This window comes from Apodemus sylvaticus, chromosome 2, assembly GCF_947179515.1.
Source record: "Apodemus sylvaticus chromosome 2, mApoSyl1.1, whole genome shotgun sequence".
NCBI lineage: Eukaryota > Metazoa > Chordata > Mammalia > Rodentia > Muridae > Apodemus > Apodemus sylvaticus.
The window spans coordinates 63,674,550-63,744,114 of record NC_067473.1 but is presented as its reverse complement, the minus strand read 5'-3'; the positions used below and the strand labels follow the sequence as shown (position 1 = coordinate 63,744,114).

The 69,565-nt window shown below is 46.9% G+C and overlaps 3 protein-coding genes across 9 annotated transcripts in view; 2 read left to right on the top strand and 1 right to left on the bottom strand.

Moving 5' to 3' along the window:
• Mkrn1 (makorin ring finger protein 1) overlaps positions 1 to 5,213 on the top strand; it is a 20,539-nt gene extending 15,326 nt beyond the window's left edge. For 3 of the 4 annotated variants that reach the window (XM_052173502.1, XM_052173500.1, XM_052173503.1), the window contains 4 exons: positions 2,772 to 2,986; positions 3,712 to 3,822; positions 4,306 to 4,444; positions 4,795 to 5,213. In XM_052173502.1, the coding sequence (XP_052029462.1) occupies positions 2,772 to 2,986; positions 3,712 to 3,822; positions 4,306 to 4,444; positions 4,795 to 5,004 (675 nt within the window). In that variant the 3' untranslated portion in view covers positions 5,005 to 5,213. The remainder of the gene's footprint in view (positions 1 to 2,771; positions 2,987 to 3,711; positions 3,823 to 4,305; positions 4,445 to 4,794) is intronic. The other variant, XM_052173504.1, reaches the window with a different exon arrangement.
• A 4,992-nt stretch (positions 5,214 to 10,205) lies between these two features.
• Rab19 (RAB19, member RAS oncogene family) lies at positions 10,206 to 20,465 on the bottom strand. Of its 4 annotated transcripts, none has more exons than XM_052173506.1 (4): positions 20,179 to 20,465; positions 17,261 to 17,473; positions 12,525 to 12,726; positions 10,206 to 11,217 (listed from the first exon to the last, which is right to left on the bottom strand). In XM_052173506.1, exons 2-4 carry the CDS (start codon positions 17,459 to 17,461, stop codon positions 10,949 to 10,951), a joined length of 672 nt encoding a protein of 223 aa, XP_052029466.1. In that variant the 5' UTR covers positions 17,462 to 17,473; positions 20,179 to 20,465; the 3' UTR covers positions 10,206 to 10,948. The 4 variants fall into 4 exon arrangements, with proteins under 4 accessions (XP_052029466.1, XP_052029465.1, XP_052029468.1 ...); XM_052173505.1 differs by lacking the exon at positions 20,179 to 20,465 and adding an exon at positions 20,002 to 20,170; XM_052173508.1 differs by lacking the exon at positions 20,179 to 20,465 and adding an exon at positions 20,002 to 20,170 and having other exon boundaries at positions 12,525 to 12,708.
• Positions 20,466 to 23,922: 3,457 nt separating this feature from the next.
• Slc37a3 (solute carrier family 37 member 3) lies at positions 23,923 to 64,150 on the top strand. The gene is made up of 15 exons (XM_052173499.1): positions 23,923 to 24,007; positions 34,511 to 34,667; positions 36,098 to 36,206; positions 40,040 to 40,132; positions 42,264 to 42,347; positions 44,670 to 44,815; positions 46,285 to 46,381; positions 48,958 to 49,042; positions 49,590 to 49,768; positions 51,832 to 51,973; positions 53,275 to 53,376; positions 53,916 to 53,963; positions 54,864 to 55,015; positions 61,421 to 61,486; positions 62,862 to 64,150. The coding sequence occupies exons 2-15, from the start codon at positions 34,579 to 34,581 to the stop codon at positions 62,952 to 62,954; spliced, it is 1,485 nt and encodes a 494-aa protein (XP_052029459.1). The 5' UTR covers positions 23,923 to 24,007; positions 34,511 to 34,578; the 3' UTR covers positions 62,955 to 64,150.
• Positions 64,151 to 69,565: the final 5,415 nt, after the last annotated feature.

Sequence of the window (69,565 nt, the reverse complement as noted above, 5' to 3'; positions counted from 1 at the left end):
GCGATGTATGTACTTCTTCCACGTTTTTATGGAGTGTCTTGTCAAAGATCTACCTATGTAATCCAGGCATAGTGGAGGCCAAAGGTGAGAGGGCCTCAGAGCCTGGCTGTGGAGATACAGGTTTCCTAACAAGAGAAGTTCTCCAGAACCTCAGACTATGGAATTTAAAAGGTGGTTCGTGGTTTTTTATTTTTTATTTTTTGTGATTTGTTTTTCTTTCTTTTCTTTTTTTTTTAACTAACAGTTTTTCTGAGATTCATATTTCTTATAATTCTTTTGAAACACATATTTCCTTGCTTTTTAATATATTCATAGCATTGTCTAGCCATTGCCATAATCCTAAATTAGATTCTTTTCATTCCCCAAAGGAACCTTATATCCACTTAGTAGTCGGCCTCTGTTCTGCTTTTCCCTGAGCTCCTAGCAACAGTGGGTCTGCTCTGGTATCTTGCCAGTTCTGGACGGTTTATGTAGCTGGGATCACTCCGTGGATGACCTTCAGGGGCTGGCTTGTCTCATTTAGATTTTTTTTTTTTAAGATTTTCCCTGTTGGAGTCTGTATCCATACTTCATTTTGTGGTTGCATGTTGACTGTATGGTTATTATACAGGGTGTGTGTTTATATGTGGATATGCTTACATAGAGGCCAGAAGTTAACATTAGGTATCTTCCTTCATCTCTACCTCAATTTTGAGGCAAGGTCTCTCACTCCATATGGAGCTCTCCAATTGAACTGCCTGTCGTCTTCATATCCCAACGCTAGGATTATAGATGCACTTGCTGTGCCTGGCTTTCATACACATACTGAGAGCCCAAATCCAGGTGCTCATGCTTGTACAATAAGCAATTTACTGAGAAATCCTCCCAGCCTCAACACTGTGGGGTTTAATTACTTGATGGATATTTGAATTGTTTCATTGTGTTTTTGTTTTTGTGAACATATGTCTTTATATCTTAGCTGTCCTTTAAAAATTGCTGGTTACATGAGTTTACTCATTGTCAGGAGGGTTGTATGTCACAGCATATATATGTAGACGTCAGTGGACAGCGTGGGTGGTGTTCTCTCCTTCCACTATGTGAAACCCAGTACTTCAACTTAGTTTGCTAGGCCTATTGGTAGGTCTTCTGACTTCCTAGGTCAGGCTAGCCCTATGTTTGATAACCTTTGGGGGTATAATGGCTGGGTTAGCTAGTAATTCTGCTTAGCACTTTGAGTGCCTGGCTGGTGTATAGTGCTGCCCTGTTTACACAGAGGCCAGAGGTGTCAGATTTCTGGAATGAGCTGTGGAGCTGCCTTGTGGGTCTTGAGAACTGAAGCAGCAGCCCGGGCTTTTAACTGCCAAGCCATCTCTCCAGCCCTACACTCAGTTTTCTTTTGAAGTTTCATTTGTGCTCACAAATGCCCTTTGTAGAAGATAAAGGGCAATTCTGAGGAGCTGTTTCCCTCTGCTTATGTGTGGGTTGTAGGCTTGTGTGGCCAGTGTCCTTCGATAATAGCATTGTCCATGTAGTCTCAGAGTGGAGGTGGGTAAAGAAAATAGATGCTGAGGACAATTCAGAATATTGCTCAGAAATAAAATATAAGTCAATTAACCTAGTGTCAAAGCCATAGAATTCGTGTACCACAGAACAGTGGTTGTCCATGGATATGGGGATTTTTTTTGAAGGAAAAGGAGCACCTGTTGAGTATGGGGTTGTGAGGGGTAATGAGCACATCCGAATATAGCATGGGGCTGGAGAGGTGGCTTAGCCTTCTTATACAGTACCTGAGGTGATTGCTAACACCCACACTTGTTGACTCACAGCCACCTAGAACCCACGGAGAGCCAACTCCTAGGCTCCACTGGGCTCCAACTTCCACGGCCCCAGCCCATAATTTAAAAGATAAGCCTTTAATATTGAAGAACAGTGGTTGTACCTCTGAAAGTACCACAGGTTGTGTGGTGTGTGTGAATTGTCTCAGTAGTTGTTGTAGTGTTTTGTGTGTGTTTAATTTTAATTTTTGAGGGACCGTGTCTCTTGGCATTGCCCTTGCTGACCAGGAGCTCATTGCATAGATCAGATTGACTGTACCTCAGAATATTGGGTTCTTCCTGCTTCTGCCTCCTGACTCAAGTATGAGCGAGCCACTGAAACCACCCCTTTAAAGGGATATGGAAATAATGTGCCCTACTTCATTGTCACCTGGTACCTGTTCAGATTTACTTTAGTACTTTTTTCTTGTTTGTTTTCACTTTTGAGACAGGGTCTCTACATAGCCCTGGCTGTCCTGGAACTTGAAATGTAGACCAGGCTCACCTTAAACTCATAGAGCTCCGCCTGCCTCTGCCTCCCGTGTGCTGGGATTAAAGGTGTATACCACCACAGCCAACTCTCTTTTCTTTTTCTTTGGAGACCAAGTCTCATGTAGCATGGGGCTGGCCTATAGAACTCTTGCCCCTTCTGCCTCTACCTCCCAAGTGTTCAGCATCTTAACGTTTTGAAATGAAGGCTTTAATCCTTCATTTTCTGCCCAGCAACTAGAGCATCACTGAAGTTAATAGGGACCTGGAGAGGTGGAGCTCTGGGGTGCAGAGAACTGGATAATCTTTCAAACACTGGGAGTTGAGTCAGTCCTCCTGCTAGACTGTAGTGTGAGCACGGCCGGGGCGTGGACCTGTGCACAAGCAAAGCCAGGCCAGACTGGAAACCGCCTCGGCAGGACCTTGCCTGTGGCTCAGGTCAGGACTGCAGTGGCCTCACTGTGCCTCTTGTCTCTCCCCTTCTTCCAGTCTTGCATTGAGGCCCATGAGAAGGACATGGAGCTCTCTTTTGCTGTTCAGCGCAGCAAGGACATGGTGTGTGGGATCTGCATGGAGGTGGTCTATGAGAAAGCCAACCCCAGCGAGCGTCGCTTTGGGATTCTCTCCAACTGCAACCACACCTACTGTCTCAAGTGTATTCGCAAGTGGAGAAGTGCTAAACAATTTGAGAGCAAGATCATAAAGTGAGACTCCTCCCCAATCTTCGTTTGTGCTTTCTATTTTCGGGAAGAATTTAGTATCTTGTGCCAACTTCCAGCCAGAAGGACCACATTTAAATGCATGTATTTTATCATGAACCTGGGTGTTGTAGTTGGGATTTCTTCTTTGTACCTCAGCTAGCTGCTAGGTTAGGTGGTCTGTCTATTTCAGTTGAATGAGGAAACCCTGTGTATCAGTTAGTAGTCTTCGTGCTTTTTAAGGAGATTGTGTTTAATGGATCAGACAGTCTAGGCTTCGGAAACAAACATCTAGCTCTGAATGTATGTCTCCTGGTGTTTTACACTTTCCACTTTTATACCATCCATCAAGCTAGCCAAAAAAAAAATCCACCATCCTTTAAAACTGTTCTCATAACTGAACAAAAGCCACATAATCCAAACAGAGCAAAGTTACAAGAAATAAATTTATTTAAATGAAAGAAGGAGTCTGTGTGAAATGTCTTCTTTTGGGTTTTTTTGTTTTTTGTTTTTTTTTTTTACGTAAATCTTTTTTTAAAAAACTGGCTAGCCATCGAGTTGATTCTGAAGGAGTTTATCTTTACTCCAAAGAAGGGGTCAGTTGTGACTGGAATCCCTTTCTGCTAATGCTCTTGTGCCTGTCAGTTAACCTGTCTCGGCGACACACCTGGGTGTGTCTTGAAGAGAGGGCTTCAGGGGATGTGCACTGCAGCCTGTTCATTGTTCCCCAGGTCCTGCCCCGAATGCCGGATCACATCTAACTTTGTCATTCCAAGTGAGTACTGGGTGGAGGAGAAAGAAGAGAAGCAGAAACTCATTCAGAAATACAAGGAGGCCATGAGGTATGCGCAGCGGGCTCACTTGGCTAGCACAGCGCCACCTTACCCTCCTCTGCTTCCCGCCCCCCCTTACTGCGCAGAATGGCTTCCTCTGTCACCTCCATAACTGCTTGCCCGCTTTGTCTTGTGCTTTTAACTTTAACACAGCCCTTGGTGTATGCTGAGGGACTGTCACCGTGATGTCTCCGCTCTAGCTAAAGCCTGGGCAGGGGCTTCCAGCTCCTTCCACGTCCTAAGAGTCGACTTAAGAATTCTTGTGTTTGGGGATTCTAAGAGATTGTCACTTGCTGTTAGTGCTGGTAAACCATGGACATTTAAGCGGAGATGTTTCTAGTCCGTGTTTGGAGCGCATGTTTCTAAGAACACCTCTTGGGGGGCTGTGCACTGACGTCTTGGTTCTGTCCCTGTTAAAGAGAAGCCCCAGATGAGAGTCGATCCAGGCCTGAAGTCCACTGTGAATAAGGGTTGCGATATTTTCCTTTCCAGCAACAAGGCGTGCAGGTATTTTGATGAAGGACGTGGGAGCTGCCCATTTGGAGGGAACTGTTTTTACAAGCATGCGTACCCTGATGGCCGTAGAGAGGAGCCGCAGAGACAGAAAGTGGGAACGTCAAGCAGATACCGGGTAACTCTCTGGTTTTTTACAGGAGGGGAAAGAGCACACTGTCAGTTGAGTCCTGCACACCTACTGGGGTAGGGGACAATGACACTCGTGTGCGGGGAGACTAGAGTCAAGGTCAGCCCCCAGAAGATGGGGGGAGGGTAGGAAAGGAGCGTGCTCAGAGTCCTAGCCTAAGATGTTGGCTACAAATAGCCAAAGGGGAGGCGCCGGCAAGGCTGACTAAGGGAGACCTCTGGTCCGCCATGCCCTCCCTCCTCCCTTTCCCCTCTATGCCACACGGGTCACCTTATAAGCAACAGGGTAGAAGACACTGCTGGACAGTGCCACCCCTATCATGGCCTTGTTTCTTACAGGCCCAACGAAGGAGCCACTTCTGGGAGCTCATTGAGGAGAGAGAGAACAACCCCTTTGACAACGACGAAGAGGAGGTTGTCACCTTTGAGCTGGGCGAGATGTTGCTTATGCTTTTGGCTGCAGGTGGGGACGACGAGCTGACAGACTCTGAGGACGAGTGGGACTTGTTTCACGATGAGCTGGAGGATTTTTATGACTCGGATCTATAGCGGCTTTGTGTGGCGGGAACTGGTCTGCGGAGCCTCAGGCAGTAGCTGTCCCTGTGCTGTGTGGCAGTGCGTGTGGCTCTCCTAGGCAGGCCTCTCAAACTCCAGGTGCTGTGATCACTACCCAGGGCCTGTTCCTCTACCCTCACCTTTCCCCCAAGAGTGTGTTGTTTTCTCTGTTTCAAAAGTTACAAAAATAAATCTTAAAGTTAGTTTTTTTGTAACATGAATTTAACTGTCAGACAGTTAGTGTAGGTTTGTTGCGTCATCTGTTTTCAGCCAGGTTGTGTTCATGGACTTTGCACACTCATTTTGAGACCCCTTTGAGGTTCAAAGGAAAAAGCACTGACTGTGCTTTGGGGTCCTAGGATAGGGGCAATTGGGAAAAAAGGGACCTAAGTTGACAAGTGGCTCTCTGTGCTAGATGTTGGAGGGCTCCCCGAGGCTTCTGTGAGATCTGCGCCTTCATGGTTTTATAGCTGTTCCCTACCCTCTAATCCCCATCACATGTGCTTGTCCTGTGGTTTTGGGCTCTTGTTTAATTGCACGCAAGAAATACTACTGGGTAACCAGAACCAGGTGCAGATGTGTTGAGGTTAACATGAGAAAATCTAGAAACACATGAAGGATGCGGTGGCGTTCCATCAGTGCAGAGCTGGCGTGACCCCAAGGGGCGGTGGGCTTGGTGGGTGAGCATATGTGCAGCTTCCCGTCTGCATAGGTGCAGTGTCCTTAGCTTTAGTGGGCAGGTGTGGGTTAGTGGTGTCAGGTAGATCTTAAAGGACCAAGCGGTATGTCCATAGTTGTTAACGTAGCAGTAGCTGTCGTCTATATGCTAGAGAAATGGGATCAGCTGTAGAGGCTTAAATGACCTGCTTGTCCCTTTATCAGTACAAGCTGGGTCTTGGACACACTGATGTTTTGAATGTTTTACAGTCTAGCCTTTTCAGTCCAGGCACTTTTTAGAAAGACCTTTGCCGTTGTGAGGTTCTGTGCTTGTTTTTGTGGCTTTCTGCCCCGTTCCATCCCTGAGCTTGGACAGTAAGACAGGTGGGTTCCAAACTGAGGTGTCGATTTGTGTCGGTTTGCAGAAGTAAGGAACCTTTCCCACTGAAGAAAGGGAGGGTGCGCCACCCACAAGGCAAGTGAAAGTTAAATTGCTAAAATCCCTCGGCGGGAATTCCACCTTTGCATTTGCTGCTCTCTTTCCTCAAGTAACTTGGGAGATGCTCGCATCTGTCCCCTGCTCTGCTTCCCCAGGACTCACCCAGGCTTTTCTCTTAAAAAGACGTCATCGTTGCAGAGGTCTCTGTATTTTGCAGCTGCCCTTTTGTAAGAAGCACTTTTCCCAAATAAAATAATTTAAAAAACAGTTGGTCTTGTGTGATGAGCTGCTCGTGTCGTTCTTAGTCGTGTGTGGATTGGCTAGAAGTGGGCCTCTTCAGGATGGCCAGGCTGCCTTCATCCATAAATTCACCGTCTCTCCCAGTAACGTGTGCTTGCAGTGAAGCCTGCTTCAGATCAGGCTCCCGAACAAGACAGGTGATTGGGAATTTGAAAGACTAATCCTTTGGTTTGTTAGAGTCAGGATCTCTCCATGTAGCCCTGGTTGTCCTGGTACTCAGTCAAGACTAGGCAGACCTTGAACTCAGAAGTCCGCCTGCCTCTGCCTCCCAAGTGCTGGGATTAAAGGCCTGTGCCACCACCGCCTGACCATTCATATTCTTTATGTACATGAGTGTTCTTTTGCCCTGCACACCAGAAGAAAGCGTCAGACCCCCCATTACAGATGGTTGTGAGCTACCATGTGGTTGCTGGGAACTGAACTCTGGAAGAGCAGCTGAGCCGTCTCTCCAGCCCCTCCAATTAACACTTTTGAGACAAATCTCACTGTGGAGTTCAGGCTGGCATCAAACTAAACACATGGTCATATCTTTTCGCTCCCAAGTTACATAAGTTTAGCTCCCAGACACATTTCTTTTTTCAGATTATGTATGGGAATGTTTTGTTTGTATGTCTGTCTCCCGTGCTTGATGCCTGCAGAGGTTAGAAGAGGGTAAGGGCATCAGATCCTCTGGAAGTGGAGTTACAGATGATTGTCAGCCACCATGTGGGTGCTGGGACTTGAACCCAGGTTCTCTGGAAAAATAATACTGGTGGGACACTATTTGAGAAAGGGTCTCACTGGTTGGAGCTCAAGTAGGCTGGGTTGGCCTGTTCATGCCTCTGCCTCCTAAGAACTAAGTTAAAGGTGTGTGTGTAATCCTATTGCTAGTTACTGCAATGGCGGTGCTAGGAATCAGACCTGGATACGTTGGAAGAGCAGCACTTCCTCTTAAGCACTGAGCCATCTCCAGCTCCATTGTACCTTACTTAGTACCTCAACTGGTCTGCCAGGTGCCCCTCCCCATTCCCCCCCCCCAGCACTTAGCCTCGCTTGAGACAAAGATGGGAACTCAATGCTAATGTTTCTCTGGCACATCCTAGTCCCGCACATGGCTCAAATCTTTTAAAAAGCTTAAAGCTCTGAGACTGGAGAGATGCTCAGTGGTTAGCACAGTATTGCTCTGGGAGAGGTCCCAGACTTGGCTCCTAACACTCACATCGGGCAGGTCACGGTTGCCTGTCCCTGTAACTGCAGCTTGTAGGGGACCCAGGGATTAGTGGTGTAAGATACAACACTAGCTTTAGGTTCTAATAGTTTGATGGATGTGGGGTCTCTTGTATCCCAGTCTGTCCCTCTGACGTGCTATGTAGCTAGTTAAAGCCCAAAGTTTGTGCAGAGACAAGCACTCTGTCAAATAAGCTATATCCCCAGCCCTTGGAGATACTGTGTGTGTGTGTGTGTGTGTGTGTGTGTGTGTGTGTGTGTGTGTGTGTGTACTTGCCATTGTGTACATGTGGAGGTCAAAGGATAACTTGCAGGAGTTGCTTCTCCCTTTTCACTGAGTCCTAGGGATGAAACTCAGGTTGTCAGCCTGGGCAGTAAACATCTCTAAACATTCTGAGCTATCTTCTGGCCTGTAATTATTTTAAACATACATTCTAGTCTTCCTCAGATTGCTGAGTGGTCTGAAGTTGTTGTGAGGAAAGGGTTTGTGACCTCTCCTGTCTCCCTGTGTGCAAGGAGCCTAAGCCCTTGGTTTCCTCAGCTGGACAGGCCGGTTATCCTCACTAGGTTCAATCTCCAGCCTTGTAAAAAGCAGAGGAAAAAAGTAACAAAAAACCTACAAGGGCAATCTAAAAGCGATTTCTTTTTCTCTTTTCCTTTCTTTTTGCTTTGGAGACAGGGTTTTACTAAGAAGCCCTGGCTAACCTGGAACTCACTCTGTAGACCAAGCTGGCCTAGAACTCAGAGATCTGTCTGCCTCTGTCTCCCAAGTGCTGGGATTAAAAGTGTATGCCATCATCACCTCCCAGATTTTAAATTTTTGTTTTGTTTTTGTTTTTGCTTTTTCAAACAGGGTCTCACTCACTGTGTTGCTCTGGCTGTCCTGGAGCTTACTTTGTAGACCAGGCTGGACTTGAGCTCACAGAGATCAGCCTCCCCAGTGCTGAGATTAAAGGCATGCTATGGCTAGATTAATGTTTCAATGTGTCTTTAGTTTTATGTGTGTGTGTTTGCAGTGAGCACGTCTATGTGTGGTGGGTAGTTATGGAGACCAGGAGATGTCAGATCTGGAGCTACACTGGTTGGGAGCCACCTACCTCGAGAATTAGCTCAGGTCCTCTGGAGGCCAGCAAGCATTCTTAATGTCCAAGTCATCGGTCCAGCCCAGAAAGCAGAGGTTTCTGAGTTAGTGATAGTGTACAACTGTTAATTCCAGTACTTGGTAGATAGAAGCCAGAAGGTCAGGACTAAAAGGTCCTTTTTGGTTACATAGTGACTTCTAGGCCAGCCTGGGCTACATGAGGCTATCTTTAATAATTTTAACCTATTTAACTTTTCTTTCATTTATTTGGAATGTTGGTACTTAAACTCGGAGCCTAATGCATGCTAGGCAAGTGCTCTACCACCAAGCCATCTGCCACCCATCCACTTCCCCTAGTTAGTTTGGTTTGGTTTTGAAAATCTGGTACTTTCAAACATTTATCTTTATAGTAAGGGGGTTTCAGATCTGTATAGTACTGCAGCCAAAGCCACCTGCCATCTAATGAAAAAGTTACTTAACATTACCTTGTTTGTAAACTGGGAGAACAGCACATCTCAAGTAAGAAACACAGCCCATCTCTGCAGTGACAGCTCCAAGAATGAAGCATCTCCTACCCAGGAGATGTGCCACCTAATCTCATGGTGCAGCGAGTGCCTAGCATCCCCAAGTCATGATCGTGTCCGGGATGTTTGGCACTAATCATCCACTGATTACACCTAACCAACCTTTGTCAGACTGCTACAGTAATCCATCCACATTGCTGTAATGAAGTACCCGAGGCTAGGTAAATTACACAAGGGAAGTGGTTTATTTAGCTCATGGGTTAAGTCAAGGTGTTGGCCCTGTGAGAGACATTTACAACATAACATCACGGAGCATGGTATCTCAATGTCAGGCGTTTGTTCAAGAGGGAGAGAGAGCACATGGTGGGCCAGAAGGTGAGGGAGAGGGGCCAAACTGGCTCTTTTTGTTACAGTTCTGAAAGAAGTAACTCAAGGCTCCGTATTAAAGGATCAAGCCTCTGATGTGACACTCTGGGCAGGAAGTGAGTTAGTCTGCCCAGTACAAGCAAGTGGCTTGAAGAACATTAACCCTCTAGTTCTGAAAGTGGGGGCTACTCCACTGCAAGAAGGCATCAGCTGCTCTCTGACCACATCTTGTCGGAGGCGACACAACACTGGTTTGCTGATAATATAAGAACAATTTAATTTCAACACAGGACTGACTTCCATTCAAGAGGTAATTTGATTATTTTTTTCTTTTGGTTTTTTGGATTTGGTTTTTTTTGAGACAGGGTTTCTCTGTATAGCCCTGGCTATCCTGGAACTCACTCTGTAGACCAGGCTGGCCTCGAACTCGGAGATCTGCCTGCCTCTGCCTCCCAGAGTGCTGGGATTATAGGTGTGCGCCACTACTGCCTGGCCAGGTATTTTGATATTTTAAGAATTCATGATGGCCGGGGTGGTGGCGCACGCCTGTAATCCCAACACTCTGGTAGGCAGAGGCAGGTGGATTTCTGAGTTCGAGGTCAGCCTGGTCTACAGAGTGAGTTCCAGGACAGCCAGGGCTATACAGAGAAACCCTGTCTCCAAAAATCCAAATTCAAAAAAACAAAACAAAAAAATTCATGGTAGGTATTTCTTCCATCCTTGTGGTCAAACAGATTGACAGAGGGCAAGCCAGTTCCATCTGCCTCCTAGTTCCTGACCATTTGAAAAGAAAGCATTTCTAGCTTCTAGGTAACAGGCCTTGCTCCTCTTTTTCTTTTTTTTTAGATTTATTTATTATATGAGTACACTGTAGCTGCCTTCAGACACCAGAAGAGGGCGTCAGATCTCTTTATGGATGGTTGTGAGCCACCATGTGGTTGCTGTGATTTGAACAGGACCTTCTGAAGAGAAGTCACCTGACTGTGACTGTTGGAGGCAGGCTGGCTTTTCATTACAAGCCTTCTCCAACAGTGCCTGGGCTGTTTCCAAATCTAGAATGTTCCAAATATCCTCTCTGCATCTTCCCGCTCCCCATTTAACTACTGTCTTTGTACAACAGAGAAGCAAATTCCACTATTAAACTGTTGGAGGTTGGGGAGACAGATCAGTATGGGGAAAATCCGTCCTAACTCTCTTCCTTCAGGGCCTGAGCTCCTCATTTCCATAGGAGTCCTTGAGGACAGTGGTGTCCCCTTTCCTCAGAGTCTGTGCTGCCCATCAGGCTGGGGGTGAGGCTCAGCCGGCAATGCTACCAGACACTGGCGCCTGGATACCCTGGCTGTCGTGCTGGCTTCCTGTACATGTTCAACAAGTACAGCGGCTGCTCTCACCGGGGACCTGGGACACAAGAACTGGGCTGGAATCCTGGGAGAGACCTTGCTGGACACTCTCCCCATACAGGTGCAGGCTGTTGCGGGCAATTAACTCCTTTGCCATGAGCACAAAGACTTCATCTATGTTCCTGGACTCCTTGGCGGATGTCTCCAGGACAGCCAGGAGGCCGTACTTCTCAGCCAGTGCACAGGCGTCCTCAAACAGGACATGCCGCTTCTCCCACAGGTCTGACTTGTTCCCTGCGGGTGAAAGATGTGTAAATGTAACACTAATGAGTAACAGAAGTAAACCATCTTCCCCCTCCACTCCCCTTTTCTGTCTTTGTACTTAAAAAAAGGTTTTTCAGAGTTGCTTTATTTCTTGTGTTGGAGTGTGGCGCACTCACACACTACAGCACATATGGACAGAGGACAACTTTCACGTCTTTTTTTTTTGTTTTTTCTTGTTTTTTTTTTGTTTTTCGAGGCAGGGTTTCTCTGTGTAGCCCTGGCTGTCCTGGAACTCACTCTGTAGACCAGGCTGGCCTCGAACTCAGAAATCCACCTGCTTCTGCCTCCCAGAGCAGAGGACAACTTTCAAGAGTTATTTCTCTTGGGGAATTGAACTCAACGTCTTTTAGGTTTATTTATTTTATTTATTATATGTAAGTACACTGTAGCTGTCTTCAGACACCAGAAGAGGTTGTCAGATCTCTTTAAGGATGGTTGTGAGCCACCATGTAGTTGCCAGGATTTGAATTCACGACCTTCTGAAGAGCAGTCAGTGCTCTTACCCGCTGAGCCATCTCTCCAGCCTGAACTCAGTCTTAAGTCTTAGTGGTGAGTGGCCTAGTCTCTTAGCCATCTTGCCCACCTAGTCTGTTCTTTGAGACAGGTTCTCATGTTGCCCTGGTTAGTCTGAACCTTGTTATATATATTCATCGTCCATAAGGTATTGGCCCAGGCCCTGCTATACTCTACAGAACACCAAATGTACCAGACTTGAATCTGGCAAGTCCTGAACTCTGAAATATCTGTCCCTAGCCACCATACCCAGCCCTTTGATTGACATTTTAAAAAGAGAACTTCCACATGCCAAAGATCTTTATAATGCAGACATCAGTATAATCTACCACAAGAAGTTGCCTCCTAAACTCTTTACTCTTCTTTTTTGAGACAAGGTCTCAATGACTTCGGCCCTCACTGATTTAGATAGAATGGCTGGCCAATGAATTCTGTGGCTCCTCCTCCTCAGCGCTAGCTTACAGCTGTGTGCCATCATAACACCTGCTTTCAACCCTGGTTCTGATGATCTGAACTGATGGCCTCAGGTTTTTACAACCAGCGCTTGGTTGACTGAACTATCTCCACTCCCTTTTTAAAAAGAGAGTTTCACTATCCCTTATTCACACCGCCCTTGAACTCTATTTTCCTGCCTTATCATCCAGAGACCTAGGATCACATGATCACGCTCTCAGACTCAGGATCTCATAGACTACTGCTGAGGGTTGTAAGCTGAGCCCCGGCAGAGCTGGGTCAGGAAGCTAACTGCTTGCACACCGCCCTACCGATCAGCATGATGACGAGGTTGGCCGCTCCGTATTTTTCTATCTCATGGATCCAGTGAGGGACAGATTCGAATGTGGACCGCCGCGTGAGGTCATAGGCGATGATGGCTGCGTGGGCACTCCGGTAGTAGCTTTGGGTGATGGTACGGAAGCGCTCCTGGCCTGCCGTGTCCCACACCTGCATCTGCAGAAAGACAGAGGCCTAGCAACATGGTCATTCCTTTATTTAAGTCGCCATACAAACGGTTTCCTGTGGGCCAGTAGGATGGCTCAGTGGGTAAAGGTGCTAACTGCCAAGTCTGGTGACCCCAGTTCAATCCCTGGGACCCCTGTTGAAGGGAAAGTGCCAACTGTGACAGGTTGTCCTCTTTTTATGAACACACAGTGGCAGGCATGCTGGCACAGCTAGAGGCACAACAAATAAACGATGTAAGTTTTTTTTAAAAGAACAAATGGATTCCCAGGTCTTATTTCAACCCATTCAGATTCAGTAGGGACAGGCAGGGCCAAAATGTGCTCTCCAGTTTAGCAGATGCCTGGAAGGTCTTCTCCACTGATGCAGGATCTACTTATTCCTGAATCTTTTCTTTCAACTGTTGACCTCAAATGTCCTTTGGCTAGATTTTTGGATTCATATTTCAAGTTTACCCATTGGGAAGAACTCTGGCAAGGGGGATGGCATAGGCTGAACTGTACTGATTCTTAAAGGATCACTTGGAATGTTCACACTCAGTGGCATCCTTACACAATACTTCCCAGGTTACTGTCTGAGACATCAATCACATCAGCACCCACTCACATGACTTTCAATAAAGAAAAAATAATTTAGAATCATTTTATGTGCATTTTGCAAGTGTGTATGTGTGTGTGTGTGCACATACACGCACCTAACCACACGTGTGCCTGGTGTCCACAGAGGATAGAAGAGGGTATCAGATATACCCCAGAACTGGAGGTGAGACAGCCTGATGGAGGTTGTGAACTGGAATAGATTGTTGTGAACTGCCATGTGGGTGTTGGGAATGAAACCTGGGTCCTTTACAAGAGAAGCAAGCTCTGTTAACTACCGAGCCATCTCTCCATCGCTGTGTATAAGTTTTTGTTTTATAGTCTCATATTGTCCAGGCTGGCCTTGACCTCAGTATGCAGCTGAGGTTGGCCTGAAACTCATGATCTTCCTGCTTCCACCTCCCAAGTGCTGATGTCATAGGCATGGGTCTCTGTGCCTAGCAGTTCTCACCTGATATGTCATACCATTTATGTAAAAAACTGGCCTTTAGCCTGGGTTGGTATCTCTAATCCTAGCTACTCATAAGGCCAGGGCAAGAGGATAACAAGGTCAAAGCCAGCCTGTGCTACAAAGCAAGTTCAGTATCAGCCTGACTAAGCCAAAAGTAAAATACTAAAAAGAGGCCAGGATGTACCTCAGTGGTAAGGTGTTTGCTTAACATGTACAAATCCCTAGTTACAATCCATAGTAGCAGAAAAAATGGTGTGTCTAGGGTTTGGAGGTCAGAAGATGTAGAATCTCTTGCAAACTATATGGAAGCATAACCTGTCAATAAAAAACCTTTGGCCTATGAGCTGAGGCAGGAAATAGGAGGTGGGACAGAGATAGAGAACAAATCTGGCAGAATCAGTTTCAAGGGAGATCTCCCTCAGACTTTGAGGAAGACTGTATCATGAAACTGTGGACCGGGTAACCAATGATGTGGAAGACATAGAATAATTTAAACTTTAAATGGGTTATATAAGTAATGAGCTAGTCAGGGAGCAAAGCCACGGCTATTGGCCTAGGCATTTATTAATACATAATTAGTTGTTATTTCTGAGGACAACGTAGCTGGGGTAGCTGGGTGGAAAGCCCACAAGTATAAGAAGACAGCTTGTGTCGAGGTCATCAGGATCGGTGTCAGGTGCCTTTATCCGCTGGGCCATCCTGCCAGCTCCTCTCCCCTTTGTTAATGAACAATTCCTAACAGGCGGCCAAACAGGAGGGAATAGAAAGAATGAGTTTTCCTATACTGAGATCCAATACTTATTAAGATTTTCCTTTTTGGGGGATTCCCCTTGTGCTAGTCTTCAGAGCTGGTCCCTTCAGCTGAACTCACAGTAATACACAGTAGCTGGGTTTTGTTTTTTGTTTTTTGGGGTTTTTTGTTTTTGTTTTTGTTTTTTGGTGTTTTGGATTTGTTTTTTTTTTTGAGACAGGGTTTCTCTGTATAGCCCTGGCTGTCCTGGAACTCACTCTGTAGACCAGGCTGGCCTCGAACTCAGAAATCCGCCTGCTTCTGCCTCCCAGAGTGCTGGGATTATGGGCGTGCGCCACCACTGCCTGGCTGCTGTTTGGTTTTTGTTTCTGTTTTTCAGTCTTTGAGAGAGGGTCTCAATAGGTAACACTGGATGGCTTGGGACCACTAAGCAGACCAGCTGTTGTCTGTCACATTTGCTGTCATCCTCGTGCCTCTGCCTTTTGAATTTTGGACTTACTCCTTCTCCAAGATACAAGGAGACATTCATTTACATAATCCCAAGGCCAGCACCACTGCCAACAATTCTCCAGTGTCATCTGATATGATCCCATATTAAAAATCTCTCAATGATCCTAAAAATTATCTTTATAAATGTTATTTATCTGTCCGTCTGTTTATTTATTTAAAGTCAAAGCCTCTCTCTCTCTGAGCTGGAGAGATGGCTCAGTGGTTAAGAGTACTGACTGCTCTTCAGGGGTCCTGAGTTCAAGTCCCAGCAACCACATGGTGGCTCACAACCATCTGTAATGGAATCCGATGATACCCTCTTCTGGTGTGTCTGTAAACATCTACAGTGTACTCATATATAAAATAAATAAATAAATCTTTAAAGTCATTGAAAACATTTAAAGAAAAAAAGTCAAGGTTTCTCTCTATGTAGCCCAGGCTGGACTCACACTTGTGATCCTTCTGCTTCAGCCTCTTCAGTACTAGGATTACAGGCACGTGACAGCTTGCCCACTATCTTTTCGTTTTCCTTGTTCTCTCTCTCTCTCTCTCTCTCTCTCTCTCTCTCTCTCTCTTTCTTTCTTTTTTTTCTTTCTTTTTTTCCCCCCGAGACAGGGTTTCTCTGTGTAGCCCTGGCTGTCCTGGAACTCACTCTGTAGACCAGGCTGGCCTCGAACTCAGAAATCCACCTGCCTCTGCCTCCCAAATGCTGGGACTAAAGGCGTGCGCCACCACCCGGCTCTCCTTGTTATTTATTACATTTTATTTATGGGTTGTGTGCACGTATGCATGGTACACATGTGCTTCTCCGTAAGCAGCACAGTTGGCAAAGAAACGACCCAGGTGAGGTAAGGATGACACCGGTTCAGCTCGGCTCAGTCCGCCGGTGCCGAGCCAAACTTCTGGAGTCTGATTCCAGGCTGCTTATTTTAGACAATATTTAAGGACAGTACAATTTTGGAAAAAAGTTTTCTGATGATAATTAACTCAGTTTTGTATGTGCAAACAAAGTTTAAGACATGTTTACTTCATGACTTTTTATAAAGTACAAACGGGCTTCTTCTGTAAAGGTGGGCTTTGTTGCCGTACAAGCTCTGTTCAAGGTTTAGGTTAGGGTCTAGCGAGAATGACGAAAGCAAACATAAAGCCTGTCTAAGTCAGGCTTGGTCTGGTCTAAGATATCTCAGAAGTTGCCAGACAGGCATCCATCTTTAACCTCAGCACTCGAGAAGCAGAGGCAGGCAGATCTTTGAGTCTGAGGCCAGCCTGGTCTACAGAGTAACCCTGCCTTGAAAATTAAAGTCACGTAGTACAGTAAAAGTGACATCTCTAAGAAGGATGGGTTTAATGGCCTTAGAAGATGAAGATTTAGAGGGAAAGGTTCTGGGAAAAACAAATATAAACACTGGGGGATATTCCAGAGATAGCAAAGGGTCACCAAGTAGTCAACTATATCTCTTCTTAGCATTCCAAGAGGAAGATAGGTAAACATCTCCTTCTTTTGAAGAGAAAAGCTTGCATGTTTAAATTCCCTGGGTTCTCCAGTGCTTATCTGTATGAACAAGGACCTCTTGCCCTCTACACGTGTATAGGTGAGAGCAGAGTTTCTCCTACTGAGTAGGACCCAGGGAAGAAACTCAGGTCACCAGACTAGGTAGCAAGCTGTCATGCTGGGACTGACTTCGTTCTTACAAAATTGGTGAAGCAAGTTGTTTTTTTTTTTTTTTGGTCTGTGGCCACATTTTATATTTAGTTATTGTTTTTTGTTTGTTTTGTTTTTTTGTCTGTTTCTTTTTTCTTTTTAAGACATGGTCTCATACAGCTCTGGCTGGCCTTGAACTCACAGAAACTCCCAGAGATCCAATTACCTCTGCCTAAAGCATGCACTATATCACCTACCTCTGATTATTTTTGAGACAGGATTCTCATTGTGTGGCCCAGCCTGGCCTCAGTCTTTTTGTCTCAGTCTTGTGCTGAGATTATGGATATGTGCTGTGACATAGTTGCTGATCTTTTTCTTAGACACTTAGCCATGTTCTTTTCAATATTAAAGAACCTAGCCCTTTTTCATATTGCAAATATTTCATTTCCAGTCTGTCCATTCTTTTGACCATGTATCCTATTTTTGGACTGTAGAAATTATGACCTTCAGGTAGACTTAGCAATATACTCTTTAAGGCTTCTGTGTTTATACCCTTCTTAATACGGGGACTCCGGCCGACTGAAGCAGGGGAACTGCCCCTGGCGCCCCCTCACCTTCACTTTCTTGCCATCTATCTCGAGGGAGCGCACGGTGAAGTCCACCCCGATGGTGTTCTGCTGTGACTCACTGTAGACTCCAGACTTGAAATGCTGAACCACACACGTCTTCCCCACGTTGGAATCCCCAATGAGGATGACCTTGAACAGATAGTCCACATTCTCATCCACTGTTCTGGCTAAGCTGGAGAACGGCATGGCTCAGGCTTCCTAGAATAGACCCAGGAAGGAAAGACAGCATTTTGTATTTTTCTTTCTAGGGAGTGCACCTACCAGGATCCAGGACTGAGATCATCTTTACTTTCTTGCTGTAGAAGAAGAAAAGCAATGGCAGTCGTGGCTTTCACAGGGCAAATGTTCTCGGGGGTGAAGGATGCCAGCGACTGGTCAGCTGTAGGGAGTTGCCCCATAAATCCACACCTCAGGTATAGGTGGACACAGAAGGCCATTCTTTGATGGGAATAGCATCTAGTCAACTCTACGTGATTACAGAACTGAGGAACTCCCAGTCCTGAGGATGAGGTACCCAAAGACTGGGATAGCGGGGGCCGTGCCTCCAGCAGTAACTCCAGCAGTCAGTCAGGTGGAGGATATGCCCGCAGCCACTAGAAGATGGCTTATGTAGTCAAGCCACGACAACGGACAAGGTCCAGCCGAGAAGCCAGTTAAGGAAGACTCACATGTCTGCGAGTGCACATGAGTGCAATGGCCAAAGAGGCTAGAGGGATGGGAGCCCCCGCACCAGTGACAGGCAGTTGTGAGCTTGAGGTGGATGCTGGGAACTGGACTCAGGTGCTTTTCCCTCAGAACCACCACTCCATCACCCACGTGGTCCTTTTATTCTAGGTAGTACTCCATTTTTCTTTTTATTTATTTATTTATTTATTTTTAATTTTTTTTTTTTTTTGGTTTTTTGAGACAGGGTTTCTCTGTGTAGTCCTGGCTGTCCTGGAATTCACTCTGTAGACGAGGCTGGCCTCAAACTCAGAAATCCACCTGCCTCTGCCTCCCAAGTGCTGGGATTACAGGCGTGAGCCACCACGCCCGGCTAGTACTCCATTTTTCTAAACTAGGAAATTAGAATTTTGAGGATATTCAAAATTGAAACTGTAATTAGAATAATAAGGCAAGGGCACGTGCGGCAACACACAACTTTAATCCCAGCGCTCAGGAAGCAGAGGTAGGTGGGTCTTTATGAGAGTTCAAGGTCTGGTATACATAGCAAACTTCAGGATAGCTAAGGCTACATAGTGAAACTCACGGTTGTGTGTGTGTGTGTGTGTGTGTGAGAGAGAGAGAGAGAGAGAGAGAGAGAGAGAACACACTATGGGAAATTTGAGAGTGGAAAAGGAAATAATTCATTACAGGTTTCTAATGATGGTATTAGCCAAACTTAATCAGGATTACTTATTACAGACCTGCAATATACATACATACACATATATAAAGTTTATAGGGCTGGAGAGATGACTCAGTAGTTAAGAGCATTGGCTGTTCTTTCAGAGAACCTAGGTTTGGCTCCCAGTACGCACATGGCATCTCACAAACATCTGTGACTCCAGTTTTAGGGGGCTCAATCCTGTCTTCCAGCCTCTGTGGGCACTGCATGCATGCAGAACACAGACATATTTTTATATCCTATGTGTTCAAGGTGAGGGGCCCTGAGGATGACACATGAGGTTGACCTCGGGCTGCCACATGGCGTGTACACGCATGAACTCACACAAATAGATATTAAAACAACAGATACACTTGTGTACATTTCTCCATGAGGTTTGAGACCCGTCAGTCAATACGTCAATCACCTGAAGCTACCGCATCCCGGCTTTCAGCATCTTGTTCCAATAGTCACCTGTGCTTACATAGCTTCAATCTCAGGGAACTCTATTTCTCTTGAATACAATTGTGCACAGTGGCAGCTCTACATCCCCTGAACTGACACCTGTCTCCCTGGGATTCCTATTTGTCAATCTCAGAGCTCCCCCCATTCCCTACCCCCCCCCCCATTGCAAGTCACTGAATTCCTAGTCACATGACATAACAACTCAGGAGCTATTTGAAGCAGCAGACATATTCCTGTAACCGCAGGTACTTAGGCCTTTAAACCACCCTGTTCACATATTTAATTAGGTCTCTCCGTCAAATATCTCATGAGACCAAAACACCCCTTTGGTGATTGGATTTGAGGTTGAGTAAATTGCTCCTACCTTATGAAACCTTCATTTCTCCCTTATTTATTCTTTTTTTTTCTTATGCCATAGGAAAAGGCCAAATAAAAATGTACACAAATGCTCGTGCCTATTTTGGCAGACAAAAATGCACACAAATATCCAGTCTTTATATGTAGAAACCAAAGGCTTTAAGGAGGTAAGGAATGGTCTAGTACTTTTGTTTGGAAGCCCCTGAAATCGCACGGAAAACTGATCCAGCGGACAAGAGACACAATCGAACCAGTTGTGTTTTTTGTTTTTTTGTTTTGTTTTTTTTTTTCCTTCCTTGTCTTTTCCACTGAAGAAAGCCATTCTACTTCCGGTATCTTATCACCTTAACTTGAGCTGAAAACTTGTTTCCAAGTCCCCTTTCTCTTCTTTCCCTTCAAAGTGCCTGGGGTTCCACAAAAGCCCCCCTTTAAGCAAGCACATAAACCCTGTAAGGAAAACACAGCAGAGCCTTCCCAGACAAAACCATTCCACAACCCCGCGCCCGCCCGTCACCTCCTGGTTCCACCTGTTGCTTACCTGAGCACTCTCTCACCTCGCTGGGGAGCAGGTAGTTTCTTCTGGTTTCCTCTGCAGCCCTCCTCCGTCTGCTTCTTCCTCTTGTCTTGCGGTGAGGTGGGAACTCAAGTTCCGGCCCCTGGCGTCAGGTTTGGAGGCCCGAGAAAGCGAAAGGGAAACAAGGGCAATGCCTCCTACCTGCAAGGAGCCTGAAGTCCCAGGTGAGGTGCTGGCCGGCTACAGGGCCCAGGGCAGACAGCTCGCTCTCCTGCCAGTATTCCTCAGATCAAGAGAAAGCACGGAGAAAAACTGCCTTTCACTCAAGCGGCACCCGCTAAGCTACCGGCTTCCTTCTTGTGCTCGGGCATCCTTCATCGCACAGCCTGCCTGATCCGCTTGTGCTTGTTGGGCTGGGCTGAGAGGCTGTTAGCTGAGATGACTGTGACTTTAAGGAGGATACTGATCTGGGTCCTGAGTGACTTGTTTTAAGAAGTCCCTGGAAGAAAGGAGGTGCTCCAGCAACTTAAAAAGAATAAAACAAGGGTCCACAAGATGTCTCCATAGGTAAAAGCTGCCAAATGAAGACATGAATTCTAGTGGCTAGTTGTTCTCTGAACACACATCCATGTACGAAGACATGTACACATGCCAAATAGAGAAAAGTAAAAAAAAAAAAAAAAAGGAATTAAAATCCCTAACCAACCAAACAAAAAAGCCCTGAATTAAAAGAACTTAGAGCAGTCGGGGACTTAGATTAATGGTAGAATATTTGTCTAGGAAGTGAAAGGCTGGGTTCTGTTTCCAGCACCAAAATAAAATAATAAATAAAATAAAGGTGCTTTACTGCATGTGGGGATGTGTGTGTGTGGGGGAAGAGCCACTTAAAAGTTTTACCACACAGCAGAGGCTAATTTTTAAGTGTGAGAACACCTAGAGCCGATTAATCCTTGATATAAGAGCAGAGTCCTTGCAGTAAGAGCAAAGATCTGAGGTAAATGTCCTATTCCTACCCAAAGAATCTATCAATTCTAGACTCTTGTAATGAACTACCTTCAGAGCCTATCATAAGAACTAGATGGTTCAGTGCATAAGAGCGCTTTACTGCTCTTCCAAAGGACTTGAGTTCAGTTCCCAGCATTCAAGTCATGCAGGCCTGAAATAGGAGTCGACTGTCCCTTGTTCAAGAACATCAAGTCTGTGATGCCAGGCCGGGCAGTGGTGGCGCACGCCTGTAATCCCAGCACTCTGGGAGGCAGAGACAGGCGGATTTCTGAGTTCGAGGTCAGCCTGGTCTACAGAGTGAGTTCCAGGACAGCCAGGGCTACACAGAGAAACCCTGTCTCAAAAAAAAAAACCCAAAAAACAAAAAAAAGAAAAAAGAAAAAAAGAAAAGTCTGTGATGCCTTTAAGTTGTGACTCATCATAGCCCAAATCCCACCCACTCAACAATTTTTTTTCAGGAATATCTCTTTTAAGCAAGGTAACCCAAAACTAGGTTAGTTTCTCACTCTATCCAGAGAAAAAGACACTGTCACATGCTGCTGCTGACTGTGGCTTTCAGAACCACGGTCACATGTGTAACTTGGAATTGGGTTGTAGGTCAAAATCCACCACAAGTGTGTAGGCTGGGGCAGGAAATGGGGGCCTGCCATGTCAGTGTGGGGGAGGGGAGCTGTAAATGGTTTCTTGACATGACGATTACTGTTTAAGTCAATTGTCTCAGATCCAGCCCATGTTACACTCACACACTGGGAGAGCACCTGGGGGTGGAAATCAAATGGTAAATAGCCTGCCCACCGGATGATTTTCTACTTCACTTTTATTTTTTTCAATTAATTTATTCTTTTTTAAAAGATTTATTTATTATATGAGTACATTGTGGTTGTCTTCAGACACATCAGAAAAGGGCATCAGAACTCGTTACAGATGGTCATGAGCCACCATGTGGTTGCTGGGATTTGAACTCAGGACCTTCGGAAGAGCAGTCAGTGCTCTTAACCTCTGGGCCATCTATCTCTCCAGCCCTAATTAATTCTTATTTATATGAATGAGTGTGTCTCTCTGTGTGTATGTCATATGTTCCGGTGTTCAAGGAGACCAGAACAAGGCATAGGATCCCTTGGAACTAGAGTTATAGCCCATTGTGAGCTGCCTGATGTGGGTGCTGGGGCCGGAACTCAGGTTCTTTAGAAGAACAGTGATTGCTCTTAACCCCTGAGCCATGTCCCCAGCCCCTTCTCCTCCTCCTTTTCTCTCTTCTTCTTCTTCGTTTTAATATTTATTTATTTATTACATGTAAGTACACTGTAGCTGTCTTCAGATACCCCAGAAGAGGGCATCAGATCTCATTACGGATGATTGTGAGCCACCATGTGGTTGTGGGATTTGAACTCAGGACCTTCAGAAGAGCTGTCAGTGCTCTTAACCACTGAGCCATCTCTTCAGCCCTCATCTCCTCTTCTACTTCTTTTTAAATCCACAAGTGGAAAACTGAACCGCATACTGGAAGTCTACTTACTAGGTTTTGCTTTTTGCCCACATCTACCTGAGGCGCTTTCCTTGGCAACTTAAGTGGGTGTGTCCCTCCCTTACCTGATTCTCCTTCATTTTTTTCCTTTTATTTTACAGTGTAAGGTGTTTTGCTCACACATATGTCTGTGCACCATGTGCATGCCCAGTGCTGGGGGGCAGGGGGGGTCAGACAAAGGCATCGAACCCCTGGAGTTACAGACAGATGTGAGGTGCCGTGTAGTGCGGGGACTTAACTCAGGTTCTCTGGAAGAGCAGCCAGCTCTCCAGCCCCTCACAATGGTGTGCACCCTAAGCTATAAAACAAACAAACTGATGTCTCTGTGTGGGGGTTCGGGGCTGCTGAGCTACCTTTAGGTGACCCTAGGGCTTTCTGCGTTAGCTTATTAACTCCAGCGTCTCCTCTGCTGAGGGATCTTAGGTCTGTTGCTGTGGCTTCAGTCTTCCTAACTAGAACCCTCTAGGGTTTTAGGAAAGTTTAGCTAAAAGTTGGTATGCCAGTCAAGATAAGTTTGGTGGATGTCACAGATGCCATAAGATTAACTGTGAAATGGGCCTGGGTCCAGGAGTGCCCCCTCCCCACCTCCCCCCAAAAGCAGCATTTCTCATGTTTGACCAGGTGGAGGCATTTCTGGCACGGTTTGTGTTTATCATGACTTCTGGACTCTTGCTCTGAGTGTTAGAAGCATAAGGAAGCTACAGCTCCCAGCATGCACCTCTGGATACCCTGAAGGAGAAGATTGGGTGGTGGCGTGTCCTTTCTCCTCTTCCTTTTCTATCCCCTCCTCCTCCTCTTCCTTTCCCTCTTCCTGTTTTTATTTGTGTGTTTTTGTATGTCAGTGTGAGAGTATGCTATGTGTGTTCAGTGTTCATGGAGGCCAGAAGAGGGCATCAGGTCCTCTAGAACTAGAGTGTTTGTGAGCCACCATGGAACCAAACCTATGTCTCCTAGACAAGCAGTCAGTGCTCTTAACTGCTGAGCCATCTCTCCACCCCCATTTTTAAAAATGCACATATGTATGTATGTATGCATGTATTTAATCGTCTCTCCAGCTGCGCTGCTGGGGATCTTAATATGCACGATTTATTTAGGTGCAGTGGCAGTGGGGTGCAGAGCTGTAAATACAGACAGGTGAATGAATGTTCCTACCTATATGGATAACTACATTTAATTAAACAAGAATCTAAAACAGAATAAATCCCTCTCTTGAAAAAACTGTCAGCCTATCGGTTCTTCTCAAATTATATCTCTCACTCATTGCTTTTCTCAGCTAACATTTCTGGACCTAGTCCCCTCCTGCAGGAACTCAGTTAAACCCAGCCAGTGGACTTCGCAGCTCGCAGATAAAGCGGCACTGACGGACTACAGCTCCCAGCATGCACCTGTACACGAGGTCACGTGAGCGTCCGGAAGCTCTGGCCACATCCCGCTGGGTGAGGTGGCGGCGGGGGCGGCGGGAGCCGAGTCTAGCGGAGCGGGTACTTCGGCGGGTCTCAGGTGCGAGCCTGCGTGCGCTCGGGTGCTTGGGGTCCTGGACGGGTTGGGCGCGCGGTGGGCTTCGGGCGTGGGAAGCGCGGGCAGCTGGTGGGTGTGGCGGCTCGAGCTCTCCTGGCAGCTGGCCCCCACAAGACCCCGACCAGGACCCCACCGGAGCTCCTGGTGCTGCCGCTGTGCTGTCCTGAGGTTGTGTGCACCGCTGAGGGAGGAGGACACCAGAGATGGGAGGTGGCCCCAGCCCAGCCCACGCAGACCTCCCGGGTGGGGGGCACTTGTTCCCCTCGGCCCACCGGTCTTGGATCATGGGACATTTGGACTGAAGAAATTGAAACCCAAGGAAAGGGTTCATGGTTTAGCAAGAGGAGGGCCGCGTTTCACGTTTTTTTGGGTGGGATGCACCGAGGTCAGAGAGGGAGAACGGACTTCGTGGAGAAACTAGGGTTTTGACTACCACGACCTCAGTTAAGGAATTCGGCTCTGTTCTTATTCGAATGTCAGACTTTGATTGTTCTTATTTGCAGAAGTGTGGCCTGCTCTTAATTTTGATAGGACAATGGGGAATGTGTCCACTTAGTTTTAACGTTTTCTGCAATGTGTTAAGCGATGCCGTGATAATTTATTGAAATGTTTAGAGGATACAGAATTGCCAGGGCGAGCCTCATTAACCATTGCTTGGTGTCGTCACACATTTCTATTTACAAAACAGTCGCTGAGGAAGAGAACGCCTTGGCTGCTTTGAGAGTTGAACAATTTCTTTGCCATTTACCAGATGTTTCCTTTAAAACAGACTCTGCCCCTGAAAAACCCGTAAATCCTTTCATTTAATCCTTAAGTGAGGAAAGCAAGCCTGAAAGAAGCGAAGTGAACGGACTTGAACTTCAGTGTCAGAGCTCTCGGTTTTTCAGGAGCAGTTCAGTGTTCATTGTTTAAGGTTCTGGATGAGTGCCTGGTCTGCAGTGAGGATGACATGCTGTTGCAGTGATCACTGGCACGATTAGTGCTTTGTCTGGAGGACGGAGGAGAAAGTAGTTGTCTTTGAAACATGCCCAAAAATAGAAAATAGGGAGAAGGTGGCCTTAGGAACCCTGGTATAAATGGGTGTGGTTTTAGGAACCCTGAAACAGATAGCTAAGTCCTTAACATCTGTGGTAATGAGGCAGTTTTAAGAAAAAGTGTGTGTGTGTGTGTTGACAAGTGTCAAATAGTCCAGGCAACCACCATCTCCCTGTGTAACTGAGGATGTCCTTGACCTTCTAATCTTCCTGTCTCTGGAGTGATAGTGTGCACCACCCTGTCAGGTGACATGGGCGCTGGTCAAGCCCTCTTCCATTGAACTAGCCCAAGCTTTTAAGGCGGGCTCTCAAATGAACATGTGCTTTGCAGCTCTATAACGCGGGCTGGCCTTATATTTGGAATCTTCCTGCTGGGATCATAGGAGCACACACCTGGGAAGGCTTGAGTTTTGAAAAGAGAAAGGCTGTGTATGGTACCAGTACGTAGCTTTGAGTTAGATGGTGTGAGATCAGAAAGACACTGTCTAAGCGTGAGCATCGGCATGTGCCGCACTGTAAGGGCGGCACTCACCCATCTGTCCAGCGCTTGCCTGCAGGCCAGCACTCCAAGCACACGCTGGAAGAAGTCAAACCCTTGGGAGCGGATGATTGCCAGCTCCCTACATTTGAGGGTGTTAGGGAGCCACATTTGTTTATAAGTTGGACGTTTCCCATCCCAAACTACATACCAGAGAGATTAAGCTGTGGTCATTCTAATTATCATGTTTTACAAAGCCTGAGGTGTTTTCTCTTTCCACTTACACATCTGAAAAATACGCAGAGAGCTGACTATGTTTATACTTGCAAAGTACCCATCATGGTCCTGGTGCCTTATAGGCATTCAACTAAAGGAATCATTGAAAAAAAATTTTTTTTGTAATCTAGGTGCTTTGAGGACACTGTGGACTTAGAACAGAAAAAGCCACTGTTATTTTTTTTTCTTTTATGGAGTTTATAGATGAACAATAAACATGCAAATCGTTAAATAAACAGAAATGGGGAATAGAAATTATTTATTTATTGGCACTGGGACTTGAACCCAGGGCCTTGTGTGTGTATGCTAGGCAAATGCTCTCTACCTGGGTGCTCCAACAGTCTTTTTACCTCCATCTCCCTAAGATGGGTCAGTGTGTCACAGTACCCTATTAATGGGAACATTCTGTCTGTCTGTCTGTCTGTCCATATAAGAAAGGATCTCACTGTGAAGTCATTATTGGCCTAGAATTTGCTTTGTAGAGCAGGCTGACTGCGCCAAACACACTCAGTCCTGCTCACTCTTGTGGGATTAACATGTTCATTACCACACACCTGGCCCCAATGGGAACTAGTTTTGGTGAGTTGTCTGGGCAGCCACTTAGGAGGTGACATCTGAGAAACGAGCCAAGAAAGGGAGGAACAAGCTATTGCAAAGAACCAGGAGGCACAGAGGCCTCGAGGGGAAGGCTTGGTGGGTTCAGGGACTGGAGATGGGGCTGGGTGGAGGGAGGAGGAGGAGGGAAGGAGACAAGGGGCGAAGAGTAGGTTACAGCCTGACAGAGGACTGGGAACTCAGCTGCCCAGGGCGGGACTGGTAAAACATACAGTGTGTTTGAACTGCACGTGCCCGGAAGCTGCGGGTGGGCAGGCGCTGAGAAAATAACTGCCTCTGAAGAACAGAGGTGGGTGAATCAGCACACTGCCCCTGTGAAGAAGAGAGAGCACCAAATCGTGTGTTCCATGCTTGAAAGCGCGCTTACCTGAAGGGGCTCTGCCCATGGCCAGTGCAGAGATACAGAGTCTGCAAGAAAGGAAGGAACTGCCCAGGCAGGGTATTTGGAGACAGAGGCTTTGTCTCCACTGTCTACTCTTTTACACCTTTTGATCATCTGCTGTGTGGTTTGGATATGAGGTGTCACCTGGCAAAGTTGATTTGTTGACATCATGTGAGTTGACATCATTGTGAGTGATTAGATACCAGGATGCTAACCTCATCTGTAGGCGAAGGAAGGGACTGATAAAGTCACACTGCTCAGACTGTTAGGTCACGGGTTGCCTTTACCCGCTGCTTGTTGCCCCCTTTGTCCCCTTGGCTGCCGTGGGATGAGCATCTTTCTCCCTCCATGCCCTTTCATAATGTCCTGCTGTGCCATAGGCCCAGAGTCAGTGGGACCAAGTATGGACTGACCTCTCTGAAGCTGGCTTGTTTATTACAAAACCTCAGCCTTTCCAGCTCAGTCATGTACTCAGGCAGAGCCTACCAGCCCCAGCTGCTCCCCATCCCTTAGGCAGACTCATCTCCTTCAGGGACTAACGCAGGCTCAGAAGGCTCCACAAGGAGTTTGGTTTTTTTTTTTAAATCTATCTCTTGGAAAGCCAGCACAGGTTTTTTTTGTTGTTGGTTTTTTGGTTTTTTTTTTTTTTAAGATTTATTTACTTTTATTGTCTTCAGACACCCCAGAAGAGGGCATCAGATCCCATTACAGATGGTTGTGAGCCACCATGTGGTTGCTGGGAATTGAACTCAGGACCTCTGGAAGAGCAGTCAGTGCTCTTAACCGCTGAGCCATCTCTCCAGGCCCCAGCACAGGTTTTAAATGGAGGTTGATTTATCCCCCATCTTTTTTTGGGGGGGGGGAGCGGTGCTAAAGGTGAGTGGGGGAGGGGGTGTCACTAGGTCAGCACACTACCATTATGTTGGATCCAAGCCCTTGATTTATGGGTTTTGGGGATAGAGTCTTTCTGTGTGGCTCAGGCTGACCTTAAAATCAATAAACTCTCCTCAGGTTCCTAAGTGCTGTTTTTACATGTGTGCCACCTTGCCTGATGGTGGGATTGATGTTGTAAGATGTATTTTTGCTAGTGTGTGAGGAATTATTTGTGGGTGGGGTCATATAGGGAGAAAATCTGTTAGAGCAGACGAGGTAGATCAGGGCAGATCATCTTAAGATGGTGGCAGGGAGATTAAGTTCAGAGGTAAAAAGGCATTTAGGAATGGGCTGGATGTGGAAGCCCAGAGAAAGGGGAAATAAAGAATGAATGCTATTTATTACTTTGTCCCCAGGAGGGATGGAGGTGCTATTTCTGAGGTGAGTAATCCCGGGGAGGAAATGGATCCTGGTTTACATCTGTGGCAGGCATAAGCCTTGGTGTAAAGCCACAGGCCTGGGGGACAGAGCAGGAAAAGATACTGGAGTTCAGAACGGGAAGAGAGAGAGCTCTGCTTCGCAGGCAGAGAAGCTGGAGCGGTTAGGGAAGTGGGAGGCTTGCAGGGCAGTGGCGCTCGCCCTTTGAGGTTTGCGGTTTGAATCTGAAGTCAGCCTGCCTGTGTGATTTTTCTCTGACAGAACTCAGCTGTGAGGATACAGGGAAGGAAGCGGGCTAGGCCTGGGAGAGGAAAAGACTCACTGGGGAGATGGCATGTAACCTGGTAAGGAAGTGTGGGTAAGGGAGGAGGAGCCTGGCTGGGTGAAATGAGTATTGGAGTGTGAAGTATCTAATGCAAGCACTCTGGAAGGCAAGGTTGTCTAGAAAGTTTACGGGAGCGGATGCGGGGCCTGAGTTCCACCCATGGAGTGAAACTTCTTGGGGATACAGGGAAAGGGCAAGTGAAGAAGACAGGACTGCAGAAGGGTCTTAAGAGGGGGACTCTTTTCTTCTTCCGGTTGGTTGCTCAAAAGCTCTGAAGGCAAAGAGGAAGGGCCTGTGGGACAGGAGCTGTCCAGTGTGTGCACCGGTTCTGGTGAGTAGGCAGCGAGAGCTGCAGAGGGAAATGGGTGAGCGCTGCCCTGGGGACAAGGTGGGCAGGACCCCTTGATTTTTGATGCAGGTAGGCTGTGATAGGAGTGGTGGCTTCCTGAGAGGCATAGAGACAGCCACGTGTCTGTAAGGATGTGGACTAGGTGGCTCTCTCTTTGAGTTCCCAGGAAGCCTGGTGGGAGAGTAGGCTGGACAGTGGTGCAGACCGCACAGGAGTGGTGGGTACTGGTACACGCTCTCTCTCCCACCAGCCTTTTTCTTTGTCTGTGGACTTTGATTCAAGTGTACAGAACATTTTCATTTAAAACATATTTATCTACTTATTCACTCATTTATGTATGTATGGTGTATGTGTGTGTATGTGTGCATGTATGTATGTATGTATGTATGTATGTATGTATGTATTGAGCTAGGCACCTGCCATAGTTTCCCAAGTAAAGGCATTATATAGCACTGCCGACTCACCATCTCTAGCACAAGATACTTTTAGAGGCTTTGCTATATTTGGGTTGGAACAAACTGTAAATATTTCTATAGGTAGTGGGTCACCCATATAACCCCAGCACTCGGGAGACCAGCTGAGGCAGAGCTGCTTCTAGTTCCAGAACAGCCTGGGCAACAAAGTGCTACAGTGTTTAAAGGTAAAGAAAGTAGAAGTTTAGGAGTAACAATGTAACAATTTAGGAAACTAGTAAATTCTAAAGCAGCATAGTATAGGGAGACACCATCTTCAGATGTGTGGCAGGGTAAAGCAGTCTTGTGTCAGCATTCATAGTACACTTCTGTTCTTTTCTGCAAAGTACACACACACACACACACACACACACACACACCCAAGGTGCCAAAGGTGGAGCTGGTGCTTTCTTTTTGCCTTGTCTGAGTTCCAAGGATTGACTCAAATAGCTGTCCTTGCCCTGGTTGCCTTTACCTGCTAAACCATCTTGCTGCTGCTCACCTTTATAAGTTAACTTCTTCTTGTATATATATGTGATGTGTATGTGCTGGCTTAGGCATGCCACAGCATGCATGTCAAGGTTAGAGGACAGCTTTGAGAGGTTGGGTTTCCCTTTCATTTTTATGAGGGTTTCAGGGATGTAATTCAAGTCACCAGGCTAGTTCAGCCAGTGCCCCAGTCTGCTGAGACATCTTGCTACCCCCCCCCCCCCCACACACAGAGGGGGTATGTATATATATGTGTGTGTGTGTGTGTATATATATACACATATATATGTATACATATATAACAAAAATCACATTACTTGATGATTATGAACTTGCTTTAAAATGCAGAAAAGAGGGTTAGTGGTTCTGGATCTGATTGATAGCAAGAGGTCTGTGTTTTGTTTTGTTTTTCGAGACAGGGTTTCTCTGTGTAGCCCTGGCTGTCCTGGAACTCACTCTGTAGACCAGGCTGGCCTTGAACTCAGAAATCTGCCAGCCTCTGCCTCCTAAGTGCTGGGATTAAAGGCGTGCGCCACCACTGCCGGCTTTTGTTTTGTTTTTATGCAGTGCTTGGGATTGAATGGAGAGACTGAATGCCAGGCATGCCCACTTCTACTGTGCTATATTCCGCATTCCTGAGCTCTTTTCTTTTTTATTAATGTAGCCTAGGCTGGTCTAAAACTCTCTCTATAGATCAGCTTGGCCTCGAACTCACAGAGATCTGCCTGCCTCTGCTTCCTGAGTTTTGAGATCAAAAGTGTAGCCCACCAGCAGGAGCTACTAGCTGCTGCCCAAGACCTTTTTGTTATTTTTGTTTGTTTTGTTTTTGTTTTTTGAGATAGGGTCTCTCTGTTCAGCATTGGCTGTCCTGGAACTCACTCTATAGACCAGTGCTGGCCTGGAACTCAGAGATCCGCCTGCCTCTGCATCCGAAGTGCTAGGATTAAAGGCGTGTGTGCTTCCACTTGACCCAAGACCTTATTTTTTTAACATTTTATTTTATTAGTATTATTTTTACTTTTAAGGTAACAGTGTAGAAAGTTGAGGGTTATTGCTCAAAGGATACAAAATTTCCTTCAGAAAGAAGGACTAAATTCAAGATCCTATTGTACAGTATGGTAACTGGAGTACCAATGTATCTTTTAGATTTTAAGCGTTTCCCTTAGTGCAGAAGATGATACCTAGTGAGGCAATGCATTGGTTAAGTCCCTTGATGGAGCCATTCTACAAGTATACAAACTCCAAAACATACTGATATGACAAATGTATACTGCATTTTGTGATTTAAAAAATAAGAAAAGCCAGGGCTGGCTTCTGGGTAGTAGTGTCTGATGTCCTGGGTTAGAACCTGTATCCAATGGTGAGAGGACATTGGTGGGACAGCTCCCAAAAGTGATCTCCATGGTGTATCTTAGCATACTCAGATTCTCATGCTCACACACAATAATTAAATACATACACAAATAATTAGAAAAGCCAATTCTTAGCACTGTCAACTATTACATGATAGTCATGTGTTCAGTATTCACACTGAGAAAATACTAAAGTTATTATGACTTCAGAAACATAGACATTTGACTTTAATAAGTGGGGTGTGATGGCACCTACTTATAGTCTTAGTCTTTAGGAGGCTGAGGCAGGAGGATTGTTTGCTTCAGGTTAGAGGACAGTTTGAACTACATCGTGAATTTGAGGCTAGCCTGTACTACAGAGTGAGACATGTCCTTATAAATACTTTTAATAGTTTGTGTGTATGAATGTTGTGCATGTACAGCTACCTAATACCTATAAAGGTGAGAAGAGGGTATCAGATTCCCTGCAACTGGAGTACAGAGGGCTGTGAGCCACCCTGTAGCCGCTGAGCCATCTCTCCAGGATGTGTCTTTAGGGGAAAATCAGCAAGCTGGACATGGTGGTGGACATCTTTAATTACAGCACTTGGGAGGCAGAGGCAGCTGTATCTCTTAAGAGTTCAAGAGTTTGTTTTGCTTAAAAAGAAAAGAAAAGAAAAGAAAAACATAGCTCATTTGGTAGGGTGTTTGCCTTGTGTGTAGGAAGCCCTGGGTTTGACTTCTAGCTTGTTGTAGTGGTGCACACCTGTAATCCTAGCACTCTTGGGGAAGGAAGGAAGCAAGATGATCAGGTCATCCTTGACTACATAGAGTGTCCAGGGCCAGCTTAGGCAGGATACCCCAGACCCTGCCTGATTAGGAGAAGAAGGAAAAAGAAGGAAGGAAATACATAAGTAAAATAAAGAAATAAATTGGGTTTTATTAATTGTAACAGAACTGGCTGAATTTGAAAGCCGCTAGACACAAACAGTGTGTGTTCAGAGTGTTGGACAGTGAAAGCAGAAAATACTGACATCCAGACGTGGCAGAACCTCCTGTGGTCAAGGGCCCCTCGCTCACATCTGCTTGGAAGCTGTCTCTGGGCTGGGTAGGATATATGTGCACAGTGTACTTTTTAATTATCTAATTACATAGGACCAAATGCTATAATAGTATTCATTTCAAATGGCAGTCTGCCAACAGCAGGTGACTATTTAAAACTGTTTTCCCCCTGTATTTATTAAGACTTTTATTTTTTATCTCTACGGCTTAGGATAAAGTGATTTATTTAGAAACTAAATCCACATAGTCTCATATCTCAATACATACATACATACATACATACATACATATATGCATTCATGTGACTCTGATTATACAACTATTACTGCTAAAGCAATAGTCATCTCGGGCTGGAGAGATGGCTCAGTAGTTAAGAGTACTGACTGCTCTTCCAAAGGTCCTGAGTTCAAATCTCAGCAACCACGTGGTGGCTCACAACCATCCGGAATGAGATTTGATGACCTCTTCTGGAGTGTCTGAAGACAGCTACAGTGTACTGACATATAATAAATGAATATATCTTTAAAAAAAGCAATAATCAACTCAATTCATTGAGTTTTAATGTAGTTATTCATTCATTTATTTTTATTACACTTCTTCCTGTGTGAGGGATGGTGCACGCTTGGAAGTAAGAGGACGACTTAGGGGGAGGGAGTTGGTTCTCTACTCCCTGTGTGGGTCCTAGGGATCCAACTCAGGCTATCAGGCTTGGTCGCCTGTGTCCTAACGATCCTAGGGCCATCTTGCTGGCCCTAGCTTATATTACATTTTGAATTTGATATCTTATGTTCTCTCAGTATTTTGAGGTAGAATGCATTCAGGTAAAAGAACTGATTTCTTGTTTGCTTTTTTGTTTGGTTTTGTTTTATGCACAGCCAGCTGGCCTAGGACTCACTGTATACCAAGGATGGCCTTGAGTTTCTGATCCTCCTGCCTCTGCCTCTCCAGTGCTGGTATTGCAGGCATGCATGATCAAGCCTTTTTTATATGGTGCTGGGGATCAAACTCAGGGCTTCCTGAATGCCAGGCAAGCCATCTGCCAAGACCAAGAACTGTAATTTTAGTAGCAGCACATGATAGCTCTTATTTTTGTAACTTCTGGAATCATAAACAGTTTTTTGTCAGAAGTCTTAGTCTTACTGTGCTCATAAATTTGTTAGCATTTTTCAGAAGGAATGATTTAAAAGTAGAATTATCTACATTCTATTGATTTAGTGCTAAAAACAATTACTTTTGGGGGATGATTAGTGACTTTCCCTGTATCCTGAGCTAGTCTTAGACTTTTGATTCTGCCTCCATCTCCTGAATATCAAGATTACAGATGTGTGCCACAATGACCAGTTAAACCAAAATATATACCTTAATAGATTAAAACATTGAACAGTTCATTTTTTGTGTGTTTTTCTGCATGTACGTCTGCACCATATGTGTGCCTGGTGCCTGAGAAGCCAAAAGAAGGGACCAGATTCCCTAGAACTGGAGTGAACACACCTCCATGTGGGTGCTGGGAATCAAATCTGTCCTCGGTGTTCCTGATCGTAGGTTCCCATGGACGCCAGTGCAGCAGATCCCCTCGAGCTGGACCTGCAGATGGAACTGCCTGCTAGCAATGCTGGGGGCTAACCTCTGCCCTCTGGAAGATCAGGCGGCCTTCTTACCACTGAGCCACCTCCTCAGCTCTGTGCAGATACCTCTTTATTTTAATCAGTGTTTCTAACATTACTCGGAACTTTTGGTTTTAGATTTAATAGTTCAGTTCTTCTGTGTTGTTCCTTCACTTCCTGTGAGGTGAGAGCCTTTCTTCTCAATTTGCACGACTCTTCCTTCTGTTGGGTATACTCATTTGTTGAGGTTCCTTCTCCCACCACAGGACTAGCCAATGACTACAAAACATAATTACCAATCCAGTTTTCTGGTGCAAGTAGCCCAACAGACGAGGATGCAGTTATTTGTTGCCTGGTCATAAACTACTAATTCAGACTTTTCAAAATGATTTCAGATAGTTTGGATTATCATTCTCTCTCTCTTTCTCCCTCTCTCCCTCTCTCTCTCTCTCTCTCTCTCTCTCTCTCTCTCTCTCTCTCTCTCTCTCTCTCATCTCTTTGTCTGACTGCTTGCCTGCTTGCCTGTCTGTGTCTCTGTTTCTGTCTGTCCGTTTGTCCATCTGTCTCTCAGTGTGTGTGTGTGTGTGTGTGTGTGTGTGTGTGTATTTGAGACTTCTATAGCTCAGGTTAGCCTCAAACTCCCTTTGTAACTGAGGATACCCTTGAACTAACTCTTGTTCCTCCTGCCTCAACTTCCCAAGTGCTGGAATTACAGGTGTGTGTCAACAGGTCTCTTTATGTTTGTAAAAATGTCAGAATGTTTCGTTGTCTTTCCAGGAAGAAGAAACAATGTAACTCAGTCCCGGGGGAGGCTGAGGTCACGGTGAAGAGGAGGTCGGAAGAGCATGGCGTGGCCGAGGTCTTTGCAGAGAGGATCTCTCCTCGCCAGCTTCAGCCATCACCATGCTGCTGTGTTCCTGCTTACGTTCTTCAGGTATTGGCTTGCTCACACTCCTGCCTTCTGCCTGTGGGGAGATACTGTATCAGAATGTTGGTTGACACAGCTTCTGGTGAAATAGATAGCGTCCTTTGTTGTTGTTTTGAGGTGAGGTTTCTCTGTGATAGCTTTCTTTTGTATTTTGTTTGCTTTGTTTTGGTGCTCCACGCGGAACTCTGGGCAGCAAGCATGTGGAGAGTATGCTCTGTGTCTGAGCTACACTTCTTCCCCCTAAGTGTTTAAGGACACCTGGCAAGTCAACTTTTTTGAGATAGCATTTTAGCAAGTAGCCCTGGCTGGTCTGTAACTTGCTATGTAGACCACTCTGGTTTTGAATTCACAGAGATCCTATCTCTGCCTCAGAGTCACGGTGGGCTTAAAAGTGTGCACTACCACCCCAACCACAGCCCAACCTTTTTTTTGGGGGGGGGGGTTGGTTTTTTTTGGTTTGTTTTGTTTGTTTGTTTTGTTTTGTTTTTTCGAGACTGGGTTTCTCTGTGTAGTTCCGGCTGTCCTGGAACTCACTCTGTAGACCAGGCTGGCCTCGAACTCAGAAATCTGCCTGCCTCTGCCTCCCAGAGTGCTGGGATTACAGGCGTGTGCCACCACCGCCTGGCTTCTGATATATTTTAATATGGATTTTATTATTAATTTTGCTTGTTTCTTCATTTACTGTGGGCATGCTCTCTGCCATGGTCTGAGTGTGGAGGTCAAAAGACAAGTTCTTGGAGCAGGTTCTGTCCTTTTACTGTGTCTGCCCTGGGGATTGAACTCAGGGCAGTAGGATTGGAGTTAGAGTCCCCTAGCCACAGAGCCATCACCAGCCCCATTAATCTTTATCAAAGGAGTGTTGATTTCCACCGCCAGTAATAAATTAGGAAAGTGGTTCTGTAGTCCTGTAAGAGTTGCTGGGTAATTTTGACAGTTTGGCTTAGAGCTCTCCATTTGTCAGAGGTTTGGGCAGGCATCTGTGTGAGAGAGAGACAGAAATCTGAGGGCAAGGCTACTGAGTGGCTGTGCTTCCAGAAGTGGCACCATGCCTTAAGGTGGGTGCAGCCCATCACGATCAGTTCCAGGTAAGTTATGCATGAACAGCAGACAGTGGGATCATGAAACAGTGCCTCCTGCCCTTTTTTGGTTTCCGTGTGTAGCCCTGACTGTCCTAGAACTCACTCTGTAGACCAGACTGGCTTCGAACTCAGAGATGTGTCTGCCTTTGCGTCCTGAGTGCTGGAATTAAAGGCGTACACTCCGGTCATCTGGCTAGCAGAGACTGTGTTAATTAGTAGTTTTTACAAAGCAGCAAATAGTTTTCTTTTCTGTAAAGGTTCTAAACTTAAATAAAGCAAACGCGCAGTATTTGCCGTTTGTTGAGGGCTGTTTGCTTGGCTTCTCATTCAGTTGTGGTTTTTCTCTGTGCTTTGCAGCTATTCCTTACTCCATGCATCAAGAAAAACATTTAGCAACGTGAAAGTCAGTATTTCCAAGCAGTGGACCCCAAATGCTTTCAACACGTCAGTCGACCTGCCTGCAGAGGTGTGCAGGGTGCGGGGTGCAGGGTGTGGGGTGCGGGGTTCAGGGTATGGGGTGCGGGGTTCAGGGTGTGGAGTGCGGGGTTCAGGGTATGGGGTGTAGAGTGTGGGGTGCAGGGTGTGGGGTGCGCTAAGGAGAGTTCCCCTCTGTGTCTGCCCGTAAGCACTCCGAAGTTCTTTTTCCCATCATCTGCTCAGACTTGAAACAACTTTTTTTTTTTTTTTAATTTTTATTTTGTTTGGAAAGGGAAGTACAGGCCTTTCTTGGGGAATCACAGGCCGTGGGGGTCTTTCTTGTGAGGCAGAGGCTCGGTGCCCTTCCTATAAGTGTGCAGTTCTGTGATGCCTTTAAGGTTCTGGTTTGCCTTCATTGAGTCCCACAAGTGCTATGTGAATTTCTCCCTTTGATTTATTTCATTTTATTAATTTCTTAAAGATTTACTTTATTTATTATGTGTACAGCATTCTGGTACTCAGAAGAGGGCATCAGATCCCATCACAGATTTACAGATAGTTGTGAGCCACCATGTGTTGCTGGGAATTGAACTCAGGACCTCTGGGAAAGCAGCCAGTGCTTTTAACCACTGCCATCTCTCCAGCCCCCTTGGTTTATTTTTTATTTCTAGTTATTACTTAATCTTATACCCTTTCTTTTTCCTCCCTCCATCTCTCTCTTTTCCTCCTCTTTTTATGAAACCTTGGCTGGCCTGGAACTTGCTTTGTAGACCAGGCTGGCTTGAGACCCACAGAGATCTGCCTGTCCCCGCCTCCTGAGTGCGCGGTTAAAGTGTGAGTCGGTGTGCCCGGCCATTTACTCACTCACCCACACTCACTTCTTTCTTTCTGTTTTTTTGTTTTGTTTGTTTGCTTTTCCTTTTCCCCTCTCTCCCTCCTTCCCTCGCGTCCTCCCTCTCTCCATTCCTCCTTTCCTTTCTCGACAGGCTCTCTCTCTATAGTCCTGGCTACTCTGGAACTTGGCCACCAGGCTGGCCCTGAACTCACAGAGATCTGCCTCTGCCTCCTGGGGACTGGGAGTGATGGCGTGTTCTTTCTCTTCTCCAGCCTGGCTAATTCTTTTTTAAAATTAACTCTCTTTTAGAAATTTTTTGTTTTGTTTGTGTGTATTTGTGTGTGTGTGTGTGTGTGTGTGTGTGTGTGTACATATACATGCAGGTGCCAGAGAGGCCAAGAGAGCATTAGGTTTTCTGGAGTTGGAGGGTATAAGTTGCCCCACATGGGTTCTGGGAAGTGAATGCAAATCGCCTCTCTTTGCCCATTTTCTGCGTAAATTTTGCTTTTCTCTTTGTGATGAGATAAAATACCTCTTTTTTTCCTTAAAAAGAGTTGTATGTATTTATTGGAATATTCTCAGGAGTCTGTTCTTGGCCTCCGCCTGGCGGGCCCCGGGGACCTAAGTGCCTTCCTGCTGTCACTCATTTCTCTTGTTTCTGCGGAACATCTTTGGCTCCTTCAGCTGCAGTTTGGTGACATTTGATCTCTCAGTGTGGGATTCAGGTACAGTCTGCCCAGAACCCAGAAAACTAGATTTGTGTTTTGGGATTCTGGGTTTGCAGTACCCAAGACCACCCCAGGTTTGATAGGTTGTGTCCACAGCCTTCAGCATGTGTGACTCATTACAGAGAAAGGACAGGAAGTGAAATTAGCAATCGGAAACCAGGCACACACTTGCAGGTTCCCTCCCGGAGAGAGTTTCTGTTTTACAGCAAGAGGCTGTGACAACATACGTGATCGCCGTCTGCCTGGGAAGCCCGTTGGAGAGTCAGACGCAGGGATGTTATGGGGCTGGTCACACAGGCACACTTTGCTTGGTACATGTTAACATTCCCGGTCTTGGGAAAGCAAGGTTCAGGATTGCTGGATAAAGAGAGTGCTCTTAGGCCAAAGGAGAGGGCCCTCCTTAATCTCCGTTAGAAAGATCTGGTGCTAAGGGCCAGCCTTGTCAGCAGGCTTTGCTAAGGAGGGCTATCTCTGGCCTGCGGGTTGACTCTTTTTGTTAGGACCATTCACATTATTAGCACCTATGGAATAGCAGTAACTGTTGCTTGCTCGCTGGCTAATCAGTCCATCCTGGTGCTGGGCATGGATCAGGGTTGTCTGTCCTAGGCAAGGGCTTCACAGAGTGCTAGTCCGGGCTTCACCCCGGCTCTTCCTTTATTTTGCTCTATAAAGTAGATGTTAGTATGCTCTTCTTCAGAGTGGCTGGTTTTTCAGTTTGGATTGATTATCTGTACAGAAATCAGGTTCTGGCCTACCAGAGCTCGCTGTGTAGACCAGGCTGGCCCTGCCTTCTGAGCGCTGGGATTAAAGGCGTGTCCCCCCTGCCCAGCCAGGCTTTGTGCTTCTGTGCAGACCCATCCTGTTGACGCCTGTGCTCTGAAACACAGCAGAGATTGGGAAATTAGGAGAAAACCCAGCTTTTCTCCTTCTCTGACTTACACCACCGCACCAGGACTTTACCTTCTGTACAGTCCTTGCAGAGGACCCAGTTCAGTTCTTATCACCCATGTCAGGAGCTCATAGTTTCAGTTTCAGGGTATCCAGTGCCTCTGGCCTCTGTGGTACCTACACTTCCATGCACACATGTGCAAGACCCCCAAAGGAGGGTAGAAATTAAAATAAAATAAAAAATCTCATTTTTTAATTTTTAAAATTCTATCTATCTATCTATCTATCTATCTATCTATCTATCTATCTATCTATCTATTTTTGGTTTTTTGAGACAGGGTTTCTCTTTATAGTCCTGGCTGTCCTGGAACTCACTCTGTAGACCAGGCTGGCCTCGAACTCAGAAATCCGCCTGCCTCTGCCTCCCAAGTGCTGGGATTACAGGCACGCGCCACCACCACCCAGCACTTTTTTATGTTATTTGTTTGTTTAAGTCTCAAAATTTTAAATTGCATTTGTTTTGCGCATATTAGTGAGGGCATGTGCATGCCACGACACGTATGTTAGATACATCAGACGACAACTTCTGGGGTCCACTTTCTCCTTCCTCTGTTGGGTCTTGGGGATTGAACTCAAGTGATCTGGACGATATCTGCTGAGCTACCTTGCAGACTCTAAAATAAATCTTAGAAAAATAATCCTGCTGGTAGTAAAATTTCTCTTTCCTCTTCTGGAGTAAGTGATCTAACCCCTGCTGTAAGCCACACGCAGAAGATGTGTGCGGTGTTCATTTGTAGTCAGGTCTTCCTGCAACTCCTGCTCCAGGCAACGTCTGCTCTGGGAGGCTGGGTTTAGTCTACATATATTTTTATTAATTAAGAAAATTTTGCATGTGAATGCTTTGCTTGTGTTTGTATGCACCATGTGTGCCTGGTTCCAGTGGAGGCCAGCAGAGGGCATCGGGTTCTCTGGCCAACATTCACATTCTGGATGCTGGGAACTGAATCGGAGCTTCTGAAAGAGTGGCCAGTGCTTTTAATGACTGACCTATCTCTCCAGCTCAGGAGGCTATTTTTAAAGTATATGAAACATGGCTTTCCTAGATGGGTCTTTAATTCAGTCAGAATTTATTTCTTCCAAATGCCTGCATTTGTTCGCACCGCTGTGTGTCCTTACTGAGGGCTAGGCCACGAGCAGCCTAGCATTCTGACTTAAGAGATGGGGGTACTAAGGAGCACCCTAGTGGCCTAGCGTAGCAGCAGGCCCTGGTCAGAGCTGGCTTTTCACACAGGGCTCTGGTCTGGGGTCACCCCTTTCCTTGTGTGCCTCACCACCGGGGTCAGGCAGTCGAGGTGGTGGAGGCAGGGCACTGGGGGTTGTGTGGTATGAAGGACTAGCGTCACAACAGTGACTTGTCCTGTGTGTCTGCAGATCTGGACCAGCAACCATCTGTTCCCCAGCACAGAGGAAGCCACTCTGTTTCTTGGAACACTAGATACTGTTTTTTTGTTCTCCTATGCTGTGGTGAGTGTTGATATTATGAAGTTTATTTGTTTTTGTTTTTTAAATAACTGCTTAATTTTTTATATATTAAATTCATATTACTTTATATATAATTTTAATGTATAATTTATAAATTTATGTATAAAATTACATTGTTTTGTCTTTTAAAATAACTATTATATAAAATATTTTTAATTTAAAATTTTAAATAAAAGATTTTATTATATTAATTTAACATATTTTAAAATTATATTATTTTATATATAGCTTATATATAATTATATAAAATTTTAAATAGCTACTAAATTTTACATATAGCTTATATATATAATTATATTGTTTTAATTTTTAAGTAACTAATTTTTTTTAAAGATTTATTTATTTTATGTATGTGAGTAAAGTGTTGCTCTCTTCAGACACACTAGAGAGGACCATTACAGAGCCATTATGAGCAACCATGTGGTTGCTGGGAAGTGAGCTCTGGACCTCTGGAAGAGCAGTCAGGGCACTTAACCATTGAGCCATCTCTTCAGACCCCAATTTTCTTCTTCTTTTCTTCCTCCTCCTCTTCTTTCTACTCCTCTTCCTCCTCTTCCTCTTCTTCCTCCTCTCACTCTTTCTCCTCCTCCTCTTTCTCTTCCTCTTTTTCTTCCTCCTCCTTTTTTCTTCCTTCTCTTCCTCCTCTTCCTCCTCCTCTTCCTCTTCTCCTCTTCTTATATTGTGGTAGTGAGAGTCAAACCCAGGGCTAGTACCTGGACACGTGTTCTCCTACTACTGACCTCCCCTATACCTCGTCAGATCTTTTTTAAAAATTAATTTTTTTTCTTTTGCGATAAAGTCTGTGTAGCCTTGGCTGTCCAAGACCTTCCTATATATGTAGACCAGGCTTGCCTCAAACTCACAGAGATTTCCCTGCTTCTGCCTCCCCAGTCCTGGGATTAAAGGCATGTTCCACCAGGCCTGGTAGATTTTTATATTGTGTACATGGGCGTTTTGCCTACATGTATGTCTGTATGCCTGCTTGTGTCTGTATCAAATCCCTGAAACCTGACCTGCAGATAGTTTTGAGCCACCAGGTCAGTTCTGAGAGTCAGACCCGGAAAGAGCAGCCATTACTTCTACCTGCTGCGCCATCTTTCCAGCCCCGGATTGGCTGTTTCTGTGGGTCTGCCTTCTTTCTGTGGCTTCCAGGCATCCTGCTCTCTGGAGCAGCACATAACCAGCTGATTTCATCATCTGAAAGAGCTTTTCACTGCCCCCTCATTCACAAATGGCACGAGGCCTCTCATGGCATCTGTAGGCCACTGAGCCTACTTTAATGCTTGTGTGCTGTGCTTGCAGTGTGGAGGGACAAGCATTTGTGATATTTGACATCTAAGGGTTCTGTGTCGTGAAGACAGTTTACTATAAATAGTTGGCCCTATGTCAACCTAAGTATGAAGTCAAGACAGTTACTCGGGCTAGAGAGATGGCTCAGTGGTTAAGAATACTGACTGCTCTTCCAGAGGTCATGAGTTCAAATCCCAGTGACCACATAGTGGTGGCTTACAACCATCTGTAATGTGATCTGATGCCCTCTTCTTGTGTGTCTGAAGATAGCTACTGTGTACTTACATATAAAAAATCTTAAAAAAAAAAGACAGTTACTCATTTTATACATTTGTGGCAGAAATGTAAGGTGTGTTGCCCTTAAGGTCTGGACTGATCTGGTATTCAGTTCCTGCCGCACTGGGAAGCAGGCAGACGACAGGAACTGTGCCTCTCATTGGTCATCTCCCTCCCAGTGTCCCCATCCTCTGTTTGTGATGCCCTGAAACCCAGGGGCACAGACAGCTGGAGTGCTGTCCTGCACCTTACGAGTCACCCGCAGACTGCGTACCTGTGGCCACACTTCTTAACTCCAAGTGCAAATGCTCAGGGAGCCCTGCAGGAGAGCTGAGGACCACGGCCTCATCCAGCTCATAGAGAAAACGGAACATGCCTGGGGGCTTGGTTTTTGTTTTTGTTTTGTAGTGTAACGTTATTTGCTGAAGCACTGACCTTCATAGACAGTTACTGTGGCTGTGGGAATGAGGGCATGGTCATGTGTAATGTGTGCTCACAGCTTAGACATACTGTTTTTAGAGCCACTGAACGAAAGGCTTTATTTTAGGGCCTCTTCATCAGCGGCATCATAGGGGATCGGCTGAATTTGCGATGGGTTCTGTCTTTCGGCATGTGCTCTTCTGCGTTTGTGGTAAGTTGGAAGATTTTGTAATTATTGTAGTTATTACTGGGCTGGCCAGATGCCTTAGTTAAAGGAGCCGAGCTCAGCGGATGACCTGAGCTCAATCCTCCGATCGCACCGTGGACAGACACTAGGCCTGAAAGTTGCCCCTTGACCTCTGATCACACCCTGCGTGTGTCTACACCCACTCACACTTGAATATCACAAACATGAACACGCTAACATTAAACAACATTACAAAACGAACAGTTACTATTGTTTTGGTGAGATGTTCTAGGATTTTGGGTAACCCTTCTCCACGTCATCTGGAGTGGAGGAGAGAGGCTAGTCTTCACGTCATCTTCCTGTGTGTCTTTGGCTTATGCAGATCTTTTTATTTTTGTTTTTGTTTTTTGAGACAGGGTCTCTTTGTGTAGCCCCGGCTGTTTTGGAACTCACTCTGTAGAACAGGTTGGCTTTGAACTCAGAGATCCTCCTGCCTCTGCCTCCTGAACACCGGGATTAAAGGCATGCGCTGCCCCTGCCCAGCTTCAGGTGCATCTTGTCCTTGATTCACATACTCTGAATAAACAGCGAAGTGCAGGCTCTCTGCGGCCTGGTCTCAGGCTGCCTGCCGATCCTACTTGCTTGCCTACCTTTGTTGTAGACTACTTTCTGATGCCCTAACCTGGCCACTGTTTTCTACCCAGTGCTTCTATTCTTCTTGCCTCAAATGGCCCTCATGCCATGGCCAGATGACACCCCTGGCTCTGCACCTCTCCGAGTCAGTGAGAGAGTCCTGACTTCTTCCCCGCTCCGGCCTCTCCGGTGCCCTTGCTGTCCTCTCCTTTCAGCTGTGCTTATGCGTCAGTCTGGCTTTCCAGTAGCATCACAGGCCCTGACCTGGGAAGGCCTGGGCTGGCCTCCGCCTTCTGTTTTCTGACCCGGATTCTGCAGTGCTTCACCCTCCTCATTTACAAAGGGATCTGCAGATCCCTCCTGCTGCTGCTGCAGTGAAGATGGTGTGTGTGTGTGTGTGTGTGTCTGTCTGTCTGTCTGTCTGAGGGGCATTTGGAACAGTGCCTGGCATATAGGTGCTGTACAAGACAGGATCCATATCAGAGTCATTGCCATTGCTTACTGCCAGTGAGTTAGTCAGGGGTTCTTATTGATTGAATCAACTTCTAGTCTGTAGTTAGGTTCTGGTTTATTACAGTTTTTCAGTGTTGGACATTTACATTACAGGAAAAAGACCTTTTTCTTAGGGTTTTAGAAATTAAAGCAGTTTATTCATAAGCTGATGACCTGTACTTATTTTATACATGCTTTTTTAATATTTAAAAGCATTGAAGTGCATCCATGAACCCTTTAAGTATGTAGGGCTGCTTCCTTAAGCATGGCTGACTGACTACCTCTCCCTCTTCTCCCAGCTGCTGGCAACAACTGACCATTTTTCTGTTCTTACAGTTTTGCTTATTCTAGAATTTACAACTGAGGTCTGATGGTATTTTACTCACCCATACCAAGACCTCTCAACAGACTTCACTGTGAATTAAAAGTCCCTTTGAGCAAAATGCCTGGAAAAAAGCAGGCCCATGGTAGAAACTGCTGAATAATTCAGCAGGTGACAGACAGGATTCACTTATGCCAGCGAACGGAGTAGTTGCCATAGCAACAGCTGGGCTCACCTGGGACTGCCCTGACTCCCAGGGCCTAGCTCTGTCCTGACGACCATGCACATGTGGGCTCATGTGGTGCTTCCGCCCTCTGGAGATTGCCATCCCCAGAGGGGCTGAGGGAACAGATGGAAGAAGACAGGAAAGGAGAACTCCACTTCTAGAGTGGAAGATGCAAGTTCAAGGGGTCTGGGGGGCGCGCGCGCATGTGCGCGAGTGTTTGTGTGTGTGTGTGTGTGTGTGTGTGTGTGTGTGTGTGTGTGTGTGCGCGCGCGCGCGCGCGTGTGCGCGTGTGCGCGTGTGCGCCTGCGCCTGCGTCTGCGCCTGTGCCTGCAGGTGTGCACATACAGAAGCCAATGGGACATTGTAGGTGCTGATCTCTCTCTCCTGCCTATCCTCTCGAGGCAGGGTCTCTCCCTGAACTGGGTACTTAGCTGGCACCTTTCAAGCCTCAACCATCTTTCTGTTTGCATCTCACACAGCTCTGGGGTTAAAGGGTACACACGACCACATTCAGGCTTTTACATGGCTGCAGGGATTTGCACTTGGGTCTTCATACTTACCGACCGAGCCTTCTCCCATGTGTGTACTTTCCATGTAGCCTGGAAAGCAGTTGGGTGTAATGAAGCATCTGTGTGGATGTCACATGTCCCTTTTCTCTTTCCTTCTCTCGAAGGTGTTTGTCTTTGGTACTCTTACGGAGTGGCTGCACTTCTACAACAAGTGGCTCTACTGCGGCCTGTGGATTGTGAACGGCCTGCTGCAGTCCACTGGCTGGCCCTGCGTGGTCGCTGTGATGGGCAACTGGTTTGGGAAAGCTGGGTATGCTGTTTCCTTCCTCTGATGCATTAATGCCGGGTCACTGAGTCTGCTCACTCGGTGCGTCAGAGCGTGCCTCCTCATCTCCGCACGGTTCCGGGACAGAAGGCTCGTGGCAGAGTGTCTCGTGGACCCCAGTGATGGTCTGTAGACACGCAGAGAGGCACATTCTTAAGGCCGTGTGTCCCGATTCATCCTTCTCCAGCTCTTCTCCTTTAGGAACTGTAATGGTCCCCGCCATGTGCCATCCAGGACGGGCGTTCTTTTGAGTGTAGGGTTTTTTTTTTTGGTTTTTTTTTGTTTGTTTGTTTGTTTTTCATTGCCATATTTTGAGACTCCGTGGTTACCTCATCATTACATTAGCAATGAGGAAACTTAGCCCAAAAGTTTTTCATGAAAGTTGGGGGCATAGCCCAGTGGTTGAGCACTTGCGTCCCATGTAGAAGATACTGCTAGTTCACACACAGGAAATAAGTTCCCCGTGTTTCTGAGGACATGCCTACGGTCACAAGCAAGGGCTCTAATTCAGCTGTTGCCACCTTGGGGTCTTAGACCGAGCATCGCCCCAGTCCTCAGCCTTCAGGTTAGACTGTGTTGGACTGGCCCCGGGTGGTGTGGGCTGCAGGATGAAAGAAGGTGCCTGCGGACGGATCTCCCAGCCAGCCCGGAAGAAGGATGCTGAGCCTGAGTCCTGGGGTGGAGAATAAGCTGAGTGAACTAGACTTGCTCTGTGGCTGATCACTGTTGGCGATGTTTCTGTTCCGGAAGCTGTGTTGACTTGGAGTTTGGTCGTTTTGTCTGCGTCAGTGTGTGTGTGTTGTCAGGGGCATCCTTCTCTCCCATCTGTCTTCTTATACACGGGCAGCAGAGTAAGACAGACTTCCCTTTCACTGTGCTGTTCAGCGCGCACTGGTGGTGCTTCGCAGCCTCCATCTTCCCCAGGTTCATGGCTGGAGCTCCCTTGGTCATGACCAGCCTGTAATGCTGTGAGCGCTCACCTGTAAACCGCCTTGTGGAGGGATGAGTAACATTCACACGCTGGGCTCTGGAACTTTTTCTCTTTCATTTTTGTTTTTGTTGAGGCGGGGTCTTGCAGTGTACTGTTGGGTGCCTTGAACCCCTTGTAATCCTGCCCTAGCCTTTTAAGGGTGGGGACTAGTGGCATAAGCCATCATACCTGGCTTCTTCAGTTCTGTTTCTTTGACCTACCCTACAAGGAGCTCAGGCCGTTGCTACTGTAGTTCAGGTGCTCTGCCTCTGAGCTCAACCTCCAGCCTCTAAATGAAAATTTAATATCACTACATCTCAGAAGAATCTGGTTTACCATTCTGGTGTATTCTTCAAATTTTTAAATAGAATGTTGATTTCTTTTTGTAATGCACATCTTTACTATTACAGCCATGTTTTTCATTTTGACCTGCGTATAAAATCCCGCTGACACGTTGTCTTTGGTCTTCCATTGTCCTCCGTAGCCGAGGAGTTGTCTTTGGTCTCTGGAGTGCCTGTGCTTCAGTGGGCAACATTTTGGGAGCGTGCCTGGCCTCATCGGTTCTCCAGTATGGTTATGAGGTGGGTATTCTTTCACAGCTCATGTGTCCTCTCGTTCTTGCCAGTTAACCAAGAACTCCTCATCCTCTCCCCTCCGCCTCCCAAGTGCTGGGATTACAGACATGTGCCGCCAGGCCGGGCAAGAAGGCTTTGTGTTTTGGGGGCCACAGTGTGTAATGTTCCTGACAGAAGGAAGCTAGCTTGATCTGCAGGGCCTTGGGCTGTGTAATGAATACCGGCACTCAAGTACTTGATTTATAGCCCAGCGTGCAGAAGGGAAAGGGTATAGAGCCACAGGTACTGAGCCAGAGTGGGTGTGTGGGCAGCCCAGCTGCCAGTGTCCATTGTGGGTGTGGAAGAGCCTCCGAAGGGACCTCCCGTCTCCAGGTACACTGTGGAGTGTATGAAGTCCATGCCAATGGAAGCCTTTGGGATGGGGCTTGATCAATCTGATGTGCATTTGGCAGAGTCTGAATGGGATGGGGTAGTGGACTCCTGGCTGGCTCGTGTTTAAGGCTGTGCTTATAGACAGAGAGATAAAGACAGATCACTCTCTTTCTGACCTTTGAGCCTCACCATGAGATGTTGCCAGATGTTTGGATTGTTTTAACTGATTTGTATTCCTGAGGCATCAAATGGCCAAGAAAGCCCTAGGCATCCATCCCAAATATCCATAGGAGTTGGAATGGTGCTGGAAGTGCAGCTCTCCTAGGAAACAGTCCCGAGAGCCAACAGAACGAGAAGCTCGTACACTGCTGTATCAGAGTGCTGAGTGTCTGGAGAGCTTGTTCCGCCTTCCAATGCTTTTCGATGTGTGAATGAAGAAAAGGAAGTATGCAAAATACAACTATACAAAATCATGGGGGTACTTTCTGAGTTAAGGGGTTTTTTTTTGTTGTTGTTGTTTGAACCAGTAAATTATGTTTTATAGAAAAATAAGTAACTCTAGGAGCAAAAGAATGCCTCGACTGAGTATTTACTAACTTAGTAAGATTCAGATTGGTCACCTGCCATGCCCTCGAGGTTGCAAGGCAGTGACGTGCCACTTATTGGCAGTGTCTCAAGTTATAGCTGCTCTTACCAAGCTGTTCCACCTCCAGGAAGCATTGGCACTGTGAACGTGCTTACACATGCACAAGCAAATGTTATCTGCAGTCACTCCGACACGGTTTGTAATAGCCAAAGATCGATGGTAAGTGCCAGCTCACAGGGAAGTACATTAACTCTGCTGCACCTGTTGGAAGCGGCCATGTAGCTGAGACGTAGAATCAGAAGCTTAGACCTGGAGGAGATCAAGACACGGGGAAGATCTCACAGCTAGCCAGCAGGCCGAGCACTGTGCCTTGAGGTGCCATTTGGAAAAAGGAAAAAGGAAAGTGGTCGTTTTAGTTTGTGAGGCTCCTAACCTCATCCATGGAGAACAATAAAATACAGCAGAGTTGACATGTGGGCAGTTGAGAGCTGGGTGGGGTGGGAAGGGGCTTGGGGAAAGGATTCACTGCCTTTTAATGCTTATTTACTTAAGCAGAAGCCTACATAATTAAGTCAGTTGCTCTTTCAGAGAGTGGTATTGTGGCCTGTCATCTATCAGTCACCTTTCCTGTCCCAGGCCCTCTCACATCTGTCATACCTGGATTGTACTAAATTGGTGCAAGTGTGAATCTCACTTGCCCCTGTGCTGCTCCTCAGTCTGCCTTCTGGAATCAGGCTTGAATTTTGTCATTCACCTGTTTAAAAGTTCTGCCTCATTGTCCATATCAATAAGCTGGCTGTACAGCCTGGCCACGGAGTCCTTCCTGCCATCTGCCACCTTCCGTGGTAGTTTCCTTCCCTGTAGTCCTGGACAGAAGCCTCGCCTAAGGCTTGTAGACAATGCCCCGTCTCATCCCCAGCCTGCAGCACCTGAGCCTTGAAAGATGATTTTTCCACTGTTCCCTTAGCACCGTCAGTGTCCTTTAGCTGGTGCTTCCTTCTGAATCCTGTGTGCTGCTTTCTTTTTAATAATTATTTGTATATATGTAAGTACACTGTAGCTGTCTTCAGACACCCCAGAAGAGGGCATCAGATCCCATTACAGATGGTTGTGAGCCGCCATGTGGTTGCTGGGAATTGAACTCAGGACCTCTGGAAGAGCAGCCAGTGCTGAGCCGTCTCTCTGGCCCGATCCTGCGTGTTCCTTACTAGATTCTTCTTGTTTATTTAGCTTCATGCTGCCTTTTCACACTGTTTTGGGTATCGTTTCATCCCTTCGACTGGATTTAATGTCTTCAAAGGTAGATAACTTTTTGTAGGAGTGTGGATAATGAAAAGAATGAGATTTGGAGGGCGGAGGCTAATCCTGATTCTCTGACCCTAACAGTGCAGCTTAGTATCCAGGTGACCTTCGTGGCCATCTGTGAGTCTTGCCATGTCCTTAGGAAAATGCAGTGGGAAGTCGCATGTAGGACACTTGGCACATGCCCAGCCTGGAAGCCCAAAGCACTGAGATTCTTCCAGTCTCCCTGTCTGCTGTCCCCACCCTCCCCTCGTGTGTCTGTAACGATCATAGCTGCATGACCGCCTCCGTAAGAGCTACCTCTCTTTCTCCTCTCCTCCAGTACGCCTTTCTTGTGACCGCATCTGTGCAGTTTGCTGGTGGGATCGTCATCTTCTTTGGACTTCTAGTATCACCAGAAGAAATTGGTGAGGAGAAGCCGTCTGTCTCTTCCATTTGAAATACCTTACTGGTAGGAGCTGGGAAGCCCAAGGACAGGAAATGAAATTCCACTCCTCTTGGGAAATTAAAGGAACAGTTTCGCCCTGTCCTTCATGACGGTTACAGCCACATCTTATACCACTGCAAGGAGTTGAGGGGAGTGCAGCTCACCTTCTCTTGAGGGCAGGAAGAACCAAACATCTGTAGGTGATTTGTGAGACTGAGGCACTGGCTAAGAGTGTAACATCTTCAGATTGGATTCTTTTCCCTTATAAAAATGATTCAGTTTGATGTTTTCTTTTGGTTAAATATGGGGTGTACAAATGACACCGCAGGAGCAGCGGAGCGTGCGGCTCTTCCTGTGTGAACAGGCTGGGTAGCCTCAATTGGCTAAGGTTGGCCTTAGTCTCGGAATCTTAGTTGGGTCTTCTACAGAATAAAGTAAGAACAGCGTCAGGCTCGTAATGGTGATGTGTGCAAAGCCCAGGAAGGCCAGGCGCATGGCCTGCGCTCTAACTGTTAACACTATCCTAGGTCTCCCAAGTATCGAGGCAGAAGAAAGCTCGGAAGAAGATTCACAGAGGCCACTCATTAATGGTGCTGAAAACGAAGATGACTATGAGCCTAATTATTCAGTCCAGGAGGACAGGGCTGTCGTCCAAGTGAAGGCAATAAGCTTTCACCAGGCTTGCTGCCTTCCTGGAGTCATCCCGGTAAGGGCGCCCTGTCTCCTTCCTCAGCTGGCCAGTGTGGTACCTTCGCAGCGCTCTGCTGGGTGGGAACGTGCCGCTTCCGTCTACTGAGACAGTCTAAGACGGTTGTGTAGCGTCTGTCAGCTTCCCTGGTAGCCAGGAGAAGCGGAGACTGAGAGAACTGAAAAATCTCAGCCTTAATCACTTAACCCTGTCACATGTAGAAGCTTCAGACAACATGGGTCGTGTGGGCATGTGCAGACGTGACTCGGGAACACGCTGATCCTGATCCATCATGCAACTACGAAGGCAAAATTAACAAGTTTCTAAATATGTATTTTGAATCTGTCAGATTTACCTGGACCGAGAGGGATTTTGAATGGTTCACTGTTTGCCTTATTTGTGAATTCTAATCATTCTGGGGAGCAGGGCCTAGTCCAAGGACAGAGCACACAAGTATTTCTTGGTAATGCATCCCAGCATCTCCACAACCTTTGCAGTCAGGATCAACTCTGTCTGAGTTGAACCCCGCCTGCTGCTGCAGTCTGTCTTGATGTTTTGGGCCCTAGCACCGGAGTGGGCGATAAGAGGCCTAGGTTGGGGCTGGAGGGATGGTTCAGTGGTTAGAGCATCGACTACCCTCCCAGAGGTCCTGAGTTCAATTCCTAGCAACCACATGGTGGCTCACAACCATCTGTAATGGGATCCGATGCCCTCTTCTGCTGTATCTGGAGGCAGCTACAATGTACTCATGTACATTACATAATTTTTTTTTTTAAAGAAAAAAAGAGGCCTAGGTTGTGTTTGCCGCTTGCCCAGTAACATTCTGTGAGACCTGGCTAAGTCACTTAACCCTTTCTTGTGTCCCAGTGTCAGGGGATGGATGCCAAGATGACGCCCATCTTGCCTGTCTCATTGTGTAGCTGACAAAAGCATCTTGGTTTTGTGATACAGGTCTGTAGGCCACTCTTTCTGTCCCTCCCAGCTCTCTTCTGCCCTCTGCCTCTTTGCTAAGAAAAAAACCTTTCCAACAGGTAGTCAAGCGTAACGCTGATTCTTGAATCCAAAGACAGCAACTAGCCATAGGAAAATTCTGGTTCTTTTAGGCCCTTTTAGGCCTGTTCTTATGAAGATAGTGTCTTTCAGTTATTAAACATTTTACTGGTAGTTGTTTTGGTTGAAACAGAACTTTGATTTGTTGTGGCTAAACAAGAAACTCATTTGCTGGCTCCTTTGCACTCCTAAGCCATTGTTCTCTGGCCCAGGCAGGGCGGAGAGGAAGTCTAGTTAAGCCTTTGTCTCTGTAGCCGGCGTCTGGGCAGCGAGCTGTGGTGGTTGGGATTTGGCTCTCTACAGGGCGTCTCTACCCTGCCTGCCAGGGAAGCTCTTTTAAAACAAGTGGCACCTGGGAAATCACTGGCACTGGGGGGGGGGGGGGGGGAGCAGGAGTTCTAGCCAGACACCCTTTGAAGTCCGCCCTCTTCCTCTGCCTTCCCTTTGATGCTAATAGTGAGGGTTTCCTGGTAATAATGTATGTGTTGAATATGGGAATCTCAGCCATCACCCACTTAAGACAGCGCTCTTTCAGAAGAGAGCCAGAGGCCAGTGAAGGCCACAGCTCTTCTTTTTGGGCCCACCAGAAAGGCTCTTTTCTGTGGCCCGTGGTCCTCAGGTGGATGTCTTTCTGTCTATGACTGAGTCACTTACTTTCCGTAGTTTGCAGACTTAAACTTGTGAGAAGAGAACCAAGAAAGTCCAGCTGCTCGCTGTGTGAGCTGAGGCTCGCCGGGCCAATTTGCCTGTGGCCGATGCTGGTTGGTAGCATGGACACTGGGGGCCTTTCGTATAAATGAAGAAACTTGGGTACAGTGTGCACTGCTTTCTGGGTTTCAAACACTGGCTTGCTTTTACCAGAGAAATGATAGAAGAAGAAACTGGGGATAATTAAGAAAAAGCTGTGCATAGTTTTTTTGTTTGTTTTTTTGGAAACCAATAGAATTAAGGAGAAGAGGGCTTCTGGGTAGAATCAGGGAAGGCATCACTCTGTGCTGAGGGCTGCTTGTTGATAGTTGTTTTCCTTGCAGTACTCTCTGGCCTACGCCTGCTTGAAGCTGGTGAATTACTCCTTCTTCTTCTGGTTACCCTTTTATCTGAGTAACAACTTCGGCTGGAAGGAAGCGGAAGCTGACAAGTTGTCCATCTGGTACGATGTCGGCGGCATCATAGGTACGCACGTGTGCAGCTCCCTCTGCGGAGTACGTCGCCTGCCATCTTTCACAGTTAGGAAATCTCACTTGAAGTTTTACTGCTTGCACCACAGCCTTCTCTCCCAACCTGTCCTACCAGCAAACATGCAAACTTCTGTGAGAACAAAAAGTCCATAGGAAGGCAGGCCAGCTTGAGCCGCTGTGATTTATAGGGGCTGTCTTCTCAGCGAGCGGGCGGTTGATGGATCAGTTCCTTTGTCCTGGGAACCCTTGGAAATCTCTTTAAATGCAGCGCTTTGTGTGCTTTCAGGGACGGCTTGGCTTTGAAGCTGATTCCCTGAGAGACTCAAGATGGAGCAGGGTTGTGTTCCCTTTGGCTTCCTCCCACTGTCCCACTACCTCCTCCAGCCGAGGAAGCAAGCACAGCACCTTAGTGTGTAGATTGTCAGGTACCAGAGGAAGGCAAAACAGAGAGGATTTTCCTTTCCTTTCTTGTGTGTGTTTGCAATTGTCTTGCCGTACACAATGGATTTATTTTATTTTCCAGGATGGGGACTCGAACCCTGGGCTAGCAAATGTACCATAACCCTAGTTCTGTAACAGATTTTAACAGTGGCTTTGTGTTGTAGCCAGAAATACAAACAAGGAAATAAAAAACCTTTAAGCAAGACCAACAGATTATACACTGTGGCCCCACCTTAACATCTCTGTCTGTGATGTTGACACATAAGGTTGCAGTAAAGCCAAGCTACCTTGAGCACATGAATTGCACAGTGGGCCCTTAGGTGTCACACTGCTATTATATTTGAACTTGGCTAATGGTAGTCACAGGTCCAGAGCCAAAGGTAATGTAGACACCGTGGGACCTGATCATACTTCTGCACCCTCCGCAATCAAAGGCAGCTCGGTGCAGAGGGATGAAGTGGGCCTGGGCTGTTGGTAGCTCACGAGGCGTCTTCCTTAAACTGGCTGCTGAGGCCGAGCCTCACTAGATCACATCAGGCAGCCTGAGGTGTTTCAAGTTTGTGATCTTTCTGCTCCCGCCTTCAGAGGAACTGCAAGTGTAGGCTCACTCGATTCAATTCATCATGCTCTAAATTCAAATAAGGAAATCCAGCGGAGTCAGTTCATTTTTTATTTGGTAGGGAAAGTGGTAAATATGACGATTAATGGTTTTGTTGGCTTTCTTTTTTCTTGCTTTGTGGTGTCCTGTCCTGGGCAGTCACTGTGGTGGGGAGACTTGGGAGAACCAGCTGTGCCTTTAGCCCCTGAGGAGCTGACCTGCAGCTGCTTCCCACTGACGTGTTCTTTGTGTTGAAGGTGGGACTCTGCAAGGCTTCATCTCCGACGTACTGCAGAAGAGAGCACCCGTGCTGGCCCTCAGCCTCTTCCTGGCCGTGGGGTCCCTTGTTGGTTATAGTCGTGAGTATTCCTTTGTAATTGCATTGATTCCTAATCTCTTGAAGGTAGGCACTTGCCCAGAGTCAGTGGTCAGCCACGGAGAGATCTGCGATTAGCTCTGAGTGCCTGGGAACTGTCATCCCGTGCTTTTATTTGTGTGGGGAGGAAACTGTTGTCTCCCTTACTTTGTGGACCTATTTAAAAGCTTGCTTGGGAGCGTATTGCTTTGTTTGAGGGGCGGCTCCAGGAGGACAGCATTAGAGCCAATAAAACCATAAAAAGAGGCAAGGTTTCTGAAGTGAGAGGATGGTAATTAGTAGGTCTTGGGGTATGAGTGCGTGTTCTAAAACGGGTAAAGTCTTTCTCTGGCTTTTAGACATCTCATTAGCTTGAGCAGTAGCCAGAGGCAGACAGGACAAAAGCTGGAAGGGGCCCTGAGAGTAGTCTGTCTTTGTTGTCCCTGGAGGGATTGTGAGGTGGCTGGGATGCTTGCTGTGCACTGTTGGTAGAGACATATGCAACTGCTTTTCAAGTCACTGGGGTGCTCTCTCCTCTCACAGGCTCTCCAAACAATAAGTCCATCAATGCGCTTCTGATGACCATTACAGGTATGGTAGACCCTTCTGTTCACTGCGCTTTCCTTCTCAGAGAAAGCTGTCTCCCACAGATGGACTGACAGAAACCTTCGCTATGTAGATATCAAGTGATAAATGTCTCCTTTGCCAGCTTCTCCCCTCTGCTCATGGATAACTTCCTCAACCCTCTGTGACAGACAGAAGCTGTCCCTGTGCAGAGATAACCTAAACTTTCAGCTTGTTGCCCCAGGTCTGGCTTTGACTTGAGAGCTGACTTAGGAAGGCCTCATGTTGGAATCCTACCCACTGCCTTGTGCAAACACAGAATAGCTTTTTTCTCTTGTGCCAAACTGGGTCTGTATTTTCTTGAGCACTAGAGAAAATAGTTGGGGATAATTAGGAAATATGTTATGTTAAAAAAAAAGTCATTTTTTAATTTAGCCAGATGTGTGACTCTGATTCACATAACATGACTGAGTTTACCAGAGCCAAGCCATACCCACCAGAAAGGGTGTGCCTTACAAGAGCAGTGGCAGACAAAATCCTGTTTGTCGCCTTTGAAAGGGCACTGTCTTGTCCCTCTCTTTCTAGCAGGTTGGTTGGCTCGGGTGGGTTGGTGTTTGGGGGACATAATTCTGCTGTAATAGACCCCGACAAGCTGCTGCCATTTGCTGATAATGCGTTCAAAGGCCAGCTGTTCTACTGTGATGCTCTCTCCCTTAGGTGCTGTAGACACTAGAGTGTCATGTCACTGGAGAAGGGATTTTAGAAGAGCAGATGCAGTTAGTCTGAAAATACTATCAACAAGCACTTCCTTTCTTTTTGTTTCTCCCCAACACGTTGGTTAGGACATCGCGATAGTTCATCTTTCTGGTCCGTGGCTAGAAACGTGGATCGTATTTAACATGACCGTGGTTCTCTCTATGGCTTCAGGGTTTTTTATCGGTGGACCGTCCAATATGGTTAGCTCCGCTATTTCCGCAGACTTGGGTCGCCAAGAGCTGATCCAAGGAAGCAGTGAGGCTCTGGCGACTGTCACGGGGATCGTCGACGGAACCGGAAGTATTGGTGCTGCCGTGGGCCAGGTGAGAAAAACGTGTGCTTGCCGACTCCCACGGCAGGTGGCGCTCTCGTGCTGTGGGCCGCTGCTCAGAAAGCCCTGGTTTCCAGCCTCTGTCAGGCAGGACCTAATATGGAAGGCATCCCACATAGCCATGGATTGTGTAGCTAACTCTGAGTACAGTCTGTTTTCTCCATGTCCAGACGTTTATGACCGGTCCCAGAGGTTGATGTAGATGTCCTATAGCAAAATCATCTGGGATGCCAAACCCTAGAGGTCTGCAGGCGTGCTGCATTGGAACCTGTGGACCCATATATCCCCACGCTGATGCTGGAGAGCCTCTAGGTTAACATTGCCCTATCAAAGCAGTCAGGGTGATTTAAGTTGGCTGGTTTGCTTGATGAGTGGTGCGAATCACTGCTAGCTAGAGCCTGTGGTGACGAGGGGCCAAGCAGTGAGAGGTAGGAGCCCATCCAGATGTTCTCTGGCCAGGTAGTGGGTGTTTATCAGTGTCCGCTCACTGCAGACATGCAGGCTCCACGAGGGCAGCATCGTGGCCTGGTCCCCACCCTCACAAGAGCGCGCAAGCACGCGTATGCACACACACACACACACACACACACACACCCCGTAGCCCTACCTCATCGTTCATGGCACATGGGAGACACTCTAGTTTCAAAGCACTGTACCACAAATGGCTGACACGCTTAGGCTATTTGACTGTATATTAAAGGACAAAAATATAAAAAAAAATTAACAAGGGTAGGAAGGTTTCCTCTGCATGCTCTGGGGTGGAAACCAAGCAGGGCCACTGTCACCGGTTCAGAAGGTGTCCTGTCTGAGAGGGGAGGTGAGTAGTCATCGTGTTTATACATTCATGTGTCTACATGTGTGTACATGCCATGTGGCACGTGTGCGGGAGTCGGGACAGCCTGTCAGAATCTGTTCTCTTTCCACTGTGTGGGTCCTGGAGCTTGAACTCAGGGCATCAGGCTTGGTGACAGGGTTTACCCTCGGGCATCTTTCCAGCACCATCACATTGAGTATTTTAAATTGTTCCTTCCTAATAAATTTTACTGTGAATTTTCATTTTCCCCTTCTGAGGGCAGTTTCTTCTGTAGCCCAGGCTGACCTTGAGTTCCTGATCCCCCTCTCACGTGCTGGGATTATAGATTTGTGTTACCACGCTGGCTACACGTGTCAGTGTTCAGACCCCGACTGTAAGCGTGGGTCACCATGAGTCTGACTCCCACAGTCAGGCACGCGGGTCAGGAGCAAATCAGTCTCAGCTGTGGTTATTCCTTCTCTTGCGGATTTTGTTTTGTTTTGTTTCCCAGATGGCCCTGGCTGTACTGGAACTCAGATATTCATAGACCAGGCAGGCCTGGAACTCAGAGATCTACCTTCCTCTGCCTCCTGAGTGCTGGGATTAAAGGTGTGTGCTATGAGACACAGCCTCTTGGGGATTTAAGAAGATCTATTTATTTATTATATGTGTGTACACCGTAGCTGTCTTCGAACACCCCAGAAGAGGGCATCAGATCTCATCACAGATGGTTGTGAGCCACCATGTGGCTGCTGGGATTTGAACCTTCGGAAGAGCAGTCTTGACTGCTGAGCCACCGCTCCAGCCCCTTCTGGGGATTTTAAATGATTTCTCCTTGCCTAAGGCTTTATCTTACAGACTCTGTGACTGGAGGTTGAGGCGCCATCAGCCTTGCCCTGGGTCATTCCCTGGGCTCCTACTTAAGTGTAGCCTCTGCCGTTCCCTGACTTCTCAGGACTTTGTTGTTTTTCTTCCCAATGCCATAGCAGTTGCTGCCTGCCTCCTGTAGAGCAGCCATTACTCATGATGGTCAAGGCCAGCCTGGACCTCTGTCCTCTGTCCTCTGTCCCACACTCTGTTCCAAACTGAGCATGGCTGGGTGGTGGTGGTGCACGCCCGTCTCAGCACTCGGGAGGCTGCTGAGACAGGAGGATCTCTCTGAGTTCGAGGTCACAGAGCTGGTTCCAGGATGGCCAGGGATACACAGAGAAACTCTGCCACAGGAAAAAAAAACACAAAACAAAACCAAACCAAACCAAGCGTGGTGGTGCGTGCCTATGATGTCAGTCCCCAGGAAGCAGCAGAGTGGCTTTGAGTTTAAGGGCAGCCTGGGCTATGCAGTAACAACCAGGCTACCAAAGGCATAGCAGGATCCTGTCACCAAAAAACCAAGATAAAAAGTGAGCTGTTTGCATTCCCAGTGCTTAGTATGTTGTTTATTTTGTGTGTATGTGTGTGGGCATACCTGTGCTATATCACACATGCGAAAATCAGAGGAAATTTGTGAAAATCAGTTCTCTGCTTCTAGTATGTGGGTTCTGGTGGCCACGCCTGGTGACAGGTGTCACCAGCTTGCAGGCCTCTCGGTGTGCTTGGACACACATTTCTGGATTAGATCAAATTGCATTGTCTACAAGGAGAACCGAGTTCAAAGATGTAATGTCTACATTGAAACGTAAACCCGTACCCACTCCATGTAGAAACAGCGCAAGTGCCCAGCCGCTGCTGAAGGCATAAGCAGGGTGAGGCGGGTCCACACAGCGGAGGACCGTCCATCACTTACAAGGCGGCGAAGGCTGTGGCGTGGGTGAACCTCAAAAATATGCCAGTCGTGGGGGACACAGTATGCTTTCCTTCATATGAAATGTCTAAAACTGATCAATCAATCGACAAGAAAAAAGACTGGGGAGTGACTGCTGTGGAGTTGGTCATAGCGTGGCTAAATGGCAGCATTAATGCTGGGCTGCATACATTCCGATCCTCTAAAAGCCGCTGTGCTCTGCCCTCGCACTGGATGTTCCCTTACGTTACCCAGTTGCACATTGACAGAATGTTTATAAGGGCTGGTGAGATCGCTCAGTGGGAAAAGGCGTTTGCCAGCAGTCCTGACCCCCTGGGTTTGGTCCCTGGAGAATGAGAACTGAATTACAGGTGGTCCTTTGACCTCCACGTGTACAGTGGTGTGTGTGTGTGTGTGTGTGTGTGTGAGAAAGAGAGAGAGAACAGCGTTTAGGCCTTTAATCCCAGCACTCGGCTGGTCCCTTGGGTTTCAGGACAGCTAGGCTACACAGAGGAATCCTGTCTTGAAAAACAAACAAAAAACACCCGTGTGGTTGTTGGAATGATAAATATTTTTTAAGAGTAGAATTGCAGTCACCGTTTGGAAGCTGTGATGGGTGGTGAGAGTTTTGTGGGTAGGGGAGCTTGCTCTGCTGTCCGCCCAGGCTGACCTTGACCTTCCTGCCTCGTTCTCACAGGCGCACTGCTGCACCCAGTTGGACTTGCACTCTCTGTTTATCTGATAGGACCTAGGCCAGCTCACTAAGGGCTTTTGCTTTCATTTTACCCAGCATGCATTTCAGTACTGATGTGGTCAAAGGATGTGGCTTACCTCAAGCCAGGTGATTTTCAGGACCAATGTCAAGACTGTTTAGCAGGGCAAAGTCATCTCTTCAGCAGTAGAATGGAAGAACTAGATATCCCCATGAAAAAGAATGTAACTAAATCCTTATTTTATACTCTACAACAATTACCTCAAAGTGGATTAAAGATCTACATTGAAGAGCTAAAATTCTGAAATTCTGAAATTATTATAGTATTGAATTATTATATTATTAAATAATATAAATTATATATATTAAATTATTATGAAATTATGAAAACAAAGAACATTTTGATTAAAAAAATGGATATAGCCGGGCGGTGGTGGCGCACGCCTGTAATCCCAGTACTCTGGGAGGCAGATGCAGGCAGATCTCTGAGTTTGAGGGTAGCCTGGTCTACAGAGTGAGTTCCAGGACAGCCAGGGCTACACAGAGAAACCCTGTCTCGAAAAAAAACCCAAATCCAAAAAAAAAACAAAAACAAAAACAAAAAAAAAAAGAAAGAAAACAACTGGATATAAATGGCTAATATAAATACATGTGAAGATTCTCGGTGGCCTTAGAGAAATACAGATCACAGCCATGCTGACATCTGACCTCATTCCTGGTGAGGGTCACTGTAGTAACAGGCAGAACACAGGGACTGGAGAGATTCTCAGTGGGAAAGAGGACTGGCTGCACTTGCAGAGGACACGGGTTCATTCCCAGCACCCACATGGTGGCTCACAACTGGTGTAACTCTAGTTCCAGAGGGTCCAATGCCCTTTTCTGGCCTCCATGGGACCAGGCACTCATGTGGTTCACATCTGTGTGTCCAGGCAAAATCAGAGCCTTACATGCTGGTATGAACATAAACAAAATGGTGCAGAAAATATGGGTCTCCCCCCCCAACCAAAAAAAATTAAATGTGCAGTTATTATGTGACCTAGCACAATACTCCCGGGTTCACTTCCCCTTCTCCCCAGCTGAAAACAAGGATGAATATTGCATGCTGGTGTTTATTACAGTATTAGTCATAGTAGATAAAAGGTAGAAACAGGTATTCAACAGATGAATGGATTAAATAAAAACGTGATATATGCCTTCAGTGGAATATTATTCAGCCATGAGAAGGAGTGAAATGCAAGTGCATGCTCACTGTGTGGTTGAACCTTGAAAACTTTACTGCATGAATGATCAGTAAGCCAGACAGAAAATCACAAAAAATATTTACAGGAAGTATCTACAGTAGGCAAATTTACAGCCTCAGAAAGTAAATTAGAAGTTGCTAAGTCATCTGTAGTCTCAGCACTTGGAAGACTGGGGCAAGGGGGTTGCCACAAGTTCAAGGCTATCCTAGACTCTATAATGAATTCAAGACCAGCCTGGCCACAGAGTGAGACCCTGACTCTGGGGAGGAGAAAACAACAAGATAGAACTGGCCAGTGGGTGGGCTTGTGGGTACTGTGATTTACAAGGGCTTGGATTATGGGTAAAAAGATTTGGGAAATTAATAGCTGTTGTAGTACATCATTGTGAGCATAATTGTGGGTGTACATCATTGTGAATGTAATTGGTGTTGCTGGCCTGTGAGCTTAACAATGGTTAAAATGGGGGCAGAGCACTCGCTGGCCTGAGTTGGGACCCTCGAGTTGCAGGCTTGCTGTAACCCCAGCTCTGCGGCAGGCGTAGACAAGAGGATTGCTGGGGCCGGGTGGGTTCCAGCCTAGCTAAGAAAACATGGGTCCTACGTCCTCAAAGGGGGCCTCAGAACAGGCAGAGGACGGAGGGGGACCTCAGAACAGGCAGAGGATGGAGGGGGACCTCAGAGCAGGCAGAGGACGGAGGGGGACCTCAGAGCAGGCAGAGGACGGAGGGGGACCTCAGAACAGGCAGAGGCCGGAGGGGGACTCCTAGTGCCCTCTCCAGCTTTTACTCATGGGCACAAGCTCATAGCCTGTGCATGCACGTGAGCACACATGCACGTGAGCACACACACTCGCATTAAAAAAGGCATAAATGGCCAACTTTACATTCGATAGTCCTGTAACAGAGGGGAGATAAAGCTGGGTTGAGAGCTCTTGGCTTCTTTTCAGTAATTGAAAGGGACGGGAAGGAGTTGGGTTGTGGACTCTTGGTAACATAGTCACCCTGTGAACAGGTAGTGTGGTCAGAGTGAGCAGGGCTTTTGAGGCCACTGTGGTTTATGTATCAACTTCCAGGCTGATCGGGCCTCCATGGTAAGCCTGTGCCTCAGAAACGCTTCAGGGAAAGACAAGCGTGCTGCAGGAGGAGACGGCTTGTTTCCAACAGCGGCAGCTCTGCGCTGAAGCCTGCGCAGGAGAGGCAGGAGACACGGAGGGCAGGCTCCAGCACACAGTGTCCCCTGAGTTTTGTACAGGATGGACCAGTAATAAAGTCAAATGGAGGCGGGGTGTTGGGCCAGGCCTGTAGTCACTACAGCACTCAGACTGACTGAGCGTGAGTTCAAGGCCAACCTGGGCATGCTGCCACCCTGTGTAGAGCTCTGTGAATGACAAGTCGTTATTTGAACCCCAACTCCCGATTTTCCAAAGTAGTACTGTCTGATCTCCTTTCTGGCTACCTTATCTGGTTTATTTGTATTTTATGTGCCGCAGTGCTTTGCCCTGTGAGTGTGTGTGCATGGAGTGATGCCTGGTGCCTTCAGAGGTCAGAAGAGGGTGTGGGTTCCCAGCCCCTGAGCTGGACTGACAGGTAGTTGAGTATGAACAGCTAGTGCTTTAACTACAAGCCCTGCTTGCTTGCTTGCTTGCTTGCTTGCTTTTGTTTTGTTTTGTTTTGTTGTTCTGACTCATTTAGCCTAGGCTGTCCTCAGAGTGCCTGTGTAGTAGAGGAGAACCTTGAACTTCTGATCCTCCTTCCAAGTGCGCTGCCATGTTCAGTTCATGTGGTGTTGGGGGTCACTCTCGGCAGCATGTCTCCAGCCCTCATTTGATTAATTTAGAAAGAATTGATTATGATTTCCTTTTCTCCATTTTAGTACCTGGTGTCTTTGATCCAGGACAACTTAGGATGGATGTGGGTTTTCTACTTTTTCATTCTCATGGTAAGTGCGTTTTTGTTTTTATTTTTTCTTTAACCATTTTTCTTATTTAATGTGGAACATTTAATTTCATCACTACTTGAAACCAACAAAATTGCGGATTGCTTTTAAAGACTTCAGTGTGAAAAGTAACATTTGGTTGTGTTGAAAAGACTCATTAATCAGTGTGCTCCTCTAGGCTGCTGACTGGCTGCTAAACAGGGCCTGAGAAATCCGAAGCCAAGCAACAGTGTTAGAGAGAAGTGAGGCTCTGGTTAGCACGGGGCCTGAACACGCCCAAAGCGAGGGCACTGCAGGGGAGGCTGCTGAGCCAGAGAGGGGTTCTGGATGAGATTTTATGCTTTATAAGACAGACTCAGTTAGGCCCTGTCTGTAAAATGACCATGCTCTTGACCTAGGCGTCCTAATTGGCCACTGTCTAAGTCTGGACAGTTGTCCTCAGCCTCCTCCATAGGCCAACAGGAGCAAGTTTGGGGGACTCTCTTCTCCAGCTTCTAATGACTCACATTTGGTAACACACACTTGTGATGCCAGCATTTAGGAGGTAGAGGCAGGAGGATTGTGATTTGGGGGCCAGCCTGAAAGTCCTTGTCTTTAACAAAAAGTCCAGTGATTTCCAGGATCCATTTGAGTTAGGGATGCAGCATGTTTGAGCTCAGACTTCACTCCCCCAGCTCTGCAGAACAAAAAGGAGACGGCTCAGTAAACGTCCGAGCTGCACACACCTGGTAACCCAGGCTCGACACATCTGTGAGCCCAGAGCTACTGCAAGGAGGCAGAAACGGGAAGGTCACCCAGAAGCCTACTGAGGAGCTAACCTGTAGGAACAGCAGCAGAAATGAGAGGTCCTGACTCAGCGTGGCGGAAGGGGAGCTCCACCTGCCCCCAGTTGTCCTCTGAACTCCATACATGTCGTGACACCCGCACGCACATACCTGCACATGTACACGTGTGCACAGTCACGCTCTCCCCCCTCCCTACACACACACACACACACATATGCACACATGCACATGCACACACACACACAGAGTAAATAATAAAAATAAATACAGAGGCTTGTAAAGACCTGCTATGTAGAACAAAGATACTATTGCAGCAAAAACCAGGTCTAGAGTAAGAAGCCCGGCGTTCTCCCTTAGTGACTTGCTGTGCCTGTGCCTGTGCCTGTGGCACACTTCAGTCACGGCTGTGACACGTTATGTGTTCACTGTTCTAATTTTCAAAAGTCACTTTCTAATTCAGCGAAGACAGAATGTTTTATTTCTGTGAAGTCAAAATGAATGTCTTTGCTCAAATCCATTGCTAATGCTCAACTCATGGTGCTCTAAGAGAAATAAGTTGTTGCTTCATTTTAAAACCTTTTTTTCCTTCACAGACAAGCTGTACAATTCTGTTTATCTCACCGTTAATAGTGAGGGAAGTATTCTCTCTTGTGCAAAGGAGACAAGCTCACACACTTAATGAGTGACGGGTACGCGCAGAGAGAACGGACGGGAAGCTTGGGGGCCCATAGGTCTTCAGTTCCTCGTGTGGAGTTCCTAAACACTAACGGAGCCTCAGCCTGCCAGGCATCCTGCAGCACTGCCAGCTCCCCAGACACTGGCAAGGAGGGGCCAGTTATTTTTGTACACTACAGCAGTTACTGAAGATTTTTTATTATGTTTGTGAATGTACTGAAAGGAAAATGAACCTGCCAGCATCTTTGTTGGGCTTGTCAGTTTATCCCTCTAACCTTAAGAACCGGTTCTGGTCCCGGAGCCTTGTTCTTCAGCCTTAATCAAGAGCTGAGCGAGCAGAAGGCAGAACATGCAAGCTTGTATGGATGAGAAGACTGTGGTGCACACTCGGATCCCATATTTGCAGAGAGTGGAGAGACATCAGGGCAGGGCTGAGTCCGATGATGCTACGGGCCTGCCGTGGACGGGACGCACCTTTACCGAGGTGGAAAGGTCACAAGATGGCAGGATCACTCTGTGGCTTCTGGAAGTCCTCGTCCTCTCTGGAATGGCTGTTTGCTTGTTCTCCTCCGACCTCACTCACATTTGACTGAATCCTAGCAGTCTTCCATTCGTTCATGGACTGTTAAGTTATTTCAGACATTCCAGTGTGGCGCTTTCAACCCCAGATTGACAGTCTGGGAACAGGACCCTCTGGGACGCTTCTATGTAGCCTTATTGTTGGAAGATCGGTCTCTGTCTCAGCCGCAGCCGGGTTCCTGGAGTTACCTCAGCAGAAGAGCAGGCTTAGAGAAAAGACAAAGGCCCTTTGTCCTGGGGGTGTGAAGTGTACGTATCGAATCATGTTAGTAGATTGTTAGGGCCTGAGGCCTGCCCTTTTTGAAGATTGTAGAGTGTATGTCTTCAAGACTATGAATTCTATATGAATCAATTCTTTTAAGGTCATCTGCATATTTTAAATTATGTAAAAACCTAGGAGGAAAATGTACAATTTTGAGGGAGACCTAATTCACATTGGGTTAGGAAATATTCTTTCACCTCATGCTTTATGCTCCAAAGTATGTACTGATGAACCTGCAGGAATACTACAGATTTCTGACCATTTTCCTGTTCAGTCACTGACATAAAAGGGAAACACAAAACCTAGGAAGGGAGGGGAAACAAACCCCAGCCTTGGTAATAAACGTCCAGCTGTTTGGTTACTTAATCTCTCCGTAAGCTTTATGTGGCCTGTTGCTTTTCCTTTTCGTGGTGCTGGGGTGAATCTGGGTCCTGCACATGCCCAGAGTGTCTCCCTCTGCGCTGCACTCCCACCCGGTCCTGCAGTAAGAACAACGATGCTTGAGTTGCCCGTCACTGGCAGGCAGACAGCCCACAGCCTTGCCAGGTGGAGCTGCTCCCCTGCCCCTGGAACTGGGAGGCCTCATTCCCAGTAGGTACTGTGTAAACCCTCCCTCTCCCTCTGTAGCAGACTGTGCTCTGTGGCGCCTGCAGATGAAGCCGGTGACCCTGTCGTTGCTGTGTGGCTCCGAGGTTCAGCTCACTGATGGGTCGCATCTTCATGCTCTGATATCAGCCTGTGCTTTCTTTTCCAGTCTAGTCTAGTGGTTGAGCACCCGCCCCCTTCTCTGCGACTCTACCTGAGATGGAGGTGTAGGCACTCAGAACAGGGTGATATGATGTTTTTCTCTCTGAATCTGAATGTGTTCTCAGTCTGCTTCTGCCAGCCTGTGAAGGAAGTGACATCAGCAAACCCCTAGGTGCCCACCTCACTTGTTATTATGTGTTTCCCTGGAGGGAAGGGCCAGCGCTGGGGAGCTGGCTGAGAGGGTGGAGTGCTTGCTTCGAAAGCCAGAGTACCTGGGTTTGGATACCCTGTGTACACGGCTGGGTGCAGCGGCACACACCTGGCCTCCCAGCGCTCAGGAGCCACTGGAGACAGGTCCAGCTGAACCAGGGGGCTTAGGTTCAGGAAGAGAGCCTGTCTCAGAAGAGGGTGAGGGGCTGGAGAGGTGGCTCAGTGGCTTTGGAGCACTGGCTGCTCTCCCAGAGGACCCAGATTCAGTTCCCAGAATCCACCTGACAGCTCACAAACATCTATATACCTCCAGTCTCAAGGGATCCAGCGCCCTCTTCTGGCGTTGACAGGCACTACATGAACATGGTACACTTAAATACTTGCAGGCAAAACACGAATACACATAAATAACACATGTGAAAAGGGGGAGGGGTGTGATAGAGGAAGATACCCGGGGTTGATCCCTGGTCCCGTGTGCTTTTGTCCCACACACCTATGCACACATGCTAACGTATATCAAAAACAGCAGAAAGGCCCATAATAAAGGCTGGTTTGAAAATGGATCCTTAGTTAAAAATTAATTGGGGGGGGGGGGGGCTGGAGAGATGGCTCAGTGGTTAAGAGCACTGATTGCTCTTCTGAAGGTCCTGAGTTCAAATCCCAGCAACCACATGGTGACTCATAACCATCTGTAATGGGATCTGACACCCTCTTCTGGGGTGTCTGAAGACAGCTACATTGTACTTACATATAATAAATGAGTATTAAAAATTAATTTGGGGGAAAAGTAGTAGGAGACTTTTACACATTAAGATAAAGAATTACTGGAAGGGAAACATCTCACCCTTAAAGTGTGTCCTTTTCCGAAATTCAACAATAGTAGTTACAGAGTCCTTAAATCAGAACTTAGGAAAAGAAAGAAAAGCCCTCCTGACCGCTAGGCTGAGGGACTAGAGTGTGGCGACTCATTTTGCTGGCACTGCAGCTGCTACCCAGGGCCTCTCGAGTGCTTGCTGAACGGGTGCTCTCCTCCTGGTCACCCTGGGCAGTCTGAAATTAACTATGACCCTTCTGCCTCTGCCTGCCTCTGACACATGAGCCACCGCGCCCAGCTGCAAAAGCCTTCACTTGTACTGACTAGTGTTTCTGACTAACATCCTGTTTTTCTTTCCTGTTGTCTTCCTGGCTCTGCCTGCAGTTTTCCCCTCAGCAATTGAGCTAGTAACCATGCTTGCCAGGGCTGGCTCCTCTGTGCCTGTCATTCTGCCTTAGTCATTGGTGACATCATCAGTGGCACACACCTCCTTTTACCGAAGAGGACATCATATCCCCTTACCACCCACAGAAACAGCCCCTGTGGCTCATTGAGTTTGGGAGCCCCACCCCTTCTTTTTTTTCTTTTCCACATGAGACAGAGTTTCTCTGTGTAGCCCTGGCTGTCCTGGAACTCACTCTGTAGTCCAGGATAGGCCCGAACTCGCAGATCTGGCTGCCTCTGCCTCCTGGGTGCTAGGATTAAAGGCGTGTGCGCTACCATGGCCTGACTGTTCAGTTTTTAAAATCTTTTTCTTATATTTGATACTGGTGACTTCTTTATCTTTTCCAGGACTTTTTTTTTTAACCTTCTTACCATTATAGAGTATTTTAGTTTCTTTTTAATCTTTGGGTTTGTGTGGGTATATGCTCATTTGTACATTTAGTGACTGTGGCTTCTAGGTTCATGTGTCAATATGCACATGTGTGTGTATCTGTATGTGTGTTTACATGCATGTGTGTCTGTTTATGTGCATGGGTGTGTGTATGTGTGTGTTTGAGTGTGTACGTGCATGGATATGTGTGTTTGTATGTGTATTTATGTGCATGTGTATATGTGTGTGTGTGTGCATGTTTATGTGAGTATGTATGTTTACGTACATGGATGTATGTGTTTGTGTGTATTTATGTGCATGTGTATATGTGTATGTGTTTGTGTGTATATGTGTGTATGTGTACTTTTATGTGTATGTGCATGCATGTGTGTGTATGAGTATATGTGTATGTGTGCATGTGCGTGTGCATGTGCATGTGTGTGTTCGAGTGTATGTGTATGTGTGTGTGCGTGTGCACATGAGTGTGTGAGTGTGTGTGTGTTTGTGTGCACACATGTGTGAGTGTGTGTGTGTGTGTGTGTGTGTGTGTGTATGTGTATGTGTGTGTGCATGGCTGTGTGCAGGCCAGAGGTTGACATTTCTTTCCTTGCTCTTACAGAACTGGGCTGTTAGTTCACAGCTTGCTGTGGTGGCCTTGCATATTTCTTCCTCCTTGTCCTAATCCATCCTTTCTTCTAACCCCTCATTTCACTCCCAGCTCTCTAAGACTTCAGTTTCCTTCAGGTTCAGCCAGCACCATTTATTGAAGAACCCTTGTTGTAAGCCTCCCACCACCTTTGCTTCTGCCATCTTACTTGTATACGTGGTGTCTACAGCCCCTGGGATAGTGTGACCCTCTTCTTCCAAGGCCGAGGCCGGGCAGAGCAAGCCATGCATGGTTCTTGGACCTTGCAGACAGCCCCTGCACTGCTCACAATAATTCTCCTGCAGTAGCTGCCTGCATTGTCCCAGGCTGCATGGCTTTCCACTAGTATCCTGTCCTCAGTTCTCAGACTGCCTAGCAGCAGGGAACCGTGGCCACACCAGTGCTCAGGCGACCTCTCTAGAGCCTGTAATTTTCTGTGTGTCGCTTCTCTCCAGCCCTTCACAGTCTTCCTCCCTGACACCAACACCCTGTCTTCCAGCCTCAGGGATGTGCCTTCCCAATTGGGGCCTTCCGGCGCCCTTGGGCACTGTCTGCTGGGCCCACTGGCTTTACTGCCTGATCGTATCTTCTGGTGCTTCTTACATTTCCTCAATTAGCTGAGGGTAGGCAACGTGTCTGAGGACAGGCAGCCATTTAGCTGGTACACTGACTTCCAGGTTGGACCCGCCTTCCCACACTGCCTCTTTTGAACTTTTGGATACTATCTTACCAACCTTCCACCCGACCTTTTTTTCCTCCCTTTCTATAATTCTTGAAGCATTTCTGGAGAGATAGATAACATGTTTCAGCATGTATCTTAAGTAAATCAGATTAAATGTGACATATTAGTGTTAGTGTAGACATAGATGGTCCAAAGACCTTACCTGGGTATGGTGTGCTAATGTTACACCTAGCATTTATCTTTAGTTACATGTTACTAATGGCATTTTAGAAGCAAAAACTTGTGCAGAGGTAGTTTCAGGGAATCCGGTGCCCTCTTCTGGCCTCATTGGGCCAATTGGTTTTGGTCAACTTGACACAAACCTAGACATATCTGGGAAGAGGGAATCTTAACTGAGAAAATGCCCCCCCTGCCTCCCCTCCCCCCCCCCCCCCCCCCCCCGTCGAAATGTCCATATATGTATACATGGGCAGGCGGCCCCAGATAGAAAGAAAGCTGAGCAAGTCATGGAGACTAAACCAACAGGCTGTGCTCCTCCATGGCCCCTGCTCCGGTTCCTGCCTCCAGGCACCTGATCCCGATGGCCTTTGCATTACCAGTTTGTTTGTGGTCATGGTGTTTTGTCAGAGCAACAGAAAACCTTAAGACACAGACAAAAGACTTATACTCCTAAAATGAGCTTTTAGGAAACCACTGTCCCATTTACTGTTCAGTCTGCACCACAGGCTTCGTGGGTCTGAGGCTTGCAGTGGAGAGCCCAGAGATGACTGTGTTGGCTAGGTTGCAAAGAGATAGGAGAGAACCGCGCACCCGGTGTTTTTCCATCTCCGCACGTGGCCTGGCCCTCCCTCCAGCTGACTCTTGTTCTAGGCTCCCTGCCGAGGTGTGCTTGTGCAGTGCATGAGTCTCAAGCGGAACAGGCAGTCGTGAGGTGTTTTGTGAAAACTCCCTGTGGGCCCTGCCCCTGCCACAGGGCTCAGGACTTTGCAGAGGTGGCCAGGTCACCCTGTGGGTATGTGGCATTGCCAGATCCTAGCCTCTCTCTGTAGTAGTTTTCTGCTTTTAGTTTATGGTGGGTGTGGTATATATGTGCATGTGTGTGCTGGTGCACTTGACTAGCATGTGAATGTGGAGTCCAGAGTTATGAGATGTTGAGCCTCTTCTCTTGTTCTGTACCTTATTATTGAAAACTTTTTTGCATATGGGTGTTGTGCCCACAAGTGTGCCAGTGTACCGTGTGTCTTGTGTGGACAGATGGACAGAAGAGGGTGTTGGGCCCTCTGGAATGTGAGTCACTGGCAGCTGTGAGCCACGACAGTGCTGGGAACAGGTTCTATGCATGAGCAGGCAGTATTTAACTGCGGAGCCATCTCTCAGCCCCATTACCTGGCTTTTTGAGATAAGGTCTCTGACTGAGCTTACCATTTTGGCTAGACTACCTGACCAGCAAGCCCCTCTCCCCAGGGCTGGGGTCACACATGCCTATGGTGCTAGGTTTTTTTTTTTCTTGTTTTGTTCTTGTTTGCTTGTTTTAATGAATTCAGAGGTCTGAACTCGGGTGCTGAGCCATCTCCTCAGCAGCAGATGCTGCTGCTTCCTCTTTTCCTGGTTTCAGAGATCTGCCTGAGTGCTGGGATTAAAGGCACAAGCCACCACTGCTCGGCTTCCCTTTGTGTCTTTAAGACGTACCTCTCCACTGTCCTTCCAGGACTTTTGTGTTTGAGTCTGAGGAGAATACTGGCTCCCAATAAACTCTTACACTGAAATTGCCCCTCACCTTCTGTGCTCCTGGGCAGGATGGTCAGTGAAGGTGGCATTGCTTCCTGTGCATGGTTTACCCAGGTCTGACTCACCTTTGCCTTGCTGCT

Excerpts from the sequence above, each read along its gene's own strand:
- Slc37a3 (XM_052173499.1), top strand. The coding sequence starts at position 34,579 with ATGGCGTGGCCGAGGTCTTTGCAGAGAGGATCTCTCCTCGCCAGCTTC. Across the intron at positions 34,668-36,097 it reads TTCCTGCTTACGTTCTTCAG|CTATTCCTTACTCCATGCAT; the intron begins GTATTGGCTTGC and ends TGTGCTTTGCAG. Across the intron at positions 53,377-53,915 it reads GTCCCTTGTTGGTTATAGTC|GCTCTCCAAACAATAAGTCC; the intron begins GTGAGTATTCCT and ends CTCCTCTCACAG.
- Rab19 (XM_052173506.1), bottom strand. The coding sequence starts at position 17,461 with ATGCCGTTCTCCAGCTTAGCCAGAACAGTGGATGAGAATGTGGACTAT. Across the intron at positions 12,727-17,260 it reads TAGATGGCAAGAAAGTGAAG|GCCTCTGTCTTTCTGCAGAT; the intron begins GTGAGGGGGCGC and ends CCATGTTGCTAG. Across the intron at positions 11,218-12,524 it reads CCTCGTCATCATGCTGATCG|GGAACAAGTCAGACCTGTGG; the intron begins GTAGGGCGGTGT and ends TTTCACCCGCAG.